The sequence below is a fragment of the Lycium barbarum genome, chromosome 10 (assembly GCF_019175385.1).
Source record: "Lycium barbarum isolate Lr01 chromosome 10, ASM1917538v2, whole genome shotgun sequence".
Taxonomy (NCBI): Eukaryota; Viridiplantae; Streptophyta; class Magnoliopsida; order Solanales; family Solanaceae; genus Lycium; species Lycium barbarum.
In genome coordinates, this window is record NC_083346.1 from 90,808,660 (window position 1) to 90,880,748 (window position 72,089).

A 72,089-nucleotide genomic window follows, 5' to 3' on the forward strand; every position below is an offset into this window, starting at 1 on the left:
AAGGAATAGAAGTTTGCAAAGTGGGTGTGTGGTATATAGGTATGGTCGTGTGTATGCTTGCATGATATGCCAATGATGAATTGAAATTATGTTGTATTCTAATTGTGAATGTGATGGAATTCATATTGAGAATGAAAGTTGAATAAAATTGGATGAATTGGCAAAGAGAGTAGTTGGCCGTGTGGTATGGAGTTGTATGGAATGAAAAGGGATCAAGTTTGTGTAATGTGTTAGTTGTGTTATTATGATTCTTGCAATGTAAATGAAAGTAAAACGATATGAGTTTGCGTTGGAATGGAATGTAGAAACTTATGTCGCTTAAGTATGATTTCACGACATTATGAAAATGACGTTATTAGGTTGCAAATTATGATGGGTGTTGATGAATTTGGAAGATGGAAACATGTTATGAATATGTATGCCAAAGATTAGAAGTTTCGGACGAGTTAGGATTTTGGCGGAAAGTTTGTATATTATGTATATCGTGTGTATAATTTGAGGAAATGATATGAAACGCTTCTAAACTATGTTGTGATGATCTAGTTTGATAATGAAAGTGAAATCATTGAAATTGGTTTGGAAATTATAGTTGAAATGAAGGTTGTGGCATTATGTAGGCAAGTAGAACTAGTTGTGCCATATTGCGTTTCTAATGTTTGTTGTTGATGTTGATGTTGTTGTTTGGGTTGTTGTTGATGATTTTGAGCCGAGTTAAATTCTCGGGGGTGCTATATGTATAGGGGAAGTGCTGCCGAAATTTCGATAGACAAATATAAGTTGAATTGAATTCGTAGCATCTATAACTTACAATTGGTAAATGTGACCATTTGCAGATTTTCGACGAAACGGAGAGTGAGCTTGGATAGGCTTAAAAAGCTCAAAAGGTATGTGAACCTACCCCGATCCTTCTTTTGGCATGCCTATGTGTATTAGAATCGGATTCGGGCCTCGAAAGACTTTCTGCCCATCGGAATCCGCAATTGAAAATCTCGCTTTTTCCTGCAGTAAGATTGAGCTCTTTTGGTTTGTATTCTTGATAATCATGCAAACTTTCCCTAAACTACTTGGAAAGCTATAGAACATCCGTAGAACCTCTGTAGGTGACCCCGTAAGCTTAACATATGTAATTTGAGCCCACCGACTTGCTTGTTCCGAGGTGGGCCCGCTATTCCCGGTTTTGCCCTTATTGTACTTAAGTCTTAATTTCGAGCGATTTTTGAAAGAAATGTTTGGACTACCACTTTAACGACCTAAAAACATTTTTTCAAATATTCCATTAAGTCTGATAACCTGTTTTGACACTCGTAACGATTTCAGAAAGGTTGTACTTTTGTAATTATTATGATCCCGCTCGACTTCATTGGATCGGTCTGTCTTTGATATGCCTCATCGAGTCTACGGAAACCTTTATGATATTTTAATTGCATTAGTCTCTCACTACTCCATTCGTGGATGCCCCAATGTTTCCCACACTGAGCCCGGGCCAGGATATGTTGTCAAGCGTGATCCTCTGCATTGTTCGCCGTGCCTCGATGTGAGGGGGCAGGTATTCGCGTACATGGGTTTGTGGAGTATGATGTGCCATGTCCGCTTGTTCTGATATGATTTGCTATGGCCATTTGATATGACATATTATGTTACGGGGTTATGCCCCTATTCTGATTTTTCTGTGTTGTGGCACCAGCGTCGGGAGGGTGGCCACGTTCTGTTTGCCGAGTCCCTTGGCAGGGGTCGGATTTGATATGACATATGTTTCTGTACACACTCTGCATGTTTTGAAAATATGTATCTAATACTTTGGATTTTCCGTTTACTTTCTGTATGTTCTGTACTAGTTATGGTTTTGTCTCTGTAATTCAGGATTTACATATTCAGTACATATTTCGTACTGACCCCCTTTCCTCGGGGGATGCGTTTTCATGCCGCGCAGGTACCGACGACAGGTTTGCCGATCCGTCTGTCTAGGATATCTTTTCTGCCATTTGGAGCGCTCTTTTCTTCAGAGCCCATCTTTTGGTACAGTCTGTCATCACTATATATGTATATTCTCGTTCATGGGTACGGCCGGGCCCTGTCCCGTCATATGATTCTGTCGGTCTGTTTAGAGGTCTGTGGACATGTTTGTGGGTTGGGGTCTTTCTGTACAGATGTGTGCTTATGTTGTGTTTGGGCGATCCCATTCGCCGCGGCGGCCAGTCCGCATATATTTAAATGTTGCTTTGTTGGCCCTGTGTGGCCTTTGTTGGTATTTTCTGCGTGCAGGGTATATGGGATAGTCCGTAAAACAAAGGAAACTCTGCCGAAATTTTTCTGGAAATTATCTAAATTGGAAATAAAGCCTTGTCGGCTTCCGTCATATACTAGAATGCGTTTGAGTGCCCAGATCGGGCACTAGTCACGGCCTACAGGGTTGGGTCGTGACAAAAGTGGTATCAGAGCGGTTCGTCCTCGGAATGTCTACAGACCGTGTCTAGTAGAGTCTTGTTTATCGGTGTGTTGTGCACCACACCTATAAACAGGAGGCTACAGGGCATTTAGGATACTACCCTTCTTTCTGTCTTAGATCGTGCGATAGAGCTGTGTTATCAGGATGATTCCTCCCTAACGAATTGTTACATTTGCAGTTATGCCTCCAAAAAAGGCGTCAGCGGCCCAAAAGGCCAAGGCAGCAGCTGTGGGAGAGACTAGTCAAGCCCAGAGGACTACCAGGGCCCATGCCCATATTGCCCCTGATATTTTGCTCCCGGCAGAGGGCTCTTCCACACCGCCACACGTAGAGGAGATTGGAGCAGCAGCAGCTGCAGGTCGAGGGGCGGCTCCACCGCCAGCTCCCGAGATTCCAGTACCTGAGCCTCCAGCTCCACGGCCAGGGACTGAGGATCATTCTATAAGAGAGGCAGTCCAGCTATTGACCAGACTTGTGGCGGGACAGGTTTAGGGGCACGGACCGGGAGGTGACCGGGCTTACAGGCGTGATAGTTCGAGAGCCCGTGAGTTCTTGACTTGTGGTCCTCCAGAGTTCTTCGGGACTAAGCCCGAGGAGGATCCTGAGGAGTTTATCAGGAAGATGCGGCGCACTTTACAGCTGATTAATGCTTCCGAGACAGAGTCAGTTGCATTGGCCTCGTACTGGCTGTATGATGTAGCAGCTAATTGGTACGAGTCATGGGAGTTATCCAGAGGCGACGGCGCTCCCCCAGCAGTTTGGGATGATTTTTCTCAGGCTTTTCTTAGCCATTTTCTGCCTCCGGAGTTACGGCGGGCCAAGGCTGACAGATTTTTATCGCTGAGACAGAGGGGCCACAGTGTTCGAGAGTACAGTATGGAGTTCGACTCATTGGCCCGATATGCACCTGCTGTGGTAGCTACTATGGCTGACAGGATGCACAGGTATATTATGGGGTTGGACCGGTATTTTGTCGACAGTTGTTTGGTATTGGCCGCTCAGCCCGATATGGATATTGCCCGTATTCAGGCGCACGCCCAGGGCATGGAGGACCGGCACAGGGGTCATCAGCCTGATAGGAGTCAGGATCGGAGACAGCCCAAGAGGGCTAGATCATCTGGGTATTCGGGAGATTTTCGGGGCAGACAGCCGCAGCAGCCTAGCAGACATCTATCCCAGCCGGCACAGAGCACACCTCCACAGCCTACAGGTCGCAGATTTGATAGCCCAGGTTATTCAGGAGCAGGTCAGAGCTCCAGGGCTTCAGGTTCGTAGACAGATAGGGGTTCTGGTCAGACGAGGTCACCTAGGCCTCAGTGTTCTTATTGTGGAAGATACCATCCTGGGGAGTGCTACAGAGCCACCGGTGCATGCTTTTCTTGCGGCCGTCAGGGCCATTCTGTGAGAGATTGCCCGTATAAGGGCGGTTCGGGTGGTGCAGCGCAGCCTACCGGATCAGCCGCCGGGTCATCATCTTCGTCAGTGGCTATGCGCCCCACAAGGCCGGGTACATCAGCACCGGCGGGTCGCGGCAGAGGTCGTGGTGGAGCTTCGGGTACTAGCAGTCCTTCGAACCGCATTTATGCTTTGGCCAGCCGCCCGGACCAGGAGGCATCGCCTAATGTCGTTACAGGTACATTATTGGTCTTTTCTCGGTCTGTGTATGCATTGATTGATCCAGGTTCGACTTTGTCATATATTTCGCCTCTGGTTGCCAGAAAAATTGGTATAACGTTTGAACCTATAGAGCCATTTGAGGTAGCCACACCGATTGGAGACTTTATTGTAGCGAAACAGGTATATAAAAACTGTTCTGTAATTGTATGTGGCCGTGACACTAAGGCAGATCTGGTGGAGTTAGATATGGTCGAGTTCGATGTTATTATGGGTATGGACTGGCTAGCCTCCTGTTATGCTACTGTTGACTGCCAAAATAAGGTAGTTCGTTTCCAGTTTCCTGGGGAGCCAGTTATAGAATGGGCCGGTAATACAGCATCGCCGAAAGGTAAGTTTATTTCATACCTTAAGGCGAAGAAAATGATCAGAAAGGGTTATATCTATCATCTGGTTCGGGTACAAGACTTCACAGCAGAAAGGCCGGCTCTTCAGTCAGTTCCCGTGGTTAATGAATTTCCAGATGTATTCCCGGATGAGCTTCCAGGCCTTCCTCCAGAGCGGGAGATAGATTTTACTATTGATTTGCTTCCAGATACTCAGCCTATATCTATCCCCCCGTACAGAATGACACCGGCAGAATTGAAAGAACTGAAAGAGCAGTTGAAGGATCTGTTAGAAAAAGGCTTCATTACACCCAGTACTTCGCCTTGGGGAGCCCCGGTATTATTTGTGCGTAAGAAAGACGGGCCGCTGCGTATGTGTATTGATTATCGGCAGCTGAATAAGGTAACCATAAAGAATAAATACCCCCTCCCCAGAATTGACGATTTGTTTGATCAGTTGCAGGGCGCCAAATATTTTTCGAAGATAGACCTTCAGTCAGGCTATCATCAGGTACGGGTACGAGAGGCCGATATTCCTAAGACAGCATTCCGAACCAGATATGGGCATTATGAATTCAGAGTTATGTCTTTTGGGCTGACTAATGCTCCTGCGGTATTTATGGATTTAATGAACCGGGTATTCAGGCCATTCTTGGATATGTTCGTAATTGTATTTATCGATGATATTCTGGTTTATTCTCAGTCCGAGGCAGAGCACGCAGATCATCTGAGAGCGGTATTAGGGGTACTTCGGCATCAGAAATTATATGCAAAATTTTCTAAATGTGAATTCTGGCTGGCTTCAGTGGCATTCTTGGGACATATTATTGCAGCTGATGGTGTCCGGGTGGACACACAGAAGATTGAAGCCGTGAAGAATTGGCCTAGACCCACGACGCCCACAGAGGTACGTAGTTTTCTGGGATTAGCAGGCTATTACAGAAGATTTGTGGAAAAATTTGCTTCGATTTCAGCACCTTTGACAAGGCTAACTCAGAAGGGAGCCAAGTTCCAGTGGACTGATGCTTGTGAGCGAAGCTTCCAGTTGCTGAAAGAGAAGCTGACTACACCCCTAGTTCTGACTCTTCCAGAGGGACCCGATGGATATGTTATTTATTGTGACGCTTCTGGCATGGGATTGGGCTGTGTATTGATGCAGCACGGCAGAGTTATAGCTTATGCTTCCCGACAGCTCAAAAAGCATGAAAGGAATTATCCTACCCACAATCTGGAGCTTGCAGCGGTGATTCATGCTCTGAATATATGGAGACATTATTTATATGGCGTGCATGTTGATATCTATACAGATCATAAGAGTCTCCAGTATATTTTCAAGCAGAAAGAGCTTAATTTGCGGCAGCGGAGGTGGCTGGAGCTCCTGAAAGACTATGATGTGGATATTATATATCATCCGGGCAAGGCTAATGTTGTTGCAGATGCGCTTAGCCGGAAATCTATGGGCAGCTTGGCAGATTTACAGCCAGACCGGAAGGAGCTAGTGCGTGATATTCACCAGTTGCCTAATCTTGGGGTTCGTCTGGCTGATTCTGGCGGTACACGGATTTCTGTCCGAGAGGTTTCTGAATCATCTATTAAGGAAGATATCAAGCGGCATCAATATGAAGATCCTGTTTTAGCTTGATACAGAGACACTGCCTATGAAAAGGAGAAGACTCCGTTCGAGTTTACACCAGACGGAACCTTACTATACAGAGGCAGGTTGTGTGTACTTGATATTGCAGGGCTTCGGTAGCAGGTTATGGGCGAGGCACATTATGCTCGCTATTCTGTTCATCCTGGGTCTACGAAGATGTACCATAATCTTAGATGCCTATACTGGTGGGATGGTATGAAACGGGATATCGCAGAGTTCGCCGCCCAGTGTCCAAATTGTCAGCAGGTCAAAATTGAACATCAGAAACCGGGTGGAATGTTGCAGGAAATGGAAATTCCGACGTGGAAGTGGGAGATCATTAATATGGACTTCATTACATGTTTTCCTCGCACTCCACGGAATTATGATTCCATCTGGGTTATTGTTGATAGGCTGACAAAATCAGCCCATTTTCTTCCCGTCAGAACTACTTATTCCGCTGAGGATTATGTCAGGCTTTATATTAAAGAAATTGTGCGACTTCATGGAGTTACTATATCTATTATCACTGACAGAGGTGCTCAGTTCACAGCGAACTTCTGGAGATCTTTTCAGGAAGGATTAGGGACTCAGCTGAGCCTGAGTACAACTTTTCATCCTCAGAGTGACGGACAGGCCGAGCGCAACATCCAGATGCTTGAAGATATGTTGCGGGCCTGTGTTATTGATTTCAGAGGTAGCTGGGATGATCACTTGCCATTGATTGAATTTGCTTATAATAACAGTTACCATTCCAGCATACAGATGGCTCCGTACGAGGCTTTGTATGGCAGGAAATGCAGGTCACCTATCGGCTGGTTTGATATTGGCGAGACAGAGTTAATTAGCCCAGATATGATCCAGCAGGCCGTTGATAAGGTGAAACTTATCCGAGAACGACTGTTGGCAGCCCAGAGTCGACAGAAGTCGTACGCAGATAAGCGACGTCGACCGTTAGAATTCCAGGTAGGAGATTGGGTATTCCTGAAGGTATCGCCTATGAAAGGCGTGATGCGGTTCGGCCGGAAGGGTAAGCTCAGTCCGTGTTATATTGGGCCTTATCGGATTGTGCGGAAGATTGGAAATGTCGCCTATGAGCTAGATCTGCCATCTGATTTGGAGGCGGTACATCCGGTATTCCATGTATCTATGCTCCGCAAATGCATCGGTGATCCCTCCAGAATATTTCCTGCAGATGATATTCAGGTGACAGAGCAGTTATCTTATGAGGAGCAGCCCGTAGCCATTCTAGACCGCCAGGTAAGAAAGCTCCGGAACAAAGATGTAGCCTCTGTTAAGGTGCTGTGGCGGAACGATAATAGGGAGGAAATGACCTGGGAGGCCGAAGAGGAGATGAAGAAGAAATACCCTCATTTGTTCCCTATGCACTCAGGTAATCTCGAATCCTTGCTTAATTCTATTTCCTATAATAGATGTGTGTCGTATGGGTTATCTATAAGCATAAACTCCCCCAAAAGCATTTTTAGACCCTGTAGGATTAATTTAACATTCGAGGACGAATGTTCTAAAGGGGGGGAGGATGTTATATCCCGTGTTTTCACACGTTTGGAAAATTTGAAATATCTTGGATCTTTGAGAGTTGAGGTCAAGTTTGATTTTATATGACATAGGAGTTGTGCATGAACTAATATTGATGTGGGAGTGACGAACAAGACTAAGGGCAATTTTGGGAATTTTGAAAATTAGTTTCGGGGATTACAAAATAAGAATTTGACCAATTGGGCTTGAATTTTTTTTTAAGTAAAGTGAGGCCCAAAGCCAAGGCTTGGCCGGCCACATAGGGGGATCCAAGCCCATGGGAATTAATTAAATTCCCATGTGATTAATTGGCTATATAGTAGAAGATTCAAGAGAAAGAATAGAAGAAAGAAGCAAAGCAAAACAAGAAGAGAAAAAAAAAAAAAAGGGGTTCGGGTTTGGCCCTAGAAAATTGCCTCCCAAAAATCTTGCTTCTAAAATTTTGTTCTTGTTGAATTCCTACTAAATTGAGTGCCCTTTTCAACTTGGTGTAGTTGGTTTGGAGAGAGAAGCACTTATTTCATCAAAGTGATCATACATTCAAGTGAAGAAGAGTGAGTAAAAAAGGTAAGAATCTATCCCTTATTCTTGTGTTATAAAGTCTTGTTTGTGTTGTAGTATGTAGAAATGTGTTGATTGTATGAAGGAATAGAAGTTTGCAAAGTGGGTGTGTGGTATATAGGTATGGCCGTGTGTATGCTTGCATGATATGCCAATGATGAATTGAAATTATGTTGTATTCTAATTGTGAATGTGATGGAATTCATATTGAGAATGAAAGTTGAATAAAATTGGATGAATTGGCAAAGAGAGTAGTTGGCCGTGTGGTATGGAGTTGTATGGAATGAAAAGGGATCAAGTTTGTGTAATGTGTTAGTTGTGTTATTATGATTCTTGCAATGTAAATGAAAGTAAAACGATATGAGTTTGCTTTGGAATGGAATGTAGAAACTTATGTCGCTTAAGTATGATTTCACGACATTATGAAAATGAAGTTATTAGGTTGCAAATTATGATGGGTGTTGATGAATTTGGAAGATGGAAACATGTTATGAATATGTATGCCAAAGATTAGAAGTTTCGGACGAGTTAGGATTTTGGCGGAAAGTTTGTATATTATGTATATCGTGTGTATAATTTGAGGAAACGATATGAAACGCTTCTAAACTATGTTGTGATGATCTAGTTTGATAATGAAAGTGAAATCATTGAAATTGGTTTGGAAATTGTAGTTGAAATGAAGGTTGTGGCATTATGTCGGCAAGTAGAACTAGTTGTGCCATATTGCGTTTCTAATGTTTGTTGTTGATGTTGATGTTGTTGTTTGGGTTGTTGTTGATGATTTTGAGCCGAGTTGAATTCTCGGGGGTGCTATATGTATAGGGGAAGTGCTGCCGAAATTTCGATAGACAAATATAAGTTGAATTGAATTCGTAGCATCTATAACTTATAATTGGTAAATGTGACCATTTGCAGATTTTCGACGAAACGGAGAGTGAGCTTGGATAGGCTTAAAAAGCTCAAAAGGTATGTGAACCTACCCCGATCCTTCTTTTGGCATGCCTAAGTGTATTAGAATCGGATTCGGGCCTCGAAAGACTTTCTGCCCATCGGAATCCGCAATTGAAAATCTCGCTTTTTCCTTCAGTAAGATTGAGCTCTTTTGGTTTGTATTCTTGATAATCATGCAAACTTTCCCTAAACTACTTGGAAAGCTATAGAACGTCCGTAGAACCTCTGTAGGTGACCCCGTAAGCTTAACATATGTAATTTGAGCCCACCGCCTTGCTTGTTCCGAGGTGGGCCCGCTATTCCCGGTTTTGCCCTTATTGTACTTAAGTCTTAATTTCGAGCGATTTTTGAAAGAAATGTTTGGACTACCACTTTAACTACCTAAAAAACATTGTTTCAAATATTCCATTAAGTCTGATAACCTGTTTTGACACTCGGAACGATTTCAGAAAGGTTGTACTTTTGTAATTATTATGATCCCGCTCGACTTCATTGGATCGGTCTGTCTTTGATATGCCTCATCGAGTCTACGGAAACCTTTATGATATTTTAATTGCATTAGTCTCTCACTACTCCATTCGTGGATGCCCCAATGTTTCCCACACTGAGCCCGGGCCAGGATATGTTGTCAAGCGTGATCCTCTGCATTGTTCGCCGTGCCTCGATGTGAGGGGGCAGGTATTCGCGTACATGGGTTTGTGGAGTATGATGTGCCATGTCCGCTTGTTCTGATATGATTTGCTATGGCCATTTGATATGACATATTATGTTACGGGGTTATGCCCCTATTATGATTTTTCTGTGTTGTGGCACCAGCGTCGGGAGGGTGGCCACGTTCTGTCTGCCGAGTCCCTTGGCAGGGGCCGGATTTGATATGACATATGTTTCTGTACACACTCTGCATGTTTTGAAAATATGTATCTGATACTTTGGATTTTCCGTTTACTTTCTGTATGTTCTGTACTAGTTATGGTTTTGTCTCTGTAATTCAGGATTTACATATTCAGTACATATTTCGTACTGACCCCCTTTCCTCGGGGGATGCGTTTTCATGCCGCGCAGGTACCGACGACAGGTTTGCCGATCCGTCTGTCTAGGATATATTTTCTGCCATTTGGAGCGCTCTTTTCTTCAGAGCCCATCTTTTAGTACAGTCTGTCATCACTGTATATGTATATTCTCGTTCATGGGTACGGCGGGGCCCTGTCCCGTCATATGATTCTGTCGGTCTGTTTAGAGGTCTGTGGACAGGTTTGTGGGTTGGGGTCTTTCTGTATAGATGTGTGCTTATGTTGTGTTTGGGCGATCCCATTCGCCGCGGCGGCCAGTCCGCATATATTTAAATGTTGCTTTGTTGGCCCTGTGTGGCCTTTGTTGGTATTTTCTGCGTGCAGGGTATATGGGATAGTCCGTAAATCAAAGGAAACTCTGCCGAAATTTTTCTGGAAATTATCTAAATTGGAAATAAAGCCTTGTCGGCTTCCGCCATATACTAGAATGCGTTTGAGTGCCCAGATCGGGCACTAGTCATGGCCTACGGGGTTGGGTCGTGACAAATAGGCACGAACATGACATGATTACCTGGGCGTGAGATTCATGACGTGGGACATAAATACACGAAGACTGGATGACATGAATACATGAGTGCTAAACTGTCAGGAGATACGAATACGTGTGAAAATAGATATCGTAACATGAGATCTGAATGTCGAAACATGATTGTTACAACATGTGGGTTGAATACTAAGAGCGTGTAGGATTTGGATACTTAGAGACTTAATCACAGACGTTCGTATGTCACCATGGTACTATGAGATAGGAGTATGACTTAGGCTTTGAATGTAAGCGCAACTCGATGTGAATGCGACAGACTTGAGTCGTATAACAAGAATATGATCCTAACATAGGTGTTCATAAATCTCTAGCATAGGCATAACATGAATATGTCGAATATGAGTAGAATGCTCCCGAGATAAGTACCATAGGGTACATGAAAATATATCTATTTGAATACAAGAATGCACCTTACTTCTGATTATCTTGTTAGCTGTTAATCATGATTATGAATACCTTAGCTCATCTTGCTCATTCTCGTGAGCGAATTATAGAGGACTGAGAGAAAAGGAATTATTGGTACTAGTCATATAAGATACTTTGCTTTCGAGAACAGACATGACATGGTGCATTGTACATGGAGGCGTAACGTGGAACATGCGTACATGGGAATGGGATTCATATGGCATGAAACGTGAATACGTGAATGGCATGAACATGGGTACATGAAAAACATGGCGTTCACATAAGTATCTGCATACCATGGCGTATAAACTTGAGTTCATGAGCATTGAAGTAAGACTAAGGCATAAGTGTGACTTGCGTAGAGTACAATTGTAGGCTAACTCTTGGGTACTCAGAGACGTAAGGCATGGATAAAACATTACCTTTAGGATTTAGATATACCAAAAGAATAGGACATGGTTCAACATAGCTTACTCTTATCACCGTGAGTAAACGCCCTTGTTATAAATAAAACACATGAAAGAATTGATTATATGCATGTATAACTCGTTCCTCGAGCATCTAAGACATGGGTAGAAAGTCACCTTGAACATAACGAGGCCTAGATACTTAGTGAAAGGAAAAAGGAATCATGTCATCATGATCATAAAACATTAGCTAAAGGAACATAAGCACAAATTACATAGAATCATGGGTAGGACATCCATCTTGGTTCACCTTCATTATTATCTCACAAAATCATTGTTACGATACCGCTATAAGTGGAATGCATAGTGAAATGAATTGGGGCACGAGTATGTGGTAACATGGATAACATAATCATAGGGGTCAAGATCATCATCAGATTTGAAAAGAACTTAGATGCTAGAACATGTACATGAGTATAAAAGCATGATAGATACGTGAGACCTGAATGCGGTTTTTAACTTTAGACATGAGCACACCAGAAGTGCCAGACATGAAAGGACATTCCCTTGCATAACTTACTATCGTATGAAATCTTAATTCTTGTATCTTAAACGCGGAGTATCAATCTCTAACATGGGCATGATATGGGTACGAAAGGCACGAGTAGAGTACGTCTGGGCATTAGTACCACATAGTACATGAATTACTCTGGAATTGGAACTGTTATACCCTTAAAACCCGTTATTCGCTCTAGAACTTTATCTTATAACATAATTACCTAGTACTTGATCTCAACAGCATGATAAAGATCACATTCTACACACCTTATCTTGGCTACATGAAACTGTGACCCTCTGACATAATCTCATTAACACCTATCAACTTACAAAACACATAGTTTATATCGGCACCTTATCGCACGATCTCCCCCTTAGTTCAAAAGCTGACGTTTAAAGCCTGTGAATCCTTTGAGTTAGCGATAAGTGGTCATCTAGTGGTTCCGCTAATTTCCTCTAACATATTGACGACTCATTTCTTCGGCTTACTTCAAGAAAGTCTTACTTACTGGGAAAACTGGATTACTTAAATGAATGGGTTTCTAATGTACGTAACTGGTATACTAGCTTTGTCAGTCTTGAGGAAAGCTCTTTTCTGATAACCCTTAAAGGCTCTTCTTCTATAGCTTGCTCTCTTATTGCTTAGATGGTTTTCTTCTTTCACCAATTTCTATACCTCAAATTTAACTTAAACCCTTTGGGTTCTAACACGCCTTCGATGTATTCAGACAGTTTACCCACTTAGTAGTGCTAACTTGACTAAGTAACTCAAATCATACTTCTACTAACTCTGCTGAAAATTTCTAATTCACTGTATCTATTCAAACTTACTTACTATGCTTCTGTTAACCACTTGCTAGCATCATATTATCTAATTCTTCTCTGAGTACTAAAGTGAAGCATAATGTTATTTCTAAGTTTTCCTCCTTATCTGACTCTATTCTGGGGTTGTATACTATCTTTTCTGAACTATGGACATGGATCACACTTAGGGAAATTTCATCCGTCTCAAACAAGGAATTGGAACAACTAACCCCAAACTCCCTATACACTTTCAAAATTATATTATACTATACACATCAGGGATAAATACTTAATCACATAACCTAAGAGGGAATTGTCATATCTTTTATCTCATAATAATATTTGCCTCTTGTAGTAACTTACTAACGTCATCTCTCTAGGTCTGATCTGAATAAACTTAAATAATTTAAAACTAACCCTAAAAAAATTCAATTTCGTCTGCTCGTGGTTTTCTTATCACATCAGTCCCTTCCTAGTCATGTCCATCGATCATATGGAAAATATATATCCTAGAAAAGGTCGAGACTTTCTAGTATTACAGGTGGTTGGCTCTTCGGCTATTTCCTGCTTAAAACTACCGTGGACAATTTATGATTGCTGCAGCTAATTTCATAACATGTTACTCTGTAGGGTCCTAAATCTGAACTATCATCTTTATACTGTAGCTCCAAGGTCAGATAATCCAAATAAACTTATTTTGTAAGGTATATAACCTATGTGTACTGCCATGCCGAAACTTGTTTTTAAAAGGGTATTATCACCTGCTAAACACACCAAGCACTATTCGGTGAGTCTTGGGTCTCTAATGTTCCTTCTCGCCGCTTACACATTTGATATGTTTAGAATTCGATGGAAAGAGAATGTTACTTACTGCTCTAAGATTCATGGCACGAGTTAGAATAATTCCTGATGCCTCCATCAGAGAGCAACACATCGATAACGACTAGCTTTACATCTTCCTCATCCATTGAGACTAGGCGTATTCGGTAGAATGGGAAACAACACATGAGTTCGAGTGATTTTGGAGAACACAGCTCTATTGCACGATCTAGAGTTGAAAGAAGTGAGAAAATCATAAATGTCTTGGTGGTCAACTGTTTATATGTGTGGCGCACACACACATATAAAAGTGACCCCACTGGACACGGTTTCATAGACTCCCTAAGACACTTGAACCTAGGCTCTGATACCAAGCTTTGTCACGCCCCGAACCATGGCCTGGGCGAAACACGGCACTCGGTGCCTTACTGCATGTGACCGAGCGAACCACATGGCTTGCTGAATAATCATGAGGCATAACATGAGCGGAATATAACGTGAATGCATGATGATCCTTTATAAAACGTAGTAAGTCATAATACTTAATAAAAATACTTGTTTAAATATGAGTGCGAAAATAACACGAATGAGCCAAAATGGCTATATGACTCCGAATGTCTGACATAACATAACTGACTTGTCTAGTCTATGAAACCTCTATCATGAGTCTGACTGGAAAACATACTTACTGGAACAAGGCCCCCAACATACCTTAGATGTATAACTAATCATAAAACAAAGGTTGACTAAACCCCGAATGAGATGGGGCTCACCAATAAGCTGATACGAATGCTGTCCTACTGAGCAGATGTGTCGTCCTGTATATCAGTACCTGCATCGTGAAATGCAGGCCCCCGGGCAATAAAAGGGGACGTCAGCACATTGAATGTACTGGTATGTAAGGCAACTGAATGAAATAACATAGGACATAAAGTAATAAAGATAAGAACTGAACGTGAAACTGAAACCTGGTTATGAGCATGAACATGAATACATATATAATATAAAGCATGAGTAAAACATGGTAGGTTGGGAGAGCATTTCATAACCGACAATATAATATCACTACGTGGGTAAGTGGAGTCTGGTACCTCGCCGGACCAGCAGAGCCCCCATACCTTGCCAAGGTATGAGGTGGTGTCGTGCCTGATGGATCCATTCAGTGTAAAATTAAGGTATCGTCCTATCTGGGCGGAGCGATCCTTCTCGGTAATTTGTGCAACTCCCAAAAATATGAACATAATATAGTTGGTTAAGAAGCCCATGATTTTCGTGAAATAACTTGTATTTAGCATGTATATTTCTTGTATCATGGCATAAAAGTAATTATACGATTTAATTGCATGAAAATTTTTAGACATATAGGATATTCATGAAATAATCATTCTTAGTCAAAAACATGCATGAAAGAACCCATGGAATACAAAATATGGGTTTTCATGGATTACGGACAGTTCTCAATAATCATATGGAGTTATTAAGAACACAATGATATAATAATAACAATTCATACATAATATAATCATGGACATGGACTAGGGTTGTCATGAGCATGGTGTAGAAACCATAGTTTTCGTAAGGATTCATACTTTATGGATTAAGAGGCGTGGGGGAAGAACAATGATGTTCCCACACGTAGATAGCAACCCTACATACCTGGTAATGCTCCAAAACTTGAATTAAAGAGTTGATCTTTGAAGAAGATTTCCAAAATCTTGAATCATGAACCTTGAGATGGGGTTTTTTGAAAACCCTAGTTTAGGAATGATGATTTCTTGTTTAGATTATTAGAGTATATGTTAGAATTGAGTTATAATAATTAGAGTAGGCTTACCTTGGTGTTCTTGATAATGGAGGAGGGCAGGAGGTCGTTCTAGGGCTTGAAGGAATGAAAAATACTGATTGAACTGATATGGACGAATATATACTGTTCTGGAAAATTGAACTTTACATCCAGCAAAATACTGGCCGTATTTTGAAAGACGGGCCGTATTTTGAAATACGGTCAGTATTTCGTATGGACTACACTGCGTCTTTTTAGTAAAATGGTCATAACTCTTTGCACAGATGTCCGTTTGACCCCAATAATATACCGTTGGAAAGGTATTTCAAAGATCTACAACTTTCATCAAGGAAGGTTTCCCAAATTCCAAATGCGTTTTAATATACGGGCCGTATTTTGAAATACGTTCCGTATTTAACGATGTAAGTGTCAAATTCCAGAATGCTCAGAGATTTTTGGTACCATTTTACGACTTGAAATACGGGTTGTATACTGAAATACGGTCACTGTTCATGGGCGTAAACCACCATCTTACAACTGAATAGTAAATGTCCAATTCCCACATTCTTTATCTGGTTTTCTAAGTCTAGGATCATGGTCAAAGCTTAGGTTAAAGGTACGGGGTGTTACATCCGAGAAAATCAAAATTAGAGGTATTTAAACCTGAGGAAATTATTATTCATTTGGAGGTATTTAAGTCGGATGATAATAAGATCACTCGAGTAAAAAAAAAAGGGAAAAGAAACAAATTCGGAGAGTATCCACCCAAGTGCAGTAAAAGTGTGCTTGAATCACACATATATGTCGTTTTCAAAGTAAAAATGGAAGAATTCACTTGCCATGAAAAGAAAAGGAGTCCAAGTGAATAGAAGGTTAAAGAATAAGTTGACTTTAGAAGCAATGCATCCGGGTAAGCCTTGATTGTTTTAGTATCTTTATTTTGTCTTACATTAGAATAAGTAGCTGCCAGAATTATAAAAAGAAATATGACAATAAAGTAGGATGAAGAGTCATCTTTATTAAATTAGAAGTTAGGAATACATGTTGAGAGATTAAAAAAGGTACGACAAAAAGCCCAAGGTAAGTACAAAAACTAAAAGGGTTACAATGTATCAACAAGTTATTAGTCTCAAACTAATCATCATTCGAAGCATCCATTGTTCTCATCAAAATTGCAGTAAAAACTTTTCCTGTACGGTTACGATAGAATTAACCTACGAGTTTCTTCTTCAAACCCCTCTGGAATCTTCTGCGAGGATGAACAGGGAACAACTTGGCAAGTCCATCAGTAGACATGTCATGACCCATCCCGCCATGACTGGCACCCAACTAAATCCTAGTGGGCGAACTAACACACAAGACAGCTATCCATTCAAATCCAGTTTTATGTTAACCAAGCTAATCAGTTATTACTCATTCAAACATCAAATGAACAAAATAAGTCATGCCATAAATTACTGAAATAAGTGTGGAAGTTCTAACTATTACAAAACCCCCAAAATCCAAAATCCAAAATCCAAAATCCATCGTACAGGACTCTAATCTAAAACATGTATAAGGAATGAAATCAGACTAATAAATATCTATAATGTCCAGAATAAGAAAAGACATCATAAGAAGAAGATCTTCGGGCGGCCTGGCATGGGAAGAAGCTCACTTAAAATCTATCGGCAAACGTCCTCCACGTAGATGTGTGGGCGGGTAGCAGTCTCCGTATCACAATTGGCACTCAAAAGAATGCAGCAAGGTAGTATAAGTACAAACACTATGTACCGGTAGATATCATAGGCCGATTAAGGTTAGTATCATTCATATTTCATAAAATCAATAGAATAAACAAGCTAGTCAACAGACATGAATATTAATAAACCACAGCAAGCCAACCAAGGATAATCACAATCAAATCACCAAGATGTCAAGAATCACAATCACGTAAGCCACAACAAAATAAGTTTACCACAATGACCACACTAACTGTACACACATGTTAACTGATGTCATTCCTTAGTAGTCATGACCTGCAGGGGACCCATGGTGTCCATGTACCACTCATTCCGGAATACTCCTCGGACCCGAGCACAAACCTCCACTCCGGAACGAACCTCGGACGCGGGACATATCAATGTACCTCTCATTTTCGGAACTAACCTCGGACCACGAGCCACAATCTAGGTCACATATGTGCCTTTCCATACCTTTTTACAGAACAGTGTTTCTTACTTTCTCAATATCAATACTCTAAACATCATTCCATGTCACAATACCGTCGAGAAGATCATATTAGCTTCTCATCACAATACTTCCACTATAGAATCAACACACAGGAATAGTGGCATGAAGCCTACACAATCACTCGATCACAATCACGTAGGAGCTTAGTCACACAATCTCGTGCATGAAAACTAGACATGCTTTGTCCTAAAGAATTCACAAATATACAATCAACTAACCAAAGTCGAACTCAAATAGACCGTAACCTACCTCAAAGTAGAGTTGGAACACGCAAGTCACTCCGCTACAGCTTTTCACTTTCTTAAAGCCTTAGCAAGCTCAAAGTATAGAAATAAAAGGCTCAATGAGTCACAAATGCTCAAATCACAAGTACCAATTCAAGGGGTGGATGTTTTTCTAGGTGTTAAACAACCTATCAAGGACCTTAGTATTCATTAATCATCAATTTATAACCATAATCTATCAACATTCCCATTACAAGCAACTTTTATGGTCAAGACACCATTTTTATAGAACCCTAGGTCTCAATTCACTTAGTTTATGTCTCTAAGTGTTCAATTCATGGTTAAGAGAACTAACCCAAGCCTTTAGATGATAACTAAGTGATAATAACCATAACCCATCAAGTTTAGAAGGTTTATTAATATTCTAGGTTTTCTACTTCAATTTCACCATTAAAGACGCACGAGGGGGATAACAATTATAAAGGAGAATGGAATGACAAAATGGAATTGATGGAACTTACCTCTCAAGAGTTTCTTGCCCTGGCTTGGAATTTCACCCTAGGTGGTTTTTAGGAAGTGTGTTGGTGTTTTGTGAGTAGGTAATATGAAACTAAGTATATAAAATTCGGGCTACTATTTTTCGTCGACTGCTACGACGGTCATCACGCCGCTGCAGCGGTCCCGCTATAGTGGTCAAGTGACCGCTATAGCGGACCAAAGAGAAATCCTCTAGCGGTCTGTCCATTGCTATAGCGGTGCCGCCATAGCGGTCCACCGCCCGGCACAGCGGCCACTGAGAACATGGATGGCCGCTGGCAGTGGTCAAAGCACCGCTATAGTGGTACCGCCGCAGCGGTACTCCCACCGCCACAGCGGTCCATTTTGGGCAGTGAGCTCGACTCTTTGTCCAGTTTTTCCCCTTAGCACCCAACATTTCATTCGAGGCCTCAAAAATACAAAAGAATATGTACATATACATAAAGACGCCCTACGAATCCACCCGTGGCCTTGGAATTCCCAACGGAGTTCTAATTTTCTACGTCACCCCCCGACGGACTCAAGACAATCAAGCAACAACCACAAACAAATCAAATTTCAGCTCATAAGCTCACACAATTTAGTTTCTACTGGCTCGTTCTACCATTGGAAAGGTTACATTTTGTGGGGTGATCCTACATTTCCCATAACGACTGGAAGGGTCGTTACAAGACATGTCTGGAAAAGCATCAAAAAATTAAACTTCTTAAACATCCTCTTCTTTGGCTGCTGCCTAGCAACCTCGCCTTCATATTCCGCTGAGGTAAAAGCCTGAAGGAGTTGATTATACAAGGTCCAAAAAGTAAAGTGAACATATGATTGATGGGAATGCAGCCGGGAACGAGTTATTGTTAAAATATAGAAATGTTCTCGTAGGTCGTAAATATCGACCTGGCCATGTCATAGACCCACGGAAAGGGCCGGTCCCATGATCCGTTTGGGCTTACAAACAAAATTTGGGAAAGTTCCATTAGAAGTTAACAATTGTTCAGAACAAAAAGAAGAAGAATGGAAATAACAATTCTATTATAAAACGTTTAGAGCAAGTACGAGTGCTAAGTGTCCGGAGCAGCTCCAACAGCAGGTGGTGACCCAGAGTCTTCACTCCCTAATCCATTCCCCTAAAGGTAATGGATGTCCTCGATATCCATTTCTGCAGCCTCCAAGTCAATTTCTACTTCAAGCAATGACGTAGGAAGGTCAAAGTCAGGGGCACTTGCCTCTTCAAATGTATCCCTCCGAGTTTCTAGAATGGCCAAATCACCACGGAGTCGTAATTTTTGGCATCGGGCTAGAATGCTATCCCGAGAAACTTCAACAATTGGAAGTTGGCTCCGGATGTTGTTCAGGTCACCGTCGAGTCTGGTTGCTTTGTCCTGTAGACCCACATATGAGGAAGTTAGGATTTGAAGAGAATTCTCCCGGTCCCTTAGCGAGTTGGTCGCATCTTCTAAGCGCATTCTCAAAGAGGCCTGGAGGGAATCGGTAACTCAAATTTTGGCCTGGAGCCTTTCTACCTCAAATCTTAGAAAATTATTTTCCTCTTGAAGTCTAACTTCCCCACAAGAGGGAGCAATGGTCCAAGAAAATTCAACAGTGGAGGTGGCAGCTACATGACCCTGAAAGAGGGATCATCAAAGGGCCAACTAAAACCACTGGGGACTTATGAAGAAATTCATAAGAAAGGAGGAACAAATACATGAAGGAACAAATTGGCCAGATGAGCTAGTGAAGATTCCAAGCTCGTAACCAAAGGTTTGGGACGTGAGGATGAACCCGAAGTTACAGTTTCAACAGGCGAAATAAAGCTCCTTTGCGATAGTTCGCACACTGAGATAACAGGGCTTCTCGAACACAACTAGGCAGGAGAAACCTTGGGCTCCCTAGATGCTTTGCTAGAACCATCAGGCAAAGGAATCTAGGGACTACCAACCTTAGGCCGCTCATCATTATCATCAATAAAAACCACCCCTGTCTGAGCATCCTATTGTTCTTTGCTCCACACTTCCATGAGCCAGTGTCGGGTCCATACTCTAGAGCCAATTCCTGTCGGGGAGGTTGATGCATCATTTGGCTTACGTTTTCAGATAGAAGAAGCAATATTGAAAATGTTTGGCAGGGCAGTTTTTCGAGTGGGGACTCTCCGAGAAGCAGTCGGTCTCACGGGAAGACCTGCAAGGAGAGGATGAATAAAAAAGGGGAAAAATAAGAGGTGTGAAATCATACACTATTAATGAAATTGAGCTTCGCCTGCCGTGACTTTTTCCCCTCCACCAATCGAAGGTTATTTTTCTTCAAGATCGAGTCATATTGGGCGTGGCAAGCAGCAGTGCAACGACCCATTCGAAAATCCCGACTAAAAGTTCAGGCTCTACTGGAATCGCTATAAAGTAGCATAAATACGAAAAAATGATTAAGAAAAATGAGAAGCGGTATTATAAAAAGAGAAGAAGGGGGAATTCCAGTAAGGGGCTTACAAGTGTTATTCCATGCCTCCGAAAATGGCTCGAGCGCGGAACGATGAAGGTGACAGGTCTAGATCATCACGAACCTATGAAGCCATCCCCAATCAAAATCATCCTCCCGGCTAACCAAGAACTGTCTTCCAAGAGGATATAGGTGAACCAACCTTTCTTGGAACACCCGGGGAACATACAAGTGCATTAAGTGATCAAGGGAGAATTTAACTCCGGCCTGGTCGGCCGTAATTTGAATGCAGTAGACCAGGCGCCAAATTTGAGGGGCGACTTGACAGATACAAATCCGGTATCGGCAACAGAAATCTTCATTGATATGGAGAACTGGGAGTCTGAAACCTATCACAAAAGGATAGGTGTATACCATGGAGAAACTGTCAAAATGGTAACTCATTCTGGCTCCAAAATTAACAACAACAATTTAAACTTCAGGAGTGAAGATGCAGTCCTCTCGAACTTTGGGAATAGTATCAGTAGTTATGAAGGACTCAATTTCTTCAACAGATTGATGGTGGTCAACAACATTAAAATTTTCATTATACTTGAACCCCAGCAGGAAAGATGTCGGCAGCAAAGGAATTAAGATCAACTTCTTATCTTGTTGGTGAGATTGGGGCTTTCCCAGAACGATGTTCGGGGGATGGAGTGTTATTTTGAGAAGAACGATTGGGGGATGAAGTAGCAGACATGATTAGAATCTTTGCAAGAAAGGAAAAGATAGAGATAAAGAGGATTTCAAGAGAGATTTTTCTCGTTTAAGGAAAGAAAATATTTAGTTGAATTTGGGCTTGATCTCTTGCCTTATATATACGTAAATAAAGGAGATGAAACGTTCGGTATTCAAAAGGACACAATTTTCCAAAAACGACAGCTTTATGTCAGTCATTGTGATTGAAAGGTTGCCAGCGCTTCGCAGTAAGAGCATTGAATTCGGATTTGACAGTTGTCTTTTTGAATGAACCATCGGGACGATTCATTTTCCCGCCATTAAGTAGGGATATGTCAGGGGACGTTTCAAATCCACTCCCCATTGTCGTTTCTCTCCACCGGAGAGTGGGGGAACTATCTGTATACATGACAAAATATAGCTCGACACATGGCATGACGAGAAGGGAACACATAACAGTTGAAGGTGAAACACTTCTTAGTCGTTTCACTTAGTCGGAATGAGAGACCTCAGATAAACTCGGAGCAAACCTACCAAGGCAATTGTCGGGGGTCACTAATGAAAGGTTAACGCTGTGTGACTGGTCCATATTCAAGCAAACATTACGGTTTAGAATTAGAGCAGCATTTATTGTCTATTATTACTCATTATTAGAATTTAATCACGGCTTAGTGCTGATGTATTTGTACTATAAAAGAAGCCTAAAGGCCTCTTAAGAAGGGGGCATCATCACCGAATAACAATTACTGACACACATTCTTACTATTCATTCTTTTGCAATTAGCTAACTTTATCATTCTTTTGTATAGGGCTAATATTTATTCTGCAAGGCCAGAGCATATAATTATTCCACTGGAGGACAACCCAACAAAGGATTCTCTCCAAGGATCAACAAAGCCTAGGCTTAATTATTTCATTATTTCTTTTATAGTTCTTTATTGATTTACTCGTTTGGTTTCTCTAGTTGTTATTGGCCTTTTTATTCACTGTTTATAACAAATCAAATCGCATGTCCTTTAAACCAGAAATGAATTTAACTATACTCTTTTTAGGGTAAACATCCTCCAACACTGCCTAAATGCTTTTAATCAACCAAGGAAGCCCTTCAACACCACCAAATAAACAATACATCATCTACTTAAAAACATCCAACAATCCTACTAATTGAACATCCTCAATTTGAAATTTAATACCACTAACCATACATGTCGAACAAAGCATCTTTACCCGCTCTTTTATATAGTAGAAATATAATGAGTCTGATAATTTTCTTATTTTTTGATATATCAACAACACATATTATATTTGAATATGTGCAACGTCGATAATTGTTGCAAATACTTTATAGCTAAAAGTTTCAACTGTCTTTAAGAAACTGTAATTTTCTTATTTTTACGGTTGCATACATATCAAGAAGATTTTGTCGAATTAATTATGCATTTTATAGATGTTGCACATAAATTCAATCTTCACATGTCTTCCTATGGTGTCTAGTTAGATCGGTGTCAATTTCATAGTGTGCATCTGCAAAGAAATAATAGCTATTTGTGATATAGATACTTAGTAATTATTAGCGTCAAAAATTTAATTGATGATATATCTTAGTTGCATGTAATTCCAATTCAAAATTATGATTCCACTAAAAATAAAATGATTCCTCTCAGATGTCAATTTGGCAAAAGACACTTAGAGCCTGTTTGGATGGGCTTATGCCTATAAGCTGTTTGCAGCTTATAAGCTAAAAAAAATAAGTTGGGGTAGTCTAACTTTTTTTTTTTTTTGGCTTATAAGCTGTTTTCAGCTTATAAGCTGCTTTAGATAAGTTAAGTCAAATGAGCCCAATTTTTTTTTTGAGCTTATTTTAAGCACAAAATGACTTTAAGCTGGCCAGCCAAACACTCAAAAAAGCTGAAAACAGCTTATAAGCAATTTATAAGCAACTTATAAGCCAATCCAAACAGGCTCTTAGTGATTATTACAGAATACATTACGACCTATTAAAGAAGAAAAGGATAATAAAGTATAAGACCATTTTCATATGTTTCTATGTTGAATCAATTAATCGCCATTTTTCCTTTCAGGAATTATACGTAATGATCTTGAAAATTGGTGATCTTAAATTTTTATCCCCGCTTATTTCATGGGCAAACATTCAAGGTCAAAAGTCAAAAGTGTTTCCCGTGAAGCAAAATTTGTTAAACTTAAAGTATTTTCTATAAATGGAGCAAGTGCATGTGGTTAAAAGCTCAAGATCACCCACCTTCAGAGCCATTTTTGATTCCCTTTAGTGTCAAATTAACAAATCCAAAAGGAAACAAAGGTGGACAAAACACAAGAGGCTAACAAGAACAAGTGAGTAGATTTCTAAGTTAATACAACTTGTTGAAAGTTTAGGAGAATGATATAGGATATAAGTCCCACAAAATAAATGAAAGTAGGTCAAATGTTCCCCAGTTTAGCTATACACCAAGCAATGAAGTTTTGAAGAGAAAGGAAATAGTAAGATGATTTGACATAAAGACCAAAAGATGAAGATTGAAGTGACTTCATTGTGCACTTTAGGGTCGTTTGGTAGCTGATTAAAGTTATGCAAATATTAGTAATGCAGCGATTAGTTATGTGAAAATTTATGTATTATATTATGCGAGATTAGTTACGCAGGGTTGTTATGTTATTTATGTACTCCTTCCGTTTATTTTTATTTGTCCACTATGGACTTTGCACACTTCTTAAGAAATAATATATAAAGTACATATTTTACCATGATACTCATATTAATTGATGTATAATTGTATTAGATTTGAAAAATAATTTAGAATGAGTAATTAATGCTAAGTTAAAACAGGAAAAATAAATTATTTTTCTCTTGATATGCGAAAGTGGACAAGTAAAAGTGAAAATGTATTTATGGAATAGTAGACAAGTAAAAGTAAACGGAGGGAATACTATTCATTATGCTATTTTCTATCCTGCCTAAAACAATACGTAGATTCCTTCATAATTTATATTCCCTCTGTTTCAATTTATATGAACATATTTCCTTTTTAGTCCGTGCCAAAATGAATGACCTCTTTTCTAATTTGGAAACTAATTCACTTTAGCAGACATATTTTAAGTGTAGAAATCTGATATTAGAGCAGTTGAGTGAGGTACTTGGTTTCAGAATTTGTTGCACAATGCACACATTGTTAAAACGGGAGCTTTTAACTTTTCCTCATTTACTTAGTTTGGTAGGTCGTTAGGAGCTAAGTTTTGCAGGTATTTAGTCCGCATAAGTAATACCATGTCAGGTAGCATTCTATTTCTATGTATAAAATTCAACACACCTAATACGGTGTTTGGTTTGTAATTTAGAAATCAGCATAACTAATATATATACTCCCTCCGTTTCAATTTATGTGAACTCATTTGACTGGACACGACATTTAAGACAGAGTGAAGATTTTTGAAACTTGTGGTTCAAAATAAGTCTTAAATATTTATGTGGCTGCAAACTGAAGATACTTTCATCATTTTTTGTGTTATTTTGGGAGGGGTAGAAACTTACTAAACTGAAGTTGGCGTTTGGTCATAGAAACCAAATATATTTTTGCAAAGGAGAGGAGATCAATTTATTTGGAATTATGAAGATAAAGTTGGATAAAACAGGTTATAAGCTATTTTTCAAATTCGAAATTCAACCTTAAGTTGAATTTGAAATTTTCATGACCAAACACAGATTTTCAAATAGAATGAAAAATTATTCCAGAAAAAAGTGAATAATTTTATGACCAAACGGGTCCTAAACTTTATATCAAATCAAGTTTCGTATACACACACACAAATGCTAATTGATGTGTCTTTTCAGTTTAAATTTTAACTGATAAGGTTAAATTAATTATTTGATTCGATGTTAATTCTAGGTGCCGCTAAGTTTTTACTGGAGGCAAAGTGTTGTTGTAATTTGTTAAGTCTAGGCATTATTGTTAACATCAAATTCTATACAGCAACTTCAATCAAAGTGGAACTATAGACAGGGGCGGATCCACCCTTTGGGGTGGGGTGGCATGGCACCCCCTAGGTTAATAATTTTTTTATATACTTATGTTGTAATTTGCTTAAATTAGGTTAAATATTTGATCCTGCCACCCTCAGTCGTAAATTAGACAAAGGTGTCACGGCCGGTAGACATAAGTTTGAATCTATCTTGAACATTTTTCGATTCCCGTTTTTCTTTGTGCTTTTTTACTTCCTTTGTACCAGTAATTCTCTTTTCGGCTCTCCTAATTTTCTATTTATATTTTTATTGTTTATATTGCCTTTCATCTTTTCTATTATTTTATCTGTGATCTATAGCAAGAACACACAAATAGAAACTTCAAAATCCCTTCAATTAAGCATTTCTCTTAATCTCAAATCTCTAAGTATTTAAATCGAAAAACTTAGGTCTCAATGGAAATTTTGGATTGAGATCAATTTTTTTTATTTTATAATTTTTTTTGTTTATTACTCCCTCCGTCCATGTTTACGTGTCTATATTTGACTTGGGACACTCTTAATAAGCAATAAATAAAATGAGAAATGAATTGGAGTACTTAATAATAAGGGTAAAATAGGTATAAAATGGTAAATTATGTCTTGGTTTTTCAAACTATATAACTAACAAGTAAAAGTGGACATATATTTTTAGTATAATGGACAAATACAAATGGACGGAGGGAGTGTATTATAAAAAATTATGCTATTCTATAATAGTTAAATTCAATTTAAATCACTTTACTACTTAAATTGTGATGGAAATTTCGTAAGCACTGCTTAGAAAAAACATGAAATTTATGATTTATTTTTTAGAACTTGTAGTTTATCTAATTCTACATTTACTTATGGGGTGTATTTCCTATTGAAGAGTTTTTCTTATTTTGATTGGTTTAATTCTCTTATTGAAGATGTTATTTTACTTGTGCAAATTCATTTTTTAATATACATAAGAGATGCAAGTCCCTTGGTGAAAATGTTGATTTTACTTCTATTGTTAATGGGTGTTAATGAGTGTGATTCCTTGTTTAAGATGTTAATTATGTTCGTTTCTTGATTTTTGAGATGTAATTTTCATATTTGCAAATAAAATAAAAAGCCTATTAAGTTGAACCGAATAAACTAAAAAGAGATGGACCCGACCCAAATACACGTTCCTCACAAGATGTACATTGAAGAAAATTGTGGCACCCTTCACCTTCAAATCCTAAATCCGCCTCTGCTTACAGTACTCCTATATTAAAAGTGAAATAGTGAGTTATTAAATAAAGTTCATATAATTTGTATAAGCCAATAGGTAGATGAAATATTATTTTCAATTAAGTGTAGTTAGAATTATAGAAAAGTTTTTTTTTTTTTTTTTTTTGTAAAAGGACAAAATGACCAAACACCTTTTGAAGAATATTTTGAGAAATACTTTTAACTTAGTGTGTTGCCGTGTTTAGTATAATCTGATATAGATATGAAAAATGACTTTTCACGGCCATCTCAAGAAATGAAGTTCCTTCATGTGAAAGAGATCACTCCCAAAGTAACATGAAGCTAAAATTACCGTAAAGTAACTCTTGATACTAAAAACTTAATTTGAAGGGGTTTCAATTGACCAAAATACATAACCACTAAAGCTTACAATCTAGTTGTACAATTGAGAGTCTCTCACAATACATTAGGTAAATAATTTATTTCTCCTTATTCATCTTTTTCCTTCTTCTTTCCTGATCTCAATGTAATAGAAAAATAAGTCAAAAGAGAAGATAAAATGACATACAATTTGATAATCAAAGTTTCTTATGATGCGGGAAAGCATAGAATTAGCTTCAATTGAATACGTTCAACCTTAAACACAGACGGTAAGCCAACGTTGAACCCTTCAAATTGAATGCTTCAACTTAATCAGTGAAGAAGGTGAAGGTTGGGCGAGAGACTAGTCCAAGAGGGATTTCAAACTTTGAGGCTGAACTAAATTTGGATTTCCCTGCCACCATACTTGTGCAAAGTGATGGAAAGCCTTTTCAGTGGGATGATAAGAGTCAAATATGACATGTTCCTTCACATTTTTGCACAACTCATAAGCCTCTGCCACTCCACAAATACCAAATCCTCTGTATGGACCAAATCCGCAGCATGCTGACTTTGCTTCTGTGAAACCTTTACATAATAAAAAGAAGTATCATTATTATCTCCACCCTCTTTAATTTACCTTAAACATAAGGTTGTAATTACAAAAGAGTTTAACTTCCATGCTATAAGTGTATAAATTTTTGGACCGGTCTAAAACATAATAGCCGGTAATGTATATATTTTGTATATTACATATAAATATACATACAATATACATATAATATACATAATCAATGTATAGGTCATTGTATATTTTGGCCAGCGCCTGCAATTAATTTTGGCCGACGGGCCAAAAGTTGGAAAAGGCCAAAATGCCTACGTCTTATCATTTTATTTGGAAGATAACTATATGTCACCATCCATAAATTGAGTACTAATTAGTCCGGAAACATAAGATAGTGTACCTGCTATATCGGGTTAAAATTTTCTAATATGGTTAGAAATTTTAGATGGCCAGTGTACATAATATTAAATTCATTATCAAAAATATGTTGTGTTACGTGCTAAATTCTAAAGGAACGCACCATATGTTGAAGGGTTGTCAAAGAGTTCATTAAGAGCATCAAACATATTGAAATATGAGTACTCGAACCCCCTTAATTGCTTCTTGAATTGTTTGAATTTTTGCAAAAGAGCTAAATTGTGCTTCTTTACTATGGAGTTGAGTTCATCCAAGCAATCACCATGATGACCTCCCTTAAGAAAAGCAAGACCCCTAAATCTTGGTAAACAGCCTAAGGGCAACAGATTTTGGATGCCAAATTTTCTCCCTCCTAACTTGTATATTTCCTGGTTAAAAAAAAAAAAAAAAAAGAACAACACAGCAAATCATCTCTCTATAGACATGTTTAATTAAGGGTTAATACATAGTAACACCTTAAACTTATCAGTAAATTTCATTTATGGCCCCTTGCAATTGAACACATAAACACATGATATAGTGTTCCTATTAGACACTTTGGTTCAAATTTCAAAAAAAAACATTTGCGCTTGGTCTCATATGCTCATTACGTAGATAAGTTAACTACATAAAATATGTCATATCTTTTGACACACATCAGCGTCAATTGAGCGTAACATGCCTGCGGTTTTACAGGTTATATTGAGACAAATACGTATAGTTAAAGCAGATGACATATTTTAAATGGTTAACTTATTTACGTAATGAGCATTTGAGAACACACATAAAAATGTATTTTAAAATTTGAACCGAAAGTGCCTAGTAGGAACACTTTATCATGTATCTAGGTGCTTAATTGAGCAAGCCGTAATTTGTGTATCTAAATGAAATTTACTGACAAATTTAAGCGGTTACTGATGTATTAAGCCTTTAATTAGTGTACAAAAAACCTTGTGTTTTGTTACCATAGTGACATTGACGAAGTTATCCATCACCATATTCATATATTCCTGCTCTGTTGTATAAGCTAAACAAGACATGTCGGAAGGCATATCTGGAATGTCGAAAAGACGCAGATAATTGTTGTTGGCTACGCTGAACAAGTAAATTGCATTGGACAACAATGCCTCTGAATCTTTTTTCCCTAGTTGTGCTTTCAACTTTTCTGTCAAGAGTCTTAAAATTGCCAAATTGTGTGTTTAGGCTGATCACCTGTAAGTACAAAACAAGTTAGGTTTCATGTTATAAGTTATAACTAACAATATAAAAGGACATTTATACCATAAGGTTAACTAATGTCTATGATAAACATTAATGGCTGATCCGATAAAAATTGTAACTAAAGTACCATAACAAATTGAGCTATCCGCGTAAACATTCTCTATTAGGAGTATTTTTTATATAGTTTTTAAATATTAAATTTTTATTACAAAAAAAAATTAAAATATTCATGTCCAAATTCATGGTCAAAATTAATAAGTTTGACTCTCGAAATTAGGTGTCACATAGATGAGACAGAGGAACTAATTTTAATTGGTGAGTGGTGATTGGAGTTAACAAGAGTAGTAAGCCAATGAAGAAATAAAATTTATCTGCAATAAATTTTGAATATTGTTAGAAGTTCTGAAATTTGTGCTGTTTTAATATTTCCAATTGCATCAACTATACTTCCACCGTTTAATTTGTTTGTCTTACTTTGACTTAACAAGAATTTCATAAAGTAAAAAAAAATTCAAATCTTATAATCTTAAACTAAAGGTATGTATCATGTACCAACCTTTTCACTGTAGGTTTCATCTAGACAACCAGCACCACCAGAGGCAAAGTTCACTCCGTAAAAGGAACGGTTGTGAAGAGCTTGGTAATATGATGGAATCATTGGCAAATTTGCAAATTTCGCTAATAGTGGGAAAAAGTTTATACTCGCATTATATAAAATTAAAATTAAAATTAAAATTAAATTGAAAAACAAAAACAGAAAATCATAAAGCGATTGCAATAAAATTAGAGTGTCAAGGTACTGAGGGTGTGTTTGGTATAGAGGAAATTATTTTTCTAGCATTCTCATATCTGGTTAGTAAAAATTTCAAAAAGAATTTTTTTCTAAAACAAGTTCCTTAAAAATGAGGAAAGAACTTCTCTAGTGGAACTAGGGAAACAAAGTTCAGCAAGTGATATTCCGTACTAATTTTCTCATTTTCACCTACAATACACCCAGTGGCATAGCTACATAAACGAAAGGGTGGTAAGTTGAACACTCTTCATCGAAAAATTATACTATATATCTATATAAAAAAACTACATATACAAGTCAAATATTATTTTTTATATATATATATATATATATATTTATATATATATACTTACTGACACCCTACCCCACTCCCACCCCTCATAGCTCCCATCCCCACCACCCCCACACAGGGGCGGACCCACTAGCAAATTTTGGGTGCTCCAGCACCCATTGAACTCAGTCACGGAGTGTATAGCTGTATAGAAAATATAAAGGAAACAGATATAAATAGTTAATAGAGCACCCATGAAGTGATAAGTTTGATAGGTAATTTGATTAGGGGAGGGTGCTGGAGGCTTTGTTACTAAAGGGTCAAGAGTTCAAACCTCACTAGGAACTTTATTTTTTTTAAATGCTAGATTATTTTTTCTTCTCTATTATTATCAAGCACCCCCGAACTCAAAATTCTGGGTCCGCCACTGCCCCCACACCTTACCACACACCCTTTACTCCCATAGCATTTTGCCTAAATTATACTCCTATATGAATGCTTTAGGACAATACTTTATGTTTACGTTCAAACACAACAATATAAGTAAGAAAATAATTTATCTTTAAGGAAAATATTTTTTCGTACCAAACACAACCCTTACCAACAAAATCAGGGATGAGGCGCCCGTCAGAAAATCTGCCAGTAGGATGCTCAAAATATGATTCTCCATATGGCTTGAAATTTGCTCGGTAAGCGTTGATACTCTCTAAGTAATTATTGTTTCCAGGATCAAACATGGAGTCTCCAAAGACAAAGAAATTAGTCGTGCGTTTGTTCTGCACATGCTGGTTGTCCACATGATGGTTGTCAAAACAACCAATTGGGAAATTAAAGCAAGCTAGGAAAATTAAAATGCATAGGTGAAAGCCTAGATTTCTCATGGAAGGGGTAAGGTAGAGCAAGATAAGATTTGAAAATTATCAGTTGTTCTAACTTCAGAATACACCAATGAATGGAATTTTATAATGCCACCTCGTTGACTTTCTTTTTTAGACTTTTTTATTTAAGGCATGTTTGATGGACAGGAAGTACTTTTCATGTTTCTGAAAAAAAGTAATTCTGATATATTTAACTATTATTTTTTAGCAAAAGGGGAAAGTGATTCCCTTACCATCTTACTTATGGAAACTGATTTCCCTTATTTATGGGCGGAGGTTATTTTCTTCCAATTATTTTAACTTTTACTTTTTTAAATATTTCATCCAACTAAAATTTAGATATTATTACTAATTTTTAGAACTCAAATATTTAATTAAAACACTCTAATTTGATAATATTATTAATATTTAAGATATATATGTTTGAAAAATATTTTTCACTCACCAATCAAGCATTAGAAATACTTTTCAAGAAAAATATTTTCATGAAAGATAAATTTTGTTACCTCAAAAGCACTCTCACTATAAATAAATGGGTAATTTGCGAAGATTAAAAGCACTCTCAAGACTTTTCACATTTGGAGCTACAAAATGTTTTGCTTGTGGCCCAGAACGTGAAATATAGTACACATAATGATTAAATGTAAGGTGGCCACAAGTTTTTGGGGAAAATTTAATTGTGCCCCACCTGATTTTAATAAAGCTCTAATAAAGGAGCATGCCTTATGTGGATAAATCAAGAATATAACAAAAATCTTCCAGCTCACAATCTTATGACATGCCAAGATATCTTCCCCTTTGTGATATGACATTTATTTAATAGGAATGATAACTACTTCAAGACAGGAGGACAGAGACACCTTACCAAAATGATTGTCTTATCAAAGGCTCAAAGCTATCGAGTGTTACCTTTTGACCAATTGCAAAAAGAGAGAGGCAATTAAGCAAATTTGTTAAAATGGAACTGCCAGACAAGCTCGGATATAAACTCAGTATTGATGGGGCTTGCATAAACAACCAGAAAAAAGGAGTAGTAATTAGAGACGATAATGGAAAACGTGTTGTAGGGTTCAACAAAAGAATCCCCTATGCTACAACTGTTCAAACAAAAATTATGGTACTAAAGATTGACCTAGAAATTGCACTAGAAAAAAGCGTGTCACCAGCCACTACAAATCGTAAAGGATTGTAAAGAGGTTATTAATATGCTAACTGGTGCTAATGATCTTAAACTCCAATCTTACTGATGATTGCATGTGGTTGATTACTAGAATGTCTGAAAATAAAGCACATCTTTAGAGAAGGGACCGAATTTGCAGATAGACTAACAAAATATGGAAGTAATCTTAATGTTTTTAAAAGCTAATGTTTTACATGTACCCTGTACTTTTGTTATGTTTGCTTTTGAAAATGATTGTTTAGGTACAATATTGTATCCTAGGCAAGTTAATCTCTGTACTATAAACGTTCTAGTATAGATAAATTTTTTTAGTCTTTTCAACCCAAAAAAAAAAAAAAAAAAAACAGGTGGGGCTAAACTAACTAATAGATGGGGGATAAGTGAGGGATGGCTCAGTGGTTAAGCACCTTCACCCACGATCGGTAGGTCCTGGGTTCGAGTCACACTGGAGGGGAAGTGTGGAAACACTATAAATCCTCCTAAAAATGGGAGGGGGAAAAAAAAAAAAACTAATAGATGGGGGGTCGAGCTGACTATACTCTTGTCTTTCTCTCTTTTAGAAGCTCGACCATGGCCGTTGGTAAGAACAAGCGAATTTCCAAAGGCTAAAAAAAAAAAAAAACAGGTGGGGCTAAACCTAACTAATAGATGTGGGGTCGAGCTGACTATACTCTTGTTTTTCTCTCTTTTAGAAGCTCGACCATGGCCGTTGGTAAGAACAAGCGAATTTCCAAAGGCAAGAAGGGAGGAAAGAAGAAAGCAGCTGATTCATATGCTAAAAAGGATTGGTATGATGTCAAGGCTCCATCAATATTTGGTGTCCGCAACATTGGCAAGACCTTTGTTACCCGTACACAGGGTACTAATATTGCTTCAGAAGGCCTGAAGCATCGTGTGTTCAAAGTGTCATTGGCTGATCTTCAGAATGACGAAGACCACTCCTTCAGGATGATTCGTCTGAGAGCTGAAGATGTTCAAGAAAGAAATGTCCTGACAAACTTTTATGGTATGGACTTCACCACAGATAAGTTGAGGTCACTTGTAAAGAAATAGCAATCATTGATTGAGGCTCATGTTGATGTTAAGACAACTGATGCCTACACCTTGAGAATGTTCTGCATTGGCTTCACCAAAAAGTGTCCTAACCAACAAAAAAGAACCTGCTACGCACAGTCAAGCCAGATTCGTCGCAAGATGTGTGAGATCATGGTTAACCAGGCACAATAATGTGATTTGAAAGACTTGGTCCTGAAGTTCATTCCTGAATCAATCGACAAAGAGATTGAGAAGGCAACTTCAAGCATCTACCCATTGCAGAATGTGTTCATTCGCAAGGTCAAGATCTTGAAGGCTCCTAAGTTTGACCTTGGCAAGTTGATGGAGGTTCATGGTGATTACTCAGAAGATGTCGGTGTGAAGGTGGATAGACCGGCAGAGGAAGTTGCAACCGAGCCAACTGAAGTAGTTGGAGCTTAAATATGTTATGATTTTCACAATCTGTATAATGAACTTGCTTGGCTTAATTTCCTCCTCCCCACCCCCCCAACCCCATTAAATGAGTCAGTAGGTTATGTTCATGTACTTCTTATTTTGTTTCTTGAGAGTTTAGGAACAGATTAAGAAGTAATTTTATACTACATTATGATGTTTCTCAGTCATTTAGATGTGTTTACCATTTTCTCAGTAAATGGCATTGCAATTCTGGCAAAAAAAAAAACTAATAGATGGGGAAACCTTAAACCCTAAACCGGCCCGAGAGCTTCTCTCTCTAGGCGAATTGGCGACTTAGAGAGAGAGTACAACTTTCAGGCCATTCATGGCCTCTCCGGCCACCATGCAGCCTCCACAAGAGGCTGCACAACCTACATTGCCACAAACAAACCCCATGCAACCCTTAGACTATGCTACAATATTGAAAGCCTCAACTTTGAATGCTACTGATGCAACACAGTCGACTGCCACGACTGTTTTACCTATTCCTATGAAGCCTATTGTGTATCACCATGGTGAACCGACAATACAATATACAATGGAAGAAATAGATAGGATGATAATCCACGAGAAACTACAATGTGCAGTAGTGGGGAAGTTTAGCTATGGACTGCCAGATTTGCATGCACTACGTATGTTGATACCTAAACAATGTGAACTAAAGAGTACTGCTACCATTGGACTCTTATGCAATAGGCATGTACTGATTAGATGTGAATTATTTGAAGATTATGTCACTTTATTGTCCAAACCAGCATTCTGGATCAAGAAGAGTGGAGGGTTTTATCCCATGAGGACACTTAAGTGGGATCCTTGGTTTAATCCTGAGAAGGAGACTTCTATTTCCATTGCTTGGCTTTCGTTTCCTACACTAGCACCAAACTACTTTGGTCAGTCGCAATTGTTTTCAATGGCCTCAGCAGTAGGCAAGCCATTGACCTTGGATGTGGCAACCAAAAATAAAACAAGGCCAAGCTGTGCTCGTGTGAAAGTTGAGGTGGATTTGTTGGCTGAGCATCCTAAAAGAGTGCAACTACAGGTTGTGGATAGCAAAACTGGAGAAATTAAGTCAAGGTGGTTGAAAATTCAATATGACTTCTTGCCTAAATATTGTAAGGAATGCTGTTTACAAGGCCATGATAAAGAAGGATGTTGGAGCTGCATCCTGATCTGCCACAAGATAAGGAGAGTGAGGAGGAGGTTAATGGTGATAAGGGGAAGCATGCTGCAGTCCCTAGCAATGGTAAGGAAGCAAACAAAATAGTAAACAAGGCAAAACAGTTTAACAGTAAGCAGGAAATTCATGCAAACAATAGAAATCCTAGACAAGTGATTAAAGTGTTGAAGAGTGGCAAGGTAGTTGGTGATGTGCATAATTTTCATAAATGGAAGACTCAAAGAGGAAAGAAGCAGGTGCGGGATGGAAACAGTACTCAAAAGCAGGTTGCTTTGACAGCAGGAAAAGAAAATGAAGATATTACTAAACAAGCAGAACAACAGAAATCTGATGCTGTTTAAATAAATAACTAGTTCGCAGCATTAGAAAATGATAATGGTATACAATAAGGTATGGTGATGGTTTTGGATGAGGTTCCAACACAACACCAGAATACTGAGGTGTGGAATGCAGTAGATGCTCAGAAACAGTTGGTTGTGGCACCTGTTCATGTTCATAAAGGAGGTGCAGATGGTCTTCATAAGGCTGAGAAGCCCTTGAATGTCCATGCAGCTGTATATACTCCTGGTAAGAAGCAATCTTCACCCCTCAAGACTAAAGAGTAGGTGGAAACAGTTTTTAAACCAGGAGTGGAGAAGGTTACTACTAACCAGGTCTGCCATGATATTCCTTCGACTACTTTTGCTGAGGATAGAGGCACTAGTAGTGAAAGGAGATTGTGGAGTGAGCATATTGAGGAAGATGGGGAAGAAGGTGAAATTGTGGGAGGAAAAATAGCTGATGCTACTCACTCTATGGACTCTATTTCATCTTCCCAAGAAATCAACATTATGTTTGACAAGGTGGATGATGGCATGGAGGAAGATAATGGCATTGTGCAGACTTCAGCAATTCAGCTAAAGAATGATGTTCAGGCTCAATTGAAAGAGGATGCTAAGGTTCTAGATCCAAAACAAGGTTCAAACAAGGAACAGCAACTCAAGAATACTGAAGTAGTGCATGAAGCTAGGAGTAGTGCAAAGAAGCAGGTATATGCCTCTAATCAGTTCATTGATGGTGAAAAGGAGAATGCTGAAGTGATTAGTAGAATAGACAAGGATAATACAGGTGGAAATCAGCAGAATCAAAACTGTACAAACCTACAATTATCAGGAGGGGCCCTTATTTCCAAGTTTCGTTAGCAGGATCAAATTGCCAAGGTGGTTAATGGAAACTTGCAAGTGGCAATAGGGGATGAGCCAAAAATAGACTTGGATGAGGAGTCAACTTCACAGAACTTTATGAATGCTGCAAGGGAGGGAGATTTGTCTCCCAAGCAGGTAGAGAAGGTTATTGGCAAAGGAAGGAGAAAACCAGTCAAAGAAAATCAGGCATCTCAGACCATTGGGGTGCACACAAGGAGAACTGCATCTAAATCCCAACTTCAGTGATGAAAGCACTAATTTGGAATATAAGATCAGTAAACACTAAAAAAGCTTTCAAAAGGGTTTTAACAATGCATACAAAATATAAGTTCTTTCTTATAGGCTTGATGGAACCATTTCAACAGACTTATAAATTAGAATCTTATAGGAGAAGGCTTGGAATTAAGACTGCTCTGAGCAATGTATCTGGAAAAATATGGGTTTTCATTGATGAGGAGTATGAAGTCACAGTGTTAATGGACACTGATCAGCAGTTAACTTTGAAATTATTCAATTGGGATACTGATCTTGATATGATAGTCACTTTAGTTTATGCTAAGTGTGACAGAATTGATAGAATTGAATTGTGGGATTCCATGTATAATCTTGCATCAGACATGACTCTTCCTTGGCTTGTTGGTGGAGATTTCAATGTCATTGTGGATGAGGAGGAGAAATATGGTGGCTTACCTGTCACTTTAAATGAAGTAGAGGACTTTAGACACTGTATTCAGACCTGTAATCTTAGTGACTTAGGTTATAAAGGAAGCATCTTCACTTGGTGGAATGGAAGGGCTGCAGATGAATGTGTGTTCAAGAGGTTAGATAGATGCCTGGGAAATTTTGAATTGCAACAGCAATTTCCAGGCTTGGAAGTTAGTCACTTAATCAAGCTGGGGTCTGATCACTCTCCACTTCTGGTACAATGTAAATAGGAGGTTCAGCAATTTAAGAAATCCTTTAAGTTCTTAAATTTCTGGACAAAGCATGCAAAGTTTCTATAGGTTGTGAAGGATAATTGGCAGACAGATGTGGTGGCCAATTCTTTCATGACATTTAATGTTAAACTGAAGAAGTTGAAGAAGGTGTTGTCTCAGTGGAGTAAAACAACATTTGGTGATTTTTTCCAGACTATCACTAATCTTGAAGAAGTCATCAAAACTCATGAGGCACTGTTTGAGGCAGATCCTTCTAATGCTAATAGGGAGAAACTTCAAAAAGTACAAGCTGACATGACAAGAGCATTGCATATAGAGGAGGAATATTGGAAACAGAAATCTGGCATGACCTGGTTCCAAGAAGGAGATAAAAATTCTAATTTTTTTTTCATGCACATGTTAAAGGAAGGAGGAAAATGCTGCAGTTGAAAATAATACAGAATTCTCAGGGTCAATGGCTTGAGACTGAATATGAAATTGCCGAGGAGGCTGTTAGGTTCTACCAAGCTCAATTCCATGAAACAGTAGTTCCTACTCAGTTTGACATTTTGAAGCATGTACCTAGCATGGTCACAGATGAACAAAATGAAGAGTTGACTGCTGATCCTACCATGGAAGAAGTCAAGCATGTAGTTTTTGGTTTGAATAATGCAAGTGCTGGAGGGCCTGATGGTTTTATAGGCATGTTCTTTCAAGCATGCTGGGACATTATTGGAGGGGATATATTCAGCATGGTGTGGGATTTTTTCAGAGGACATGAACTTCCAAGGTACATAACTCACACAAATCTGGTACTGTTGCCTAAGAAACAGGATGTGCAGACCTTTGGTGACATGAGACCAATAAGTTTGAGAAACTTTGTTAATAAGATTTTCTCTAGAGTTATACATGAATGGATGGTTCACCTACTACCAGACTTGATTTCCCAGAACCAAGCAGGATTTGTGAGGGGTAGGAGTATATTAGAGAATATCTTGTTGACACAGGAGATTATTACTGATATCAGACTCAGAACCAAGAAAAGGAATCAGGTTGTGCCTAATGTAGTATTGAAACTTGACATGACAAAAGCCTATGATAGGTTGTCATGGATATTTCTCACAAATGTGATGAGGAAAATGGGATTTTGTGAGATGTTCATCAGTTTCATATATGAACTAGTTGGGAATAACTGGTATTCTGTGCTTATCAATGGCCAACCACATGGTTTCTTTCATTCAACTAGAGGTGTTAAGCAGGGTGATCCATTGTCTCCTACACTATTCATCATAGCTGCTGAAGTACTGTCAAGGGCCTTAAATTCATTGCATAATAACTTGTGGTTTACTGGTGTTGGTTTGCCTAAGTGGAGTCCAAAAATCAATCATCTTGCCTATGCAGATGATACCATCATTTTCTCATCATCATGTGAGATTTCACTTGGCTTGATCATGAAGGTATTGTCTGATTATGAAGCAGCTTCAGGACAGTTGATCAACAAAGCAAAGAGTTCTGTGTACTTACATGATAGGGTGGAAGACGAGGTATTTCAAAAGGTGGAAAGGGTAACTGGTATTTCTAGGAAGAAGTTTCCTCTGATGTACCTTGGCGGCCCTATATATTACAGCAAGAGCAAGATGGCATTCTACTTAGAATTGCTTGCAAAGGTAAGAAACAGGCTGTAGAGTTGGAAAGGAAAACTTTTGTCCTTTGGAGGAATGGCAGTACTCCTACAGCATGTTCTGCAGGCAATGCCTATGCACCTGTTGGCAGCTGTTGATCCTCCATCATTTGTTATAGACAAGTTGCACAAGATCTTTGCTCAGTTTTACTGGAGTAACAATATAAGAGAGAGTGGCAGGCATTGGGCAAAATGGAAAAAGGTCTGTCTGCCTGTGCAGGAGGGAGGTTTGGGATTTAGATCACTTGCAGACATGTCAATGGCCTTGTTTGCTAAGTTATGGTGGAATTTCAGGACTAAACCATCCTTATGGAGTGCTTTCATGAGCAACAAATATTTAAAAAAGAATATTCCAATTCTAGTCCCTTGGAAAGAAGGATCTCATATATGGAGGAAAATGTTGCAGGCTAGGGACCTGATGGATCATCAAATTTGGTGGCAGCTGAGAATGGGTTTTTCATTATTCTGGTTTGATAACTGGTCTGGTCTAGGCTCATTATACTTCATTTTCCTCCTGAATTTCAGTGTAATGAAGCCATTGAGAATGTCTCTGATGTAGTTACTGATGGTAGGTGGCATGTGCCTGCCATCAGAAACAATTTACCTGAGGATTTGGCTGAATACATCTTGACTGAGGTAAAGCCACCTGCTAAACCTGGAGAGATTGATAAGCCTTGGTGGATGTTGGAGAAAAATGAAGAATTTAGTGTCAAATCTGCATGGGAATATATAAGGAGCAGAGGGGAAAATAAGGAGGTGTATAAGAAAATTTGGGTCAAGGGATTGCCATTCAAGATAGCTTTTCTGATATGGAGAGTATGGCATTTCAAAGTCCTTTTAGATGATGTAGTAAAGAGTTGGGGATATCATATGCCTTCCAGGTGCTCTTGTTGTGTAGAACCAAAGGAAGAGACTGTCCCTCACATATTCTTGAGATGTGGCACTGCACAGGTAACATGGACATATTTTTGTACAGTAGCTGGAATAAATGTTGATGGTATGCACATGCATCAGGTGATCATGCAACGGTGGACAGCTGATGTTCCATCCAGACATCAGAATATTTTCCATGCTATTCCATCCATCATAGTGTGGCATCTTTGGAAGAAAAGAAATGGAGATAAACATAGGGACAAGGTTTCAACTAGCAGAGTTATTTACCGGGCTTCTACTGATTCAGCAATTGGTGAGAAGTAGGAAGCCTGGAATCAAAACAGTTCCACACAGATGGCATGACATCTTGAAGATTTTGGAACAATTTGTGCCAAAATTACAAGTCACCAAGGTCATGTGGAAATTTCCACCTGGGGGTATTTGGAAGTGCAACACAGATGGAGCAACTAGAGGTAACCCTGGCAGCAGTTCCTTTGCCTTTTGTGTGAGAAGTTCATCTGGTGACTTGATACATGCAGAGGCTAGGACAATGGGAGACTGTACAAATACTGAATCTGAGGCATAAGCACTTCTTCAGGCTGCAAGATATTGTTTGTCAAAACATGTCTACACCTTCATTCTGGAAACTGATTCTTTATTATTGATGAATATCTTGGATAGAGAGTGGAAACCTCTATGGAACATTGCATTTGAGGTGGAGGAGCTGCTAGATATCATGGACCATGCAGAGGTACAGGTCTTGCATATTATGAGAGAGGGTAACCAGTTGGCTGATCATCTTGCTAACTATGCCCTTGATCATGGAGAGGTAGATATCAACTCCTTTGCAGAACTGGATTCAAAGGGCAGGAAGATTCTTAATAGTGACAAAATTCAGTGTCCCTATTTAAGAATCAGAACAAAAAGAAGATATTGAGGATGGATTCTGGTGTGGAGTCCATCATGTCTCATCTTACTCAAGTCCTTCTGGAGGAGAGTAAGATGAGAATTTTTATTTCTAATCATGTTTTCTTTTTTACAGGTTACAAAATTTGCAGTAGGAACAAGGTACAAGGCATCAGGAAGATTCATAACTTGAATCATATCTGTCATGATATGGAACAGAAGTGGTTCAAAGAAAAGGAGAGCAATGCTACTTTGATCCTTGCACAGAGCATGATAAGTATGCAGTTTTATCAGTGTACCAAAGTCCAATATTGCTGGTTTTTCATGGATTCACATATGGAGAACCTGATACCTTCGAAAGATTCATTATGGAAGCTGCAGAAGAACTGTACACACATGAATTCTTTGGTATCAAGGCTGCAGTGTGTGGTATTAGCACTTGGTGCTCATTCCACTGCAATTTTGGCATCAAGGAAGGAGTGTGGTGAGGTTCAAGTTGGTTTTGGAGGAAGGTGGATGGCTATTGACAAGTCAAGCACAGACAACTAATTTGAAACTGATTTTTCTGGTACACAGGCTGCATGGAAACTGGAAATTTTCAGTTTTCTTGGAAATCCTACTGAGTTTTGTATTATGGATCCTGTTAAATCTGGAGATGATATAATACATCCTGGTCACATAGGATATGACATGGTCTATATCCTAGGTTTCAAAACCAGCAGATCACTTTTCTAAGAACTAGTCACTATGTGCTCTATTTTGCAGGAATTTGTAATTTTCTTAGAAGTTACATAAGGATGGCATGTGTACATGATTTAGATCTGGTGTCATGGGATTTAAGGCAACTTTGTACAATGTCAACCAGTCTCTATATGCTGTCAAATCTTTATGCAGTGGTATCAGCACTTTGTGCTCAATCTGCAGAAGTGATGACATCTTATAGAAACTGCCTTGGCTGTATCAAGAGGATTTGTGCATCAGTTGTGCAAGTTATAGATTACCTAGACTGTTGCCTACACAATTGCAAGAAGGTCAAAAGCTTGGGACACAACTACATCAGAAGCTGTTTGACATGCAGAATTGGATTTTCTGCATTTGCTGGTGACAAGTTATGTGTACATGACTTACAAGGTTTAAGTTCTTACAAGGATCCTTGGAGGAATTTCATCAACACTCAGATCAATGGGACTAGTCTAGTATTCTGCTGTATATCATGTGTATATTGCAGTATATCAGCTGATTTTTTGAGTGCAAAGCAAGAGTTACTGATAGTTATAGATTACATAACTACAGACGTGAGGTTGTGCAGGATTGTAGGGGCTGATATACACAAGTGTCATGCTGGTATACACAAATATACTACTGATATACATGGACTGATGACCAAGTTGTGCATCAAGGTTTCAAATTTGGGACACAAATTGGTTGACAAGCAGGAGAGCAACATTCAAATATGCTTACAAGATTGGATTAACAGATCAGTTCTTCAAGTTTTAGCTTTTTACCGCATTTTTAATTTAGATATTTGTAGTGCCAACTTAAGCCATCATATAAGACTTAAGTTGGAAATTAGCTTAATCATGTTTTCTATTGGTCTATATGGCCACCTTTGTAAAGACATTTAGCTTGTTTGTTTTGAGAAAATATATAAAACTAGCCCTAGGCCAAAAGCCAAGTGGACTTTATTATATAAAGAAAAAACTAATAGATGGGGGAAACCCTAAACCCTAAACCCGGCGCTCTCTTCTCTATCATGCTCCCCAACGCCTAAACCTAGCTTTTTTGGCCAGCCATGGCGGCTGCTACCACTGGACAGCCTCCTTACGAGGTTGTCCAGGTCCCTCCACCTCTAGACTTTTCAAAAATTTTACAACCATCAACACAAAACAATGCAAGCATGCAGCCAACTACTCTACTGCCTATACCTATCAAGCCTGTTATTTATGTTCATGGTGAACCTACAGTAGAATGGGATATGGAAGAGATACAACGCATGATAATACAAGAGAAATTGCAATTTGCAGTGGTAGGAAAGTTTTCGTATGGAGGGCCAGAATTGAATGATCTGCGCAAGTTAATTCCGCTTCAATGTGAATTAAAAGGTGAATGCTCTATTGGATTCTTATGTAATCGTCATGTTCTAATCAGATGTAGCCTACTGGAGGATTACGTGAAGCTTTTGTCAAAGAAAATTCATTACATAAAGGATAAACAAGCATATTTTCAGATGAGAACACTCAAATGGGATCTGTGGTTTGTCCCTCATGAAGAAACATCAATCGCTATTGCATGGGTATCCTTTCCAACGCTTGCACCAAATTATTTTGTGAAGGAATCACTGTTTTCCATGGCTAGTGCAGTGGGAAAACCATTAACTGTGGACATGGCTACCAAAAATAAGACAAGACCTAGTTGTGCCCGTGTGAAAGTGGAGGTGGATCTCTTGGTGGAACATCCTAAACGAGTGTAAATTTTAGCAGTGGATAGAAAATCTGGCGGTGTCAAGTCTAAATGGATCCCAATTCAATACAATTACATGCCCAAATATTGCAAAGAGTGTTGTTTGCAAGGACATGATGAGACAGGATGTTAGAACCTTCATCCTGAACTGTTACCTGAAAAGGAAATTGCAAATGAGGAAAAAAAGGAAGGTGGCACACCAGATGACAAGGTACAAGAAAATAACAAAGTCCAAAATTCAAACAATGCTAATAGATATGTCATTAAAGTATTACAAAGTGGGAAAGTTGTAGGTGATGTTAAAGACCTTTATAAGTGGCAAAATTATAAAGGAAAAAACAAGAATAAAACAGTTGGTGATGGACAAAACCAATTAGCCCTTACAACTGCCAAAGAGGTTATTAATGTCGATAGTGATAAGGCTGATAGTAGTAAACAATTGGTTAAGGGTACTGATTGACAAGAATTTGCTTCTACTGATTTTATGAATATTCAAACTGTTGGTAACTCTCAAAATTTTAACAAGACTAGTGGAAATAATGAGGAGAATCAACTTGCTACAGTAAATTCTATTGTTGTGCAAGTTGCTAACAAGTTTGGGTGCTTTAGGTGTGAATGATGACGAGCAAGAGCAGGTTGATGCTAATAAGCAGTTGATTGCAGCACAGTCAGTGGTGGAGAATATTGCTGCACCTTTGAATTTTAATGCTGCTATTTCAGCTGTTGATGTTGTAGCTGTAACAATTCTTCTGGCTGGGGAGAAAAGCCCTGTGAATTATGCAAGTGTGTCTTCTCCTTGTAAAAAGAATGTTACAACAACAACTGCTTTAGGTAAAGTTGTAGAGGTGGTGGAACCAGGTGGTTCAATTACTGATGTGGTTAAGGGTGTGGTGAAACCCCTGAATAAGCAGTCACCAAACAAAACAAAGCAATGGGTGGAAGCCTCTTTCCCTAAGCCAATTGAAAATTTGGTTACTACTAATGAAGCATGTGCTGATGTGCCTTCAACCATTTATGCTACTGGTTCTGGTGTTAATAGTAGTGATAGAAAGTTTTGGAGGGATCAGGTGGAAGAGGATATTGAAGAAGGGGAAAGTCCTGGAGATAAGAAAGTTGATCAGGAGCAGTAATTTGATTCAGTAGGGCCATCTCAAGAAATATGTGCCATGTTTGTTAATGTTGTAGTTGATGTAGAGGTGGAAGATGCACAAGCAATTGGTGCAGCTGCAAATTTGGCTCAGCATAAAGAAAGTGGAGCAGCTGCAAGTGCAGTTAGCCAAGTGGTAATCAAAAACCAGGAAAGTCAAGTTGTGACTCCAAGAAAGAGCATTCATAAACAGCAGCAGCCAAAAACCTCTTAAACAAATGCAGGTTTGCCAGTGGAATTGCATCAAAGCAGTACAGGAAAACAGGTGCATATTGCTAGTAAAACTGGCACTAAAGTGCAGGCCTTAGGTACTGATCTGCAAGTCTCAAGTGGCAACATGCAGAGCCAAGAGGTGGATATGAGTGCTGAGAAGTTGGCCGAGGAAATATTTTACAAAAAGCAGCAAGTTCAGGCTACTATGAATGCCTCAGTTAATTTTTCTCATGTGAGGGGTGTTGAGGTACAAATAAGGCAAGAAGCAGACAAGGAACTTGAAACTAATGTAACTCCAAGGGCTAATAATCATAAGCAGCAGCAGTATACAGTTATCAAACCAGGCTTATCTGGTGCACAACAAAAACAGAAGAGTGGTGCTAAGAAGCCTGTTAGTTTTGTGCAGGAAACTCAGCAGCAACAGATTACTTCAGGAGGAAAGCACAGCCAGGTTATGCACAGTACTGCAAAAAACCAGATTCAGGTCTCACATGCTAATTATATGAACACTCAAAAGCAGGTGGGGCAACATGAGGCCACTGCAAAGGTAAAAAACAATCTCAAGTTGACAATGTGCAAAATAACACTGTACATTTACAAGTAGCAATTGCAGGTGATGAAAGGCGAATTGATATGGATGAGGAGTCTACTGCACAGAATTTTTTTAATGCTGCTAGGGAGGGTGATATATCACCTAGACAGATGCAAAGTGGAAAATTCAGAAATAAAAGTCATACAAGGAAGGGGAGTTGGGATGGAAAGACGAATGAAGAATTTATCCCAAGGCATATTCCAATGAGGCAAGCAAAGCAAAAAGTGGCAGCTCCTACCACTTCAAATAGGTCCACAAGATCCAAGAAAAACTAATGAAGTTCCAAGATTTTTTGGAAAGGCTAGAAAATTAAGACAAGGTGATAGAATTACAAAAGTTAGAAGATTTTACAAGTTCAACGAACAAGGGCCTTGACTCTATATTGTTTCTTGTATTATTTTGTCATTATCTTAGTATTATCATTTGTAATATCATCATAGAGTGTATTATAAACTCTGTGATGATCATAGATTATTTGGTCATTTCCAGTTCTTATTTTTTACATGCTTGCTAGTAGTAGAGGTTTTTTCTTTTTTCTTTGCCTCAATAGGATTAGTAAGGTAAGGTCTAGTCCCCCTTACTTGTACTTTTTCCATTGTGGTTTGCTTCTAGAAAATTAATAAAATTAGCCCTAGGCACCAAAAATGCCTAGTGGACTTTGCTTTAAAAAAAAATAATCTAATAGATAGGGACGTTTTGGAAATATACGAAGAGACAAAAAAACCCGAGCTTCTCTCTCTAGGCGACTTGGTGATCTAGTGAGAGAGTGCAAGTTTCAGGCCATTCATGGCCTCTCAGGCCACCATGCAGCCTCCACATGAGGCTACGCCATCCACACAACCGCAAACAACTACCATGCAAATCCTAGACTATTCCAAAATATTAAAAACTACATCTTTGAATGCTTGTGACCCTCAACAGTCGACTTCCATGACTGTTTTGCCTATACCAATGAAGCCTATCGTGTACCATCATGGTGAGCCAACAATACAATATACCATGGAAGAGATTGAGAGAATGACAGTTCATGAGAATTGTCACGACCCGGCTAGGGGCGTGACGGGTACCCGGGGCTAACCGCCGAGCACCGCTCGTACTAGTACTCCTTAGGCTTATTTAACAATCATTTATCAGATTCATGCGTGATTTATAAGAAAGCATGTTTTCCTTTAGAAACATAATGTTTTTATACACATGAGCCCTTAGGCTAGCAAAATAATATATATGTATATATATATTTACACAATGACCCCGCCGTGAAACCACATGACCCACATTGAGTATCTACGAGCCTCTATGAGATGACATCTACAATCGTACACAAAAGAATCATCATAGGCACCTCCAGGACAATGAGGTGCTTTCAGTCAGCTAACAACCTCTAAGAATCTGGAGCAAGATCTCCTCCCTGTCTACCGTTGGGCATGAACACAACGTCCAAAGAAACGGACGTCAGTACGAATATTGTATTGAGTATGTAAGGCAGGAATGAAATAAACAACATAATAGAGGGGTCAGGAATCATGAGAGAAGGATATAACCTGAATGTATATTATGGACAACATACTCTCTACATATATCGCATTTTACATAACCATAGTATACATGTTATCACATCCTATACATCATCACATACATCATCATATCGTAATCCGCATCGTTACCCGCATCCGTGTAACCCTCATATGCCGCCCACTAGTGGTGATCATGCCCGGCCCTCTAGGCTCGGTGTAAACATAGCAGCCCGCATTAGCGATGACATGCCCGGCCATATAGGCACAGTGGAATCATACGCAGCCCGCATTAGCGGTGACATGCCCGGCCCTCTAGGCTCGGTGTAAACATAGCAGCCTGCATTAGCGGTGACATGCCCGACCATATAGGCACGGTGGAATCATATCGTCACAAAATCAATCAATACACATCACTATTATATATCTCATAGTCATATTACAAATTAGCATTATTCATCATCTTATTGTCATAGCATACATTAGCATTAAGAACATACATTAGGCTTTAAGGCAACCACACTATGTCGGGGTGACGTAAGGTCGTGAACCCCCCGATTGTATTATGGACATTTATGAGTATCATGCCTCGCCTTGAAGGAAATAAAGCATGAGGCGAGTGTTAACAATAATAACATCATTAGCATTGTAGGAACATCGTGCCACAATTTCTTGAATCTCTATACTCTAGCTCATTGTCATTATTATCATGCTTACAGGTGATTCGATATATAGAAGGACTCATAAGCTTCATCTTATAGAAGGATTATAGAAAACTTGAAGGATTCATGCCTTTTGAAAGAAGAGTTAAGCCTCACATACCGTTCTCGTTTAAGCAATCTAGCGTTCGCTTATTCTCCGTCAATGTTACGTCTCCACCTTCAAAAGAGGATTCGTATTCATACTGTCACGACCCAACCCCGTAGGCCGTGACTGGTGCCCGAGCTGGGCACCCGTACTTACCTGTTCACCTATCGACATAGTCACATCTCGTCCTCATTCAACATATAACAATTTAGCACAGTTTTTTTTTGTAGCATATATCATACATGTCATGCTGAAGCCTAAATACATACGAGCCGTTGAGGCTATCATAGTAAATCCCAAACGTAAGTGAACGTCAGTAACCCACAACCCACATTTATGTCTACAGGCCTCTAACAGATGTAACAGAAACATATGACGGGACAGGGCTTCGCCGTACCCAAAATAGTCATGAACATAATGATATGTACAACGGAAGGATCTGTACCAAAAGTGTGGGCTCCAGGTCAAAGGAGCACTCCAACAGCAGAATGTACACCCTAAACCGGCGGATCACTTCTATAGACGTCGGTACCTGCGGGCATGAAACACAGCCCCCGAAGAAAGGGGGTCAGTACGGAAATTGTACCGAGTATGTAAGGCAGGAAATATAAAACGAGGAAACATAGTCAAAAGTGGAAGCTTTACAGAACCAATAAAACTATATAAAATCATCCATACATTTTCTTTTAGGTACGAAGTAATTATTTTTTTCTAATCTTGAACCGTATACGTACACATACCTGTGAATATTTACGACGTGTCCCGGCCCTCTAGTAAGGGACTCGGTGGATAGGATCATGTATGGCGACATCATGTACAGTGCATGCATATATATCGTGTCCCGGCCCTTTAGTAAGGGACTCGGTGGATAGAATCATACATAGCAGAATCATATATCATGTATGCATAACGTGTCCCGGCCCTTTATTGAGGGACTCGGTAGGTACATATAACGTGTCCCGTCCCTCCCTTGCGGGTCTCGGTGAATAAGTCATCATATGCTATCCTGGCCACCATCCCCGTATCATCATAACATCATATATAAGTAACGTGTCCCGGCCCGCAAGTGAGAGGGACTCGGTGAATAATACAGATAGGTACGCACGATAACATGTCCTGGCCCGCAAGTGAGAGGGACTCGGTGAATAATACAGATAGGTACGCACGATAACATGTCCCGGCCCGGGCTCAGTGAATAGACATATCCAGACTTGCACGAACAAACTAGTGCGAAACCATATGCACACACGTCACAACTCGGTACATACACACTTACCGATACCCGAAGGTTCAATAAAATAATCGTGCGTGCTGTAGCATGATAACCAAAACATCAGAGATTACAGAAGATGTTCCTATCAGAATATTAGTAGTCAATTATTCATAACAGATCATTCACATCGTAATTTCAATATCAGATTACATACAGAGGTCAGAATTACTTTTAGCGGAACACTTTTGTCAGAATACTTTTATCCCAATACATATGTCAGATTACTTGCATCAGAATACTTGTATCAAAATACCTATAGCGGAATGCTCATAACGTATTAGTTATATCAGGTTCCGTACTCATATCAGAACATTCACTTCGGAGCATTTATTTCAAATACTTATGTCAAATTATTTATATCAGAATGCTCGTACTTATATTTAGGCACTCGTACTGACGTAATCATGTCATAAGGTTCATACCAGGATACTTATATCGGAATACGTATACCAAAATACGTTTGTCAAAATACTTATATCAAAATTCTTATATTAGAATACTTATATCAAATACTGGTATCCAAGTATTTGTACCGTAATACTTATGTTAAAATTCTTGTATCAAATACTCTTAACAGATTATTTATATCGAGTTACTTGTATCGGACCATTTATATCAGCAAAGTCGAATCAGAATACTTATGTCGAAGTTCCTAGATGCTTATTTTAGAGGATACATACGAATCATATCAAGCGCGGACGATAGCCAAAGGTTTTCTTAATTACCGTACAAAATGGACCAAATAGGGCAACACGATTAAGTTTCGAAAACTGTGGGCCCGTCCCGGGTCAAGTCGAGGTGGGGGACATGAATCACAGACATTTGGGGTCTACGGAAGCATACATGGAGGTTCCAAAGCGATTCGATTGCATTTGCATAAGTTTCGGACATTTGATTACTTTTCAACCAAAAATGAGAGCTTTGAGGTTCAATTCAATTGAATGAATAGTACTCGATTTCTAATTCGGATTTTAAGGAACAGAATTGCCCCCGGGGCTCCGATACCGACCTAGTATACCTAGGACATGCCAAAAGAAGGAATAGGGTAGCCTTACATACGTTTCTTGCGGCTTATGCTTGCGTAAAATCAAACGCCGTTTCGTCCAAAATCTACAAATGGTCAAAGTTAGCAATTAGAAATTGCAAGACTTTAAGGATTCATTTAACTTCATATTTGTCTACCGAAATTTCGGCAGCACTTCCCCTATATATATAACACCCCCGAGGCTTAGCTCGGCTCATAATATCACAACAACAACCCAACAATACCAAACAACATCAAAGTTCACAACGAGATAGGTTCCAACATCAATGTTCTTCCTTTCTACATAAAGCGACACTTCCATTCAAACTTCACAATGTCGAACTAATATCAACATTATCGTGTTCATTTGTTTTATTCAAGGTTATTCAAACACATTCCAATAATATTCCAAACGATATACATGAATTCAAGTAGTCCGTCACTTTCCATATTCTATCCAAAACTTCTACGAATGCAACAAAACTTCCCAAATCACATTGTCTTCCTTACAAACTCATTAACAACCATAACTTACATTTAGAATCTTACTTCCACACTTATACAAAAATCATATAAAAATTCACATAATTTCTCATAATCATATACAAGCAATTTCAATGCCATTTCAATTCATCAAACCTTCATTTGCATCACAAGAGATCACCACAATACAACTAATCAATCTAAATAAACTTTAATCCACTCCATCTCCACCTTACATGGTACACGGCCAAACACCACTTCACACACATGCACGGCTACTTCACAACACAACACAATTCCATAATTTTCATGCAACTCTAATCACTAACACATATATACCCATTCCATAACATAAAAACATAGAAATCTCACCTTTTTCTTGAAATTCCGATTTGCCGCAAACGTCGCTCTTTCGCCAAACTAATTGTATCACGTCGGAGAGCGTCTCGCATACACTACGAATACAAGAAGAACGAGATTTTTAGATTAAAATCAAAGGCTAGAATTTTTTTTGTTGGTGAAGGGGGAGTGTTCGGCCGAAGGGGGGGCTTGGAGCTCTCAATGGTTTATAATTTTTTTTCTTGAACTTTCTAATGGCTAAGCATGTTTATATAATATGCTTACTTAATTAAGTTGTCACATGGTCATCACATGACCAATTAATTGGGTTTGGGCCCTTCCTTGGCCGGCCACCCCTAGCCAATTGGGCCTAAATTTTCATCAATCTTGTTGAGCCCAATTCGTTAGAAATCTCGTTTCGTAATTCCCGAAACTAATTTCCAAAATTCCAAATTCACCCTTGGCCATCTTCAACACCTCCACAATAATATTTTCCATAAACAACATACACACATTAATTCAAATCAACATATAACCTCATTCCTTACAAATCGAAGTTATTTCGAATTTTCCCGAATACACGAAAATACGGGATATAACACATACTAACGTTAGTTACCCAACTATAAGAACACACTACTATTTCAAGAGAAAATTGAGTAGCACTTCCTCTGTTTATACTACTTTTACCATATTCCATATCAACGCCCAACACTCACAACAACAATTACAATATCGAAACCAACAATCATCATTCATATACAATGGCCATGATCCACCATTTCTCTTCATTTTTCCCACATTTATGGTTTTGGGTTCGCTATCGTATTTTATCATGTATCACACTTATCTCATGGTCTACATGTCATTTATAATGTATTCATACTCACAACACACTAACATTCATGATTCAATTCAACTACCATTCACTCATGGCACTATTCACTCATTTATGACCCATTTGCTATGCTTTTCTACAATTCGGGTATCTTAACCTTCCAATACCTTAAAAAACATGAAATGGTCATGAAACCTACCTTGGATGATGGTTTAACAAGTATTGAGTGGAGTTTCTCCTCTAGCACCAAAACCCTATCTCCTTTCTTTTGGTTTTCTTTGAGGAAGATGAACTTTACTTGGGTTTCACACACTTTGATTCATGGATTATGTGTTGTTGATCTTAGTTTCCCTTTTATTTCTCTTGTAGTTGAAGAGTAGGGAGGGTTCTATATGTTTCTTGAAGTGTAGAGTGAAAGTGGAATAAAAATGAAATGAAAGAAGTCCCTTATACTTAAACTTAAAATCTGCCCGACCCTCTTTATACGGACCAACATACGGTCCGTACTATTTATACGGACCGTATGTATGGTAATACATTTGTTCCAGTGGCTGTTGGCCTCCTTGGCCAATTATACGGTCCAACTTACGGCTGGTACAATTTATACGGTCCGTAGGTTGGGCCGTATAATGCCAGTGATTTCGTTTTCGTTCTCGTTGTCTCGTTTGATCTCCGATCCTTATGGATACTTCTTGGCACTTGTTTAACATCTCAATATCAATCTTAGGGGCATTATCACACTTCTCTAAGACATCATTATGCCATCATGGACTTGTTGCTCGAAATTCTTATCCGATACACAACGTATGATTCGCTTTCCTTAACAACTTTCTCTCTTTGCATCGTATGCCTTTAAAATCTTGTTGAGGGTCATCTAATACTCTTTATTACTCATCAAAACATCGCATATTCTATGTCCTCTACTAGCATGTTCACTGTACATATACGGGGAATTTTTTCCAAGGTGTAACAAGAACTTACAATATGCAGTAGTGGGTAAATTTAGCTATGGCTTGCCAGATTTGCATGCACTACGTACATTGATCCCAAAACAATGTGAACTAAAGATTACTGCTACCATTGGACTATTATGCAATAGGCATGTTTTGATTAGATGTGAATTATTTGAATATTATGTTGCACTCTTGTCAAAACCTGCATTTTGAATTAAGGAGAGTGGATGGTATTATCCCATGAGGACACTTAAATGGGATCCTTGGTTTAATCCTGAGGAAGAGACTTCCATTGCCATTGCTTGGATATCTTTTCCTACACTAGCACCAAACTACTTTGGCCAGTCGCAGCTATTTTCAATGCCTCAGCAGTTGGAAAACCTGTGACTTTGGACTTGGCAACCACAAATAAAACAAGGCCAAGCTGTGCACGTGTGAAAGTTGAAGTGGATTTATTGGCTGACCATCCTAAGAAGGTTCAAATTATGGCTGTGTATAGTAAAACTAGTGATGTCAAGTCAAGGTGGGTGAGAATTCACTATGACTTCATGCCCAAGTACTGTAAGGAATGCTGCTTGCAAGGTCATGCTAAGAAAGGATGTTGGAAGTTACATCCTGATTTGTTACCAGATAAAGAGAGTGAAGAAGAGATTGAAGGTGATGAGGGAGAGAAGGGAAAGCATGCTACAGTCCCTATCAATGAGATGGAAGCAGTAAAAGTTACAACCAAGGAAAAAAAGGCAAACAATAATCAGGCAAATCATACAAGGAATAGAAATCCTAGGCAGGTGATCAAGGTGTTAGAGAGTGGTAAGGTGGTTGGAGATGTCCAGGATCTATATAAGTGGAAGACTCAAAAGGGAAAAAAACAGGTGGAGGTTGACAACCACACTCAAAAGCAGGTTGCTTTGCCAATAGGAAAGGAGAATGGTGGTACAAGTAAGCAAAGAGAAATTCTGAAATCTGGTGCTTTTCAAACAATTAATAAGTTTGCAGCATTAGAAAATGATGATGGTGTGCAAGAAGGTGTGTTGATGGTCAAGGATGATCAGGTGCAAGCACAACCAGCTAATGCAGAAGTGGGGAATGCAGGTGACAACTCTTATAAGCAGTTGGTTATGGCATCTAGTGTTCATGAGGGTGAGATTGGTGTTCATGATGCGGAGAAGACTTTGAATGTCAATGCACCTGTGTTTACTCCTGGAAGGAAGAAATCTTCACCCTCTAAGCCTAAAGAGTGGGTTGAAGTAACTTTCAGATCAGCGGTGGATAAGGTTACCACTAATCAGGATTGTCATGAGATTCCTTCAAATACTTTTGATGAGGATAAATGCACTAGTAGTAACAGGAAATTATAGAGTGAACAAGTTGAGGAAGATGGGGAAGAGGGTGAGATAATAGGAGGCAAAAAATCTGTTAGTAGGCAGTCTATTGACTCTATTTCATCCTCACAAGAAATCCACAATATGTTTGAAAAAGTTGCTGATGAAGTGGAGGTAGCTAATGGCATTCAGAAGCAACAGGATCAAGTTAACAAGGTGAATAAGGGACAAGAATTTGTTTCAATGTTTGAGAAAGGTTCTGATGATGGTGTAGGTGAGGTGAATAGTGGGGATGCTCAACAGGAGGTGCAGACCAAGGAGGTGACTCAAATCACACAAAAGTCACAGAGGAAAGTTGATATAAATATGTAGGAAACTGCAAAAGCACAATGTACTGATAGCATGCAGGAGTATACTGGTGAACCTAATGAAACTCCTAAATCTAGACAACATTCTCAAAATAAGGTGGGAAGTCTAGCAGCTGGGAGAAATACTAAGAAGATTATAGATGCTGCTAGTCAAGGGAAGCAAAGTGGGAAGGAGAATAAAGATGCTTGTAGTACTCGGCAACAACAGAGTGGTAAGGGTTATGGAAAAATGAAGAAGCAAAGCAATCAAGTTCTCTCTGCAAATTTGTCAGCACCAAGTGGTTCTCTGCAGGTTCAGGTGCAACAAGAATTTACTTCTAAGTTTCAAAAGCAGACACGACTTGCATTGGTAGATAATGGGCATTTGCAAGTAGCAGTAATTGGTGGTGAGGAAGCAAAACTTGACATGGATGAGGAATCCACAGCTCAAAACTTCATGAATGCTGCAAGAGATGGAGATTTATATCCTAAACAAGTTGAAAATTTAATTGGCAAAAACAGGAGGAAAAATGCCAAGGAGAATAATGTACCTCACTTTCCAGGGGTACACACAAGGAGAACTGCATCTAAATCCCAACATTAGTGATGAATGTACTAATTTGGAATATAATGTCAGTAGAAACTAAGAAGGCTTTTAGGATACTTCTCACAATGCATAACAAATACAAATTCTTTCTTATAGGTTTGATGGAACCTTTCCAACAAGCCTATAAGTTGGAAAGTTATAGAAGAAGGCTGGGATTGGAATTTTTAATGAGTAATGTGTCTGGTAAGATTTGGGCAGTTGTTTCTGATGAATTTGAGGTGGATGTTCTAATAGATAGTGTGCAGCAAATCACTTTGAGACTATCTAATTGGCATATTGGCATGGAGATGACTGTCACTTTAGTTTATGCTAAGTGTGACAGGATTGAAAGAATTGAGTTGTGGGATTCCTTGTACAACTTAGCATCGAATATGAATACACCATGGCTTGTTGGTGGTGATTTCAATGTGATCGCAGATGAGCATGAAAAGTATGGTGGACAACCTGTCTCTTTGAATGAGGTGGAGGATTTTAGGCACTGCATCAACACATGCAATTTAACAGACTTGGGATACAAAGGTAGTGTGTATACCTGGTGGAATGGAAGAGGTACTGGGGACTGTATATTCAAGAGACTGGATATATGCCTTAGTAACTTTGAATTTCAACAGCTGTTTCCAGGTTTGGAGATCACACACTTGATCAAAAATGGTTCTGATCACTCTCCTCTATTGTTGGAATACAAAGAAGAAGTAGTTCAAATTAGGAAGTCATTAAGATTTCTTAACTTTTGGGTGAAACATGAAACTTTCCTTGATGTTGTGAGAGCAAATTGGAATACTGATGTGCCAGCAAACTCTTTCATGTCCTTTAACTTGAAACTGAAGAAAGTGTTGTCACAATGGAGTAGAGCAATATATGGGGATATAATTCAGCAGGTTACAAATCTTAAAGAGGTCATTAAAGCTCATGAGCAACAGTTTGAAGCAGATCCATCTTTACTCAATAGAGAAAAGCTGCAGAAGGTACAAGCTGAATTGATTAAAGTGTATGCATTGGAGGAGGAGTATTGGAAACAAAAGGCTAGCCTGCAATGGTTCCAAGAATGTGATAAGAATTCAAAATTCTTCGATGCACATGTGAATGGAAAAAGGAAATTTCTGCAGCTTAGAAGAATTCAGGATTCTCAAGGAACTTGGCTTGAAACAGATGAAGAAATTGCTGAGGATGCTGTTAGATTTTATCATGCCCAATTCCATGAAACTAATGTGCCTACTCAGTTTGATATTTTGCAGCAGGTTCCTAGAATGATCACACCTAAATAAAATGCAGAATTGATTGCTAATCCTACTAAAGATGAAGTCAAGCATGCGGTGTTTGGTTTGAATAATGCAAGTGTAGGTGGACCTGATGGATACACTGGCATGTTTTTCCAAGCATGTTGGGATATCATTGGAGATGATATATTCAATATGGTATGGGATTTCTTTGGAGGTATGCAACTGCCTAGGTACATAACTCACACTAACCTTGTCTTGTTGCCTAAAAAGGAGAATCCTCATACATTTAGTAACATGAGACCTATAAGCTTAAGAAACTTTGTCAATAAGATTTTTTCTAGAGTTATTCATGAAAGGATGGTTCACTTGTTAGCAGAATTGATTTCTCAAAATCAAGCTGGTTTTGTGAGGGGTAAAAGTATAGTGGATAACATTTTATTAACTCAAGAGATTATAACTGATATTAGGCTCAGAACTAATAAAGGAAAGAAAAATGGAAGTCAAATAGTCCCTAATGTTGTAATGAAGCTTGATATGACAAAAGCTTATGACAGATTGTCATGGCTTTTTCTCACAAATGTCATGTGGAGAATGGGATGTTCTGAGAGGTTCATCAGTTACATTTATGAGTTGGTTGGAAATAACTGGTATTCTGTGCTCATTAATGGACAACCACATGATTTCTTTCATTCAACTAGAGGGGTAAAGCAAGGTGATCCATTGTCACCTACTTTGTTCATTCTAGCAGCTGAAGTTTTGTCTAGAGCACTGAATTCATTGAATGATAATGTGTGGTATACTTGTTATGGGATGCCAAAGTGGAGTCCTTCTATTAATCATCTTCCATATGTAGATGATACTATCATCATCTTGTGATATCTCTTTGAGACTGATTAGGTAGGTTTTGGGTGCATATGAAGCAGCTTCTGGTCAGTTGATAAATAAAGCAAAAATTTCAGTTTACTTGCATGATAGGGTGGATAAAGAAGTGTTTCAAAAAGTAGAAAGAATTACTGGCATTACTAGACAGGCATTTCCATTGATGTATCTTGGCTGTCCTATTTACTATAGCAAGAGCAAGATGTGTTTTTACTCAGAATTGCTTGCAAAAGTAAGAAATAAATTACAAGGATGGAAAGGCAAACTTCTTTCCTTTGGAGGAAGAGCAATTTTATTGAAGCATGTTCTGCAGGCAATGCCAATGCATCTCTTGTCTGCAATAGATCCTCCATCACTTGTGATCACAAAGCTGCATAAGATTTTTGCACAGTTTTATTGGAGTAACAAAATTGGAAAGAGTAATAGACATTGGGCTAAATGGAAAGAGGTGTGCTTACCAGTTGATGAGGGAGGTCTTGGTTTTAGATCTCTATTAGACATGTCATTGGTATTGTTTGCTAAGCTCTGGTGGAATATGAGGACTAAGCCATCTCTTTGGAATGCTTTTATGGGCATGAAGTATATAAAAAAGAATAATCCAGTTGTAGTACCATGGAAGGGAGGTTCTCATGTTTGGAGGAAAATGTTACAAGCAAGAGACATGATTGAGCATCAAATACTGTGGCAATTGAGAATGGGCTCATCACTATTTTGGTTTGATAACTGGACTGGTCTTGGACCATTATACTTCATTATTCCTGCTAATTTTCCTTGCAATGAGTTTATAGAAAATGTCTCAGATGTTGTTACTAATGGAAAGTGGCATGAACCTGCTATTAGAAATAACTTGCCTGAGGACTTGGCTAAATTCATTTTGAATGAAGTTAAGCCACCTGCAAAGCCTGGAGAATTAGACATACCAAGATGGATGTTGGAAACTAATGGAGAGTTTAGTGTGAAGTCTGCACGGGAGTATATGAGAAGCAAAGTTGAAAAGAAAGATGTATACAAGAAGATTTGGGTGAAAGGCTTGCCATTCAAGATTTCATTTCTGATGTGGAGAGTGTGGCACTTAAAAGTGCCTCCTGATGATGCGATTAAAAGTTGGGGATATAATATGCCATCTAGATGTGATTGTTGTATGGAGCCGAAAGAAGATATTGTGCCTCATATATTCTTGAATTGTGCAACAGCTCAAAGGACAAGGTCATATTTTTGTGCAACAGCTGGGATTAACATCCAAGGTATGCATCTACACCAGGTGATTATGCAATGGTGGTATGCAGATGTGCCAGCAAGAATTCAGAATTTATTCCATGCTATACCTTCTATCATAGTTTGGCAGTTGTGGAAGAAGAGGAATGGAGATAAGCATAGGAATAGAGTGTCTACTAGTAGGGTGATTTATCAAGCTTCTAGTGACATTCAACAACCGGTGAGATTAAGGAAGCCTGGGATAAAAAATGTACCATATAGATGGCATGATATTCTCAGAATCATGGAACAGTTTGTGCCAAGTCTGCAAGTTACAAAGGTGTTATGGCATTTTCCACCTGAAGGGGTCATCAAGTGTAACACAGATGGTGCTACTAGGGGCAATCCTGGTAGAAGTGCATTTTCCTTTTGTGTGAGGGATGCTGCAGGTGATCTAGTGCATGCAAGTGCTAAGGAGATGGAGAATAGCACTAATACTGAGTCTGAAGCTCAAGCTTTGTTGGAAGATGCTAGATATTGCTTGGCACATCATGTATACTCATTCATTTTGGAGACTGATTCTCTGCTGATGAAGAACATACTAAATAGATCTTGGAAACCCCCATGGCATATAGCATTTCAAGTTGAAGAGTTATTAGATATCATTGACAGTGCAGATGTCCAAGTTCAGCATATCATGAGAGAAGACAACCAGTTAGCTGATCATTTGGAAAATGTTGCTCTAGATCATGGTGAGGTGAATGTGTTTTATTTTGCAGAATTGGACTCAAAAGGAAGAAAAATTCTCAATAGTGACAAGTTGAAATGTCCATATTTGAGAATAAGAACAAAGAGGAGATATTGAAGCTGAATCCTGGAGGTTTAAAGTGGAAAAAAATGATATCATTATACTCAAGTTCTTATAGAGGAGAGTATAATGAGTCTATTTTCTACTAATGTTGGTTTCTTGAATTTTCAGAAATCAATGCCACAGGTGTTTTACTGCAAACAAGGAAGAAACTGCAATGTAGAACTTCTTGAAGTGAAGGGGTGCAGTTCATTAGTAATATTTTTTCACACTTACTCTTTTGATCCTTTGAGCACAGGATATGATATTGAGTGGCCGTGTCTGGTGCTTAACATGATATATAGATGTGCAATTTTTTAGGGCTGTTGTGCATATGCATTTGAGTGGAAATTGGTGGTGTCTCATTTTTGGTGGAGGAGTACTGAGATGGGGTGATTTTGTTCTGTTAGCAGATGCATATGGAGGTTTGGGCAAGACCTCAATATTGACAAGGTATCAGGGTGTGGTATTGGCATTTCATGCTCATTCTCCTGATAAATTGACAATAAATAGGAGGTGGTTGTTGGAGCTGATTTTTCTGGTGGTTTGCAGCAGGGTGATAGTGCTATGAGAAGGAGTTGTTGGTGCTGGGCTATAAGAAGTAACTCATCTTGTTCAATTCCTTTTGGAGGAGAACAAGATGAGTTTTTGATCACTAACAACATGTTCTTTTTTGCAGGTTCACCTAATGCATGGAAACTGGAAAATTCTAGCTTATCAGAAAATTGTGCTAACTACTGTGCTATTGATCCAAATCTAATTGGATATGATATAGTACATATTGAGTATTATTTACAGCTATGCAAAGCCATTCAAATGCTTTGCACCATAGATCCTAGTCACATAGGACATGAAATGGTTTCAAGAACTGGTTTTTCTGGCTTTTTGCAGAAGTTTGAGTTTGCATCAAGGAATTACTATTGGTGCTGGGCTGCAAATTACTACACATCATGTTCAAATCCTTATAGAGGAGAACATGATGAGTCTTTATACATTAACAGTCCTCTCTTATTTGCAGCCAAACTCTATACATGGAAACTGGAAAATTGTAGTTTTGTAGGAATTTCTGCTAAGTTTAGTGTTGTTGATCTTACCATGGTAGGAAATGATATAATGCAAACTGAGTGGAAATTTATCCTCAGCAAAGCTATTCAAATGCTTTGTACCATTGATCCTAATCATACAGGACATGATATGGTTTCTCTTTTTTGGATCTCAAGCAACAAAAGTCACTTTTTCTTTTTGAGAAAAACATGGAATTTTGATCTTTTAGGAAATGATGGCCTGATGATACAACATGATTTGGCAGTTGCAGAACTGGTGTCATGGGAACTAAGGAAAATTCTTACAGTGTCAATTAGTTTCTACACGTTGGCAAATCTTTATGCAGTGGTATTAGCACTTTGTGCTCAGTCTGCAGAGGAGATGACATCATATGGAGACTGTTTTGGTTGTATTAAGGATATTTGGTACATCGGTTATGCCAGTTTAAGACTATGCAGAATTCAAAAATATGCAACAGGCCACTTGCACTGTTGCTGGTTTTCTGTTGACTTTTCAGTGAAGATGGAGGAAATATGGTGCACCAAGGGACCAAACTTGGGACACCATTTGATTTATAGAGGTACTGATGGAGAATTAATCTGGCTCAACTATAGATTTACAAAAAAGCAGCATTTGTTGCAGGTTACACAACTTGCAGCAGTTGGATCACATCAAGGAACATATTATGGATCAATTTGCAGAATTGAGAGTCTAACACTAGCAGGAACATCTGGTGACATGAATTTGCAGTATTATGTAGAATTGCATATCTGCTGCTTTTCACAAGTAGAGCCATGTGTGCAAATACTCATCAGATGCTATTTGCCATGCATAGAACAAGCTCTAGTTGTTGTCTTGTAGGAATTCATCAGTCATTGCCTTTATAAGTTATTTTTTTCAAAGTCTAGATCAGTGGTTTTATGTAGTAGCAACTTGTAGTACCAACTTAAGTCCTCATATAAGACTTAAGTTGGTCATTAGTTTAAATTTTCTTGTTTATTGGCCATTTGGCTACATTGTAAAGACTCATTAATTTGTTTTGAGAAAATTTATAAAACCAGCCCTAGGCTCACAAGCCTAGTGGACTTTGCTTAAAAAAAAAAAAAAAACTAATAGAGGGGGGAAACACATGTTTTGTGCAGGTTCTAGAACCATACAATTTTATTTTTTTCTATACGACGCATAAGCTTTTACATCTCGCCCCAAATTTTCTCCTCCATAAGGGGTATTAATTAGCACATTAGCTTGTCATCTCCCTAAATCCTACATATAATGTATAAATACACCATTATGGGTGTTGAATAAATAAATGGTTTTCCACCATAATATGATAGATATACGCTTTACATCTTCTAGATGATATCCAGATTGTGGACAAAGAGAATTCATCTGATTCGTGAGGATATCCGACAACTGGTAATTCAAGTTGTCATTGCTGCAGATCCACTTCCTCAATAAAAACCCGTAAGTCTCCTAATTAGGTACATCAACAACAACAAGATATCTAGTGTAATCCAGTGGGGTTTGGGGAGGGTAGAGTGTACACAAACCTTACCCCTACCATGGATGTAGAGAGGCTGTTTCCGAAAGACTCTCAACTCAACGAAAAGCATACCTCATCAGTTCGAAAAAGGAAATAACAACAGTAACACATTCATGGGAAAATACTAAATAAAGCATGACAAAGCAGTCGGGAAAAGGAAAAAAATAACGTAACTACCATAAAATCATATGCCAATCAAAGTACAAGACACAACAAATAATAACAGGAATCAAAGGACAATGAACTACAAGAGTAAAATGAAAAGTGACACGCACAACTACTTACTAACGAAACGTGACACGCACAACTACCTACTAGCCTTCTACCTGATCCGTGTGTTCCACAACCTCATATCTAAGGTCATGTCCTCGGTAAGCTGAAACTGTGTCATGTCCTGTCTAATCACCTCTCTCCAATACTTCTTCGGCCTACCTCTACCCCTTCTGAAACCATCCATACTAACCTCTCACACCTCCGCACTAGCACATCTACGCATCTCTTCTGTACATTCCCGAACCATCTCAGACTCGATTTTCTCATCTTTTCCTCTACCGAGGCCAACCCCTTGTACCGAAATCTTCATTTGTAATCTTACCTCTCCTCATATGCCCATACATCCACTGCGACATCCTCATTTCCTCTACGTTCTTCTTCTGAACGTGAGAGTTCTTTACTGGCCATCACTCCGCCCCATTCAACATAGTTGGTCTAACACCACTTTGTAGAATTTTCCTTTAAGTTTCGGCGACACCTTCTTATCACACAAGACTCCGGATGCAAGCCTCTATTTCATCCATCCTGCACCAATAAAATGTGTGGCATCTTCATCAATCTCCCCGTTTTCTTGGATAATAGATCCAAGATACTTGAAATTTTCCCTCTTTTGAATGAGCTGGGCATCAAGTCTCACGTCCATACCATCCTCGTGTGCTACTCCACTGAACCTGTACTCCATCTATTCTGTCTTGGTCCTACTTAATCTAAACTCTTTAGATTCCAGGGTCTGTCTCCAAACCTCCAGCTTCGCGTTAACTCCGCCGCGAGTCTCATCAATCAAAACTATGTCATCTGCAAATAACATATATCAAGGCACCTCACCTTGAATTTGTCGTGTCAAAACATCCATCACCAGAGCAAATAAAAACAGGCTAAGGGATGACCCCTGGTGCAACCCTATCACAACTGGGAAGTGCTCGGAGTCTCGTTCTACTATCTTTATCCTGGTCTTGGCTCCATTATACATGTCCTTGATCACCCTAGTGTATATCATAGGTACACCACTAGCCTCCAAGAATCTTCATAGAACCTCCTTTGGAACTTTGTCGTATGCCTTTTGTAGGTCGATGAACACCATATGTAAGTCCTACTTCCTCTCCCTGTACTGCTTCACCAATCTTCTCAACAGATGAATGGCTTCTGTAGTCGAATGCCTCGACATGAATCTGAGTTGATTGTTCGAAATAGACACACCTCTTCTCACCCTCATCTCCACCACTCTCTTCCACACTTTCATAGTATGGATCAGCAGCTTGATCCCCTATAATTTTTACAATTTTGAATGTTTCCCTTGCTCTTGTACAAAGGTATCATCGTACTCCACTTCCATTCCTCTGGCATTTTTGTCATCCTAAAGACGACATTAAACAACCCAGTTAGCCATTCCATACTTGTCCTGCTCGCGCACTTCTAAAATTCCACCAGGATCTCGTCAGGCCCGATCGCTCTTCCCTGCGTATCCTACGAATAACCCCTTGACCTCCTCAACTGTAATACGCCTACAATACCTAAAATTGTGAAGCCTCTTATAATGCTCCAGCTCTCCCAACACAATGACTTTGTCCCTTCTTCATTCAAGAGTTTATGAAAGTATTCCTGCCATCTCCGTCTAATGAGTGCGTCCTCGACCAATACATTGTCTTCCTCGTCTTTGATGTATTTCACTTGATCCTGGTCTTGAGCCTTCCTTTCTCTCACCTTGGCTAGCCTGTACGACTTCTTATCCCCACCTTTGTCCTCTAGTTCCAAATACAAATGTTGGAAAGAAGACGTTTTTGCTGTCGTCACCACTAACTTCACCTCCTTCCTCGCTATTTTATATCGTTCCCTATTCGTCTACTTATCCTCCTCGTCCTTGCTCTCCACTAACATCGCATAAGCAACTTTCTTTGCTTCTATTTTCCCTTGAACTTCTCCATTCCATAACCAATCCCCGCGATGTTCACTAAAGTTACCCCTCAGGACCTCTAACACATCTCTCGTTGCTTCCATGATGCAACTATTTGTCCCATCCTACATGCTGCTAGCATCCCTAGTACTCCCCCATCCCCCATCTCTATCAACTTTTTCCCCATCTTCTAGGCTTTCGCCGCCGTCAAACCACCACATTTGATCCTTGGTCGGTCACCCACCACCCTCTTCTTCTTCTTCCTCTTAATCTCCAAATCCATTGCCAAGAGCTAATACTAGGTTGTATGATTTTGGCTAGGGATAACCTTGTAGTCTCTACATAGACCTCTGTTACCCTGCCTAAGTAGTGAGTAGTCTATTTGCGCCTTATTTGCAAAATCCAAAAGCGAGACACCTCCATCGTTTCTATCCCCAAAACCAAAACCTTCGTGCATACCATCATAACCCCTTGAAGCTGCCTCAATATGGCTATTGAAATCTCCTATGAAAAACTTCTCGGAGAGCGAAACACAATATCATCCAAATCCTCCTAAAAGCGCCTATTTTCCTCCTCGCCAAGCCCGCTTGTGGAGCATGTGCACAAGTCTCATAATTAGGTATTTCGAGTACATAATACATTGTTTTCAGAGCCATATATTCCGGTTGTTGACATGATTAGTATGCAAAACATTATAACAATCCAATCCCTGTTTTGAGCATTTTTACTTAATTTCATATTTTGATGCTATATTTTATAAAGTTTCCATGATAAGTGTCCTGGGGAGAGGGGGGGGGGGGGGTTGTATATCATTTTATGCAAAAACAAAAGAAGGGGAGGGCTAGACCATACCCCTGATATACATACACAGATTTTGCTCAACTCCTTCCTAAGAGAATGTTAAACCTAGTTAACTGTACATTCTCTAGTATATACTGTTATCTACATAGTTTAGTACACAAAAAAGTTAGCTTTGTCATATCTTATCCTCATGCTAGGCATTTGTCTTTGATCCAAATTATAAGATCTCATGGCTCCTCTTGGCATTTGTTGAGTATCCTGAATTATGATGGGATTTTTCCAGTGTTGTAGAATGCTTTGCTAAGTAGTTTGCCACCTGGTTTCCTTCTCTAAAATAGTGTTGGACAGTTGACTCTTGTTGATCAACCATTTCAGTGGTATCTTCAATGATGTCCTTAATTATTAGATTTCTAGTGGTCCTGTTTTTCAACATTTCCACTACAATTAATGAATCAGATTCAATACAACAATTCTTATATCCATTGTCCTGTATCCACTGACCAACATATCTTATGGTCATTTCTTCAACCATGTTATGATTAATGCCTTTAATAGGAACAGAAAAAGCAAAAATCAATCTTCCACAGTAATCTCTGGCTATTCCTCCAATTCCAGCTCTGTTAGAGTTCTCTATATAGCTTTCATCAGTGTTGATCTTTATCTTTCCAGTTTGTGGCATGTTCCATATCACATTGTTGATGCTAGCCTTTGGTTTGAGCTTTTCCAAAACTTCACATAGTTGGTGCCACTCTAAATCTAGCTTAAACTTGGGAAATGCTTTATTCATAGTTGCTTTCAAATACCATAGAACTTGTTGCTGAATGCTTCTTATGTAAAATCTTCTTTGATACTCATATATGCAAGCACATCTTGTAGTCCACATGGCCCAGCAAATGATAATTTGAACAGTATGGATGATCATCGTGTGCCTTTCATTTTTACTCTGAGTCAGCCACCATTCATGTAGAAAAGCTCTAGTAGGCTTGATCTAAAAGATGATTCCTAGAGGTTGAGCATAAAACTAATGCAGGATCATGTCACGACCCAACTAGTGGGCCATGACGGGTACCCGGAGCTGGCTACCGAGCACCACTCATCATGCCAACTATCATACCCCACTTGAACATATATATGAAATTTCTCAAATCAAGACTTATTATGAATAATCACTACATACCTCCCAAAAACATATATATAACCATAGGCCCCATAAGGCTACAAAAATAATGTACAAGACATACACTAAGGAGGTCACATAACACTTATTACCCACACATAAGTATCTATGAGCCTCTAACTGGAATACTGAAATCACAAGGGCGGGACAGGACCCCGCCATGCCCCAATATGTACAAAAAAGAATATACCAATAGGCTGCACCTCCGGAGTAGTGGGGTGCTCCTATAAATCTATTGAGTAAGCTTCTGAGCATCTGAACTGTCTCCCTGTCTACCCGTGGGCATGAACACATCATCCATAAAAGAAAAGGACGTCAGTACGAACAATGTACTGAGTATGTAAGGCATGTATATCAACATAATAAAGAGGTAAGAGAACATGAGACGAAGAGATAACCTGTAACGGATTGCCTCTTAAGGCAGAGTCATGCATGCTACTCTTAATAGTAAACATCATCATATCATGTATACATATAGAAACTGCTCGACCATATAGGTGCGGTGTGAACATTATTAGCCCGCGTCTGAGCCTCCCATGTCCGGGGTAAACGTCTCAACCCGCCCACTAGTGGTGCTGCCCGGCCATAAAGGCACGGTGTGATCTTTATCATAGCTGCCAACTACGCCTATTGTAGTGGTGACTGCCCAGCCAACTACGCACGGTGTGATCATACATAAAAATAACATAAAGTATGCATGAGAGCTCAAGTAAAATCTATAACTCTATCGGAGTAACTTAAGGTCGGGAACCTCCGATTACATTATGGAATAATCATCATCGCTATGTCTCACCTTGAAGGAGATAACATTATGAGCTGAGGCAACAACAAGAAATAACATCAATGAAATCATGAAGATAAAAATATCAAGATTATCATAGTATCATTATCACCATCATTATCATGGGGCATATCTCATCTCTATCTCATAAGAAGCTCTTAATAATCTTTAACTTTCATCTTTTGGGAGGTAAGAAGGTCATGGAATATATGGAAGGTAGTAATATAAGAGTCATGCCTTAACGAAAGAAAGGGACTAGCCTTACATACCTTTACGTCTCCTTAACAACTAAGCGTTCTCCTTCCAAGCTCACAACTCTACATTCAAGAGAATTTGTACTACATTAGATCATTAGAAACATGCTTAAGGTTAAGCTAAGGCGACTAAGGGCTAACGAAAATCGGGTAGCATTTCATTTATTTTAATAACTTCCTCCATATTAATAAACAACTCCCAAATATCAATAAAAACACCCATAATATTATAATCAATAAACTTCTTCAATTTAAACATTATTCAATCCTCACAATTTCCTTTCAAATCATTCACAACTATACCTACAACCCAACACCATATTCCTTCTCATATAGTACTTCCTCAACATTATTAGCATCATTCATAACAAGGTTATACTCATCTCACACTAAGAATCATGACTTAAAAGAACTTACTACCCAAAATACCATTACTTCCATATTTGAGCTCATATTCTACATTCTTCTCTAATCCAAGTCCTTCAACCACTCAATACCTTCAATAACATGAAACAAGTGTAAAACTCACCTTTTATTATGTAGGAATCGTCTTTGGATGAATATACTTCACTTGAGAAAACCCCAACTTCAATTCCAAAGGAAACCTTGGATTCCACAAACCCTAGCGATCTTCTCTACACTTGATTCTACCAATTCTTGGTGTTTTATCCTTGATTGCTCTTGGATATGTGTTAATATAGTGGAGGGAATATTCTAAAGTTTCCATAGCTTGTGGAGAAGGTGGGATATGAAAAATAAGAACAAGGGTTGTCTATTTATAGCTGGAACTGGAATATTCCAGAGAGGCGGTTCGACGAGCAGGTCGACGATCCGACGACGTGTCGACGGTCCGTCAACTTGCGCCTGCAGATTGCAGATTACAGAAACATGTTGACGGTGCACAGTGATGGTCCGACGACATGTCGACGGCCCGTTGGCACTGATTGATGTCTGCAGAATTTCCTGAATCAGTTCAGATTTCGTCGATTCGATCCATTCGACTTTTAATCCTGTAAATTACCAGGAATACCTGCTGGTACATTTGTACACGGAGTAAGACACTCTCTACCTTAACTTTCTCCAACGAGCCCTCTTCTCTTGCCTCAGATGTCTTTGGAATCTTAATTAGAATCATTAAGTATCCCTTGTTACTTGTAGGGACATCATATACACCTTAACATGCGTTAGTCTGTTCACCACACAACAACTCAAAATTTCGAGGTGTAACAGATCACTCTGAAAGACACTACTAAAAAACTGCTGAAAAGCGACCTACAAAAACCAACATCAATGAGATCGGTAAAAAAGCGACCTTATGAAGTCGGTATAATCTTTTTATTTTACAAAAACCAACCTCAGTAGGTCGCTAATTTAATAATAAATTCTTAAAAATACATTACCGACTCGAAAACTTGACCCGTGAAACAATACCAGCCACACGAGGTCGGTAAGTATTTTCAAGAAATTAAATATATAATTAATTGGGCAACGACATGTGGTGGGAATACATAATTAAAAAAAATCTAAAGTAATTCTACAATTAGCGACCTCACGAAGTCGGAACATTTTTAAATAAATAATAATTAAATTACATTAAACGACCACACGAGATCGGTAAATCAAATTAATATCACGCTCTAACTTTTTCCCATTTCTCATTTCACACTCTCTCTTCTCACCGTTCTCTCTCTCTCTATATATATATATCTCTATCTTTCTCTCTCTATTCGATTTCAGCCATCGCCCATCGCCAGTGACTACCTGTTGCTCATCGTGCGCCGTCCCTAGGCCAGTCTCTGCCGTCGCCACCCACTGAAAAAAAACTCTTTTGTTCTGTCAAAGCTATTACCGGAATTAGGGCTTTAAAGATCTTCTCCTATTTGCACTGATAAGTATCCCTCTAATTAATTATTTGATTTCTTATTTGCAATGTTGCTAGAAGAGAAAGTTTTATTATTAATTTTTTAGCTCTATTTTCTAATTGATAGTTGTGTGTTATGTTGGATTTTCATTTCTTGAGTGCATTTGTTCAGTAAATACAAATGTTAATTTACTGATTAAACATTATAATGCTTTTTCTTCCGTCTTAATTCTAGATATTTGCAAGAAAGCATTGTAAATTGATAGATATGGCGCACTCTATGCGACAAGAGCTTGTAAAATACACCGTTTGAGGTAATTTTTTCCCTTTTTGGTATTATTTTCCCAACTATTAATGATTAATATAGATTAACATAGTTATGTGAAATTTCTATGTTTAGTTATTCAGTTCTGGCCATTTAAGGTGCTTATTCTGGACAGCTTGCTCTTCTTTTAGGATTAGATTTTAATTCTAGGGTTAGGTTTTAACTTAGTTCTTTTTGCAGGAACTCAAACAAGGGAGGATATTGCCTCAAGATCAGGCATTTAGAATCACTCACGTGAAGAAGAAGAACAGTGAAGAATCAGACGAATGGATTGAGGAACAGGCTAGGTAGTCCTACATAAGTTTAATTTAATGTCTTTTTTTTAATAGTAGTAGTATATACCTTCCTCTATAGTGGTACATTGATTTTGTTTTTTGACGGTATGCAAAGAATCTCCAAAAAAAGCTTCTTTTTTACACTTAACATTCAGTTGCATTTTGGAAGTGTAAACAATGAAGGGTTTTGAAATGAGTTCTTGAAATTCTTTCATATTGTGAGTTTCTTGATTTTTTTTTAATGATTTGCTAATTTTCTTGTTTAAATTTTCTTAAATGGCTCCAAGATTTAATTTTTCTGACTGGTGGGGTAAGGATACACAAAAGGGAACACCAGTGATAGTGAAAATGGAGAACCCAAAATTTTCCATTGTTGAAATTGATGGTCCTAATAATGCATTTAAGCCAATAGAAAAAAGTAGAGGCAAAAATGCTAAACAAGTGACTTGGCTTTTGTTACTTAAAGCTAATTAAGCTGTTGGTTGTCTTGCTTGGGTTGCAACAATTTTATGGACTTTAATTGGTACTAGCTGACAACTTCATCCATTATAAAATTCATTAGCTCAGAAATTTTCTGTTTGAGTTACTTATTTGGAGTAACTTTTATTTGCACTTAATTTGTATATTCAGTGTAATAGTAGGTTTATGATCGGCATAACAATTGTCTAATTATGATGAATTTTACAAAGAAAAAAAGATACAAGGTTTATCTGGACTAGTTCATGATTGAAAGTATAGCTGTTTTATATTATTACCTAATTCAAGTTTTTAAGAAGAGTTAGAGAAGAGTAGCACTATTTTTGGTTGAAATTTAATTAACATCCATAGTATGAACTTGTATAGACTTAGTAGGAGTGATTTTTAGTTGCAGTTTATTCATATATTCAGTGTAATAGTAGGTTTAGGATCTACACAAAAATAGTCTATTAAGATGAATTTTGTAGAGAAGAAAGGATACACGGTCTATTTAGACTAGTTTAGGATTGAAAGTATAGCTGATTAATTGATTATACTTAATTTGTATATTTCGATAGCATATGAAAGTGAAGTTTTCTATTTTATTAATACCTAATTCAAGTTTTTAAGAGAAGTTAGAGAAGAGTACCACTAATTTTGGTTAAAATTTGATTAACATCCACAATATGAACTTGTATAGACTCATTAGGAGTAATTTTAATTTGCACTTGGTTTGTATATTTAATGTGATAGTAGGTTAAGGATCAGCATAAAAATAGACCAATTATGATGAATTTTATAGAGCAGAACGGAGAAAAGGTCTGTCTGGACTTGTTTAGGATTGAGGTGTAGTTGATTGATTAATTGCACCTAATTTGTATATTCAGTGTAACAATAGGTTACGGAACAACATAAAAATAGTCTAATGATGATGAATTTTGTAAAGAAGAAAGGATACAAAGTCTATGTAGGCTAGTTTATGATTGAAAGTATAGATGATTAAGTGATTTTACTTAATTTGTTTGTTATGCTAGAGTGCTCATCAGTCAGATTCACATATCTGTTTAGACACACTATTAGCTAATACTAGTTGCTTTTACTTTGAATATGCACACACACAGAGTTTGTATTAAATTGTTGAGCACTAGCTACCTGAGGAACTTGATAAATCTTCTCATCTACTTTTTCAAAAGCATGTGTGTTGTAAAATCAAGCTAAAAGAGTAATGACATGAAGCAAGAAGGTAGACAAGAAATGTCGAGAGCAAGAGAGAACTTTATTCATACTTCCAAGTATTGTTCAAGTATATAACTATTACATACAATCCAACTATATATATGAATACATTGAGAACACTAAAGGGTGTGTCATAAACATGGGTAATAACTATTTGGGGGTTGTAAAAATAAATTGTGGGAGCAGTGGTCATGAAGTAATGGGAGTTAGTTCCACAAAGAGTTATGAACATGAAGTAGTGGGAGTTATATGTAGAGGAGTAATAGATACCCACACATTAATATATTCATAACACTCCCCCTTGGATGTCTATTGTTAGATAATATGCCTCGTTAAAACCTTACTAGGAAAAATCCCGTGGGAAAAAGTACTAGTGAAGGAAAAGGAGTACACATATCTAGTTATACGCATTGCTAGTTGCCTCATTAAAAATCTTGTGAGGAAAACCCTGTGGGACAAAATCTCAACTAAGGAAAAAGAGTACAGCTCGTATTAAATACTCCCCCTGATTAAACATCACTTAATTCTTGTACATGATGCCTTCCGATCTTGTATAACAGCTTTCCAAATATTAATATTATCAGTGTCTTTGTGATCAAATCACGTTCATGAAGATGTTGAATCCTTAAGCTCATCCTGATATATCACTTGCTTGCTTCACGATCATTGTTATCTTTTGCATGATTTACGTAAATAGCAAATGATTGACTACTTAGAGGAACAACATAAATATGGAAGCACCCCGTATGCACACAAATAACTTTGTATGATCTAGCATCAAATAATCTTCCCGCATTTCATAACCAACGATCCCTTGAAAATGTTGGTTAGAAATAATAAATCCATATCAATATTTCATTCCACTCTAATATCTCCACGTAAAATGAAATTATATCTTGCCATTTTTATGAGATCAAAACTGATCTTTCTTTATGTTAAGCAATCTCACAGCTATTAGAATCGCTTTAAATCCTTCAAGGATTTTCATATACACTTCACTGTCTAGCTAGACATTACAAAAATTCATTATACACATTCAAGTTTTTCATGTATTGCCAAACTTGAAGAAACCTCATTGCATTCACCACAGGAGAACATACCTCCATACAATAATGCCAGGATTTTTGTGAAAGACTTTTATGCCACAAGGCACAAACTGTACTTTATATTTTACGACGGTATCATTTTACTTTTCACACAATAACATATTTGTACCCCACTGCCATTATACCTTGAGGTCCTTGGATTATATGTCCAAAACATCACTTTTTCGAGTGAAATAAAATATACTTGAATTATGTATTTTTATTCAGCCAATAATTTATCTTTCCACACTTTTTGACGAATTTAAA

The 72,089-nt window shown here is 38.5% G+C and overlaps 2 protein-coding genes and 1 pseudogene across 2 annotated transcripts; 2 read left to right on the plus strand and 1 right to left on the minus strand.

Annotated features, from left to right (window-relative positions):
• Window positions 1-27,075: 27,075 nt before the first annotated feature.
• Window positions 27,076-31,482, minus strand: LOC132615730 (GDSL lipase-like; annotated as a pseudogene).
• Window positions 31,483-33,173: 1,691 nt separating this feature from the next.
• On the plus strand, window positions 33,174-34,172 carry LOC132615648 (small ribosomal subunit protein eS1y-like). Its single transcript, XM_060330265.1, has one exon. It carries the CDS (start codon window positions 33,184-33,186, stop codon window positions 33,586-33,588), a length of 405 nt encoding a protein of 134 aa, XP_060186248.1. The 5' UTR covers window positions 33,174-33,183; the 3' UTR covers window positions 33,589-34,172.
• A 20,531-nt stretch (window positions 34,173-54,703) lies between these two features.
• On the plus strand, window positions 54,704-55,945 carry LOC132613112 (uncharacterized). Its single transcript, XM_060327164.1, has one exon. The coding sequence runs from the start codon at window positions 54,704-54,706 to the stop codon at window positions 55,943-55,945; it is 1,242 nt and encodes a 413-aa protein (XP_060183147.1).
• The last annotated feature ends 16,144 nt before the right edge of the window (window positions 55,946-72,089 follow it).

What these genes read in the sequence shown, in the direction of transcription:
- LOC132615648 (XM_060330265.1), top strand. Translation starts at nt 33,184, where the DNA reads ATGTGGGGTCGAGCTGACTATACTCTTGTTTTTCTCTCTTTTAGAAGC.
- LOC132613112 (XM_060327164.1), top strand. Translation starts at nt 54,704, where the DNA reads ATGTCAGTAGAAACTAAGAAGGCTTTTAGGATACTTCTCACAATGCAT.